The 72,089-nt window shown below is 46.5% G+C and overlaps 1 long non-coding RNA gene across 3 annotated transcripts; it reads right to left on the bottom strand.

The window, feature by feature from the left end:
* Positions 1 to 50,541: 50,541 nt before the first annotated feature.
* LOC128399896 (uncharacterized) lies at positions 50,542 to 56,597 on the bottom strand. 3 transcript variants are annotated; one of them, XR_008327285.1, is made up of 4 exons: positions 55,087 to 56,597; positions 53,411 to 55,037; positions 52,264 to 52,339; positions 50,542 to 51,676 (listed from the first exon to the last, which is right to left on the bottom strand). It is a non-coding gene; the product is annotated as an uncharacterized LOC128399896 (long non-coding RNA). The 3 variants fall into 3 exon arrangements; XR_008327284.1 differs by having other exon boundaries at positions 55,091 to 56,597; XR_008327282.1 differs by lacking the exon at positions 55,087 to 56,597 and having other exon boundaries at positions 53,411 to 55,084.
* Positions 56,598 to 72,089: the final 15,492 nt, after the last annotated feature.

Raw genomic sequence — 72,089 nt, 5'->3', positions numbered from 1 at the left:
TTGGCTTACAATTCTTTCTATATGCTGTGTGGATTTGTGTTATTCACACCATTGGTACTTATTCACACATTGTCCTTTTGATAAAGGGTGGGTAAGAAATATTTGAAATAAAACAAAACTGAAAAGAAACAGCGCAGCTACTAAATCTATATCAGAAAATAAAGCAGCTAATTTGCAAATGCCAACTACGACTGCAGCATAGAAGCTTTATTGGTCCTTCTCCAACCTTGTGCACTCCAGATCACAGAATTGTAGAGTTGTAAGGGGTCACTGGGGGTCATCTAGTCCAACCCCCTGCAATGCAGGAATCTCAGCTAAAGCAGCAATGACAGATGGCCATCCAACCTCTGCTTGAAAACCTCCAATGAATGAGAGTCCATCACCTCCCAAGTGAGACCGTTCCATTGTTGAACAGCTCTTACTGTCAAAAAGTTATTCCTGATGTTTCGTCAGAATTTCCTTTCTTGTAGCTTCAATAATGTAGGACTCCAATTTCCCTCATCCCCGGACAGCCTGGCCAATGACCAGGAATGATGCGAGCCAGGAATAAAGCGGGCCAGTAGTCCAAAATTGTTGGAGGGCCTCAAGTTGGGGAAACCTGCTCTGAGTAGAGAGGTTCATAACGGAGCCACCACAGAGAAGGCACTGCTCACTTCCCCACATTGAGAGATGGAATTTGAAACACAGCCTCGTTTGGAAGGACAGGTGGTATAATAAATGTAACAAAACACAAGCTCTTATTTTTTGAGGGGTGGGCAAATCATTCTATTCCCCCCCCAAATAAATTCTTATTGTTTTTCCTTACACACTTTTTCAAACAACACATTGATCAACATATAAACCTTTTTTTGCTCCGCCAAGCTTACGACTTCCCTCCTTCCCTTCAACTTGTATCCCATATCAAATCCACTCGCGCATTCTGACTCTCTACAATTTCTCTACATTGTAGGATTTACTTCAATCCTGCTAGTGTCTTCAAATTCTTACAATTATCATTTAAATATACAATAAATTTACTCCAATTTTTCTGAAATTTCTGATCGTCCTGATCTCGGATCCTGCAAGTCAGTCTGGCCAACTCAGCAAAGTCCATCATCTTCGCCTGCCATTCCGCAATAGTAGGAGTTTCTTGTAATTTTCATTTTTGGGCAAATCATTCTATTTCCAGTCTTTCGTATGCATTCACCCATTGGCCAATTCGATTTCATTTTCTGGAAAGTTAACTGGCACACAACTTGCATTCAAATATGTGTGTGAAGACATATTTCTGAGCATCCTTTCTCTCAAAATGGGCATTTCAAGACATGCGGAAAATACTTTCTTTGAGCTAAGGCCTGCATTGTAACACGCAGAGAACTACTAAACCCAGTGGACAGCTGTGTCCTCCTGATTTGCACATTAGCCTGAGAGGTGTGCATCAGGGCAGTTTGTAGTGGTATTTGGGAAGACCAAATTCCTCGAGCATCCCTTCTGCTTTTTTAAAAACCTAGCTGCCCTCCTGAAAATGCAAACACTGGAGTATTCCCAGTTATGTAAACAGGGTTGCTGCAGAGTAAGCATCCTTTCTTGCAGAATACATAGTGGCATGTTTATTCCATCAAACTGTTTCTTTTATAATAGATTCCCCGCGGCCTGTTGTTTTCCGCCAAAGGGCACCTTGCTTGGGGACAGCCTCCGTGCGCTAAGCCAGAAAAGCAGAGTGCAAGCAGACAAACATTATGCCTAAATGGATCCCTTGGAAACCTCCAGCAACCTTGACTTTTAAATAAATGCTTAGTGCAAACGGCAAAGTATATCTGACTTGCCTGCGTCAGGTGGCAATTATACATTTCCATTATCCTTGGGTCTGCTGGGTGTTTGTCAGGGGGAGAGGGTCTCTTTCTTTATCCATTTTCTCCCATGGTATTTGGCGAGTCAATATTTATTCTGCTTTTCTACAACAAAGGGCAATTGCTTATTTGGATGGAATGCAGAGGAAGCGCTTGTTAGACAGGGGAACGTCGAAACCTTTCCCATGCTGGGAGTGTGTGTTGGAGTGCAGAGATGCACACGCTGTCTAGTTCGGGGGTTCTCCCCCCGCAACCCCATCCTCTTTGATCAGGTGAAGCAGCTATGGGTGGCTCCCTCAGCTGAGGAAGAGAGGAGAGGGTTGTTTGACTCATCTCTGCAGTTTTCTTGCTCTAACTCATTGCCTTGGCTCCTTTGTTTTCTTAGGAAGACACCCACACAGACTGCGGCAGTTTGAACATCATTATACTGGCCCGCTTTATGAACCTGTTGTAAGAAAGGAGGAGGGGTGGCCCGAGGCCTCTTATATAGTGTTGTTGTTGTTGTTGTTTAGTCATTTAGTTGTGTCCGACTCTTCGTGACCCCATGGACCAGAGCACGCCAGGCACTCCTGTCTTCCACTGCCTCCCGCAGTTTGGTCAAACTCGTGCTGGTAGCTTCGAGAACACTATCCAACCATCTCGTCCTCTGTCATCCCCTTCTCCTTGTGCCCTCAATCTTTCCCAACATCAGGGTCTTTTCCGGGGAGTCTTCTCTTCTCATGAGGTGGCCAAAGTATTGGAGCCTCAGCTTCAGGATCTGTCCTTCCAGTGAGCACTCAGGGCTGATTTATATAGTGTTAGTGCTGACCTTTAAAGCCCTAAACGGCCTCAGTCCTATATACCTGAAGGAGCGTCTCCACCCCCATTGTTCAGCCCAGACACTGAGATCCAGCGCCAAGGGCCTTCTGGCGGTTCCCTCATTGCGAGAACTGAGGTTACAGGGAACGAGACAGAGGGCCTTCTTGGTAGTGGTACCCGCCCTGTGGAACGCCCTCCCATCAGATGTCAAGGAAATAAGCAGCTATCTTATTTTTAAAAGACATCTGAAGGCAGCCCTGTTTAGGGAAGTTTTTAATATTTAATGATGCATTGTTTTTAACACTCGATTGGGAGCTGCCCAGAGTGGCTGGGGAAACTCAACCAGATGGGAGGGTATAAATAAATTATTATTATTATTATTATTATTATTATTATTATTATTATTATTATTATTATATTCTGCATCATCCAGTAAGACAATGCATGGGAAAGGGCCATGCCAGTAGTTTACTAAATGGTCAGCAGTTGAAATTTTGAAGGCAAGTCCGACTTTCTGATGGTGTAATTATTCTGGATGGAATTCAACTAAATAATTTCACCACCAGAATGACTTTCAATTGATCAGTGAAACTTCCCTTCCTCTTCTCCTCCCCCCACCCCCTTATCTGCTCCAGAGGGCTGAGGGAAACCCCGGAAAAGATTTAGGGCCATGCAAGGGAGGTAGAGATTTCCTTAAAGTTTTCCTACCAAACATTTGCTTCCAGGTTTCTTTTTCTACTATCACATTTACTGTTCTGTTGGAAGGGGAAAGGCATATAAAGAATGGCTTTTGAAAAGCCTCTGTGCACTAAAACTCCTTTACATTACAATGAAATGCTATCCTTACCAAGTATATGACACTCCATATCTAGCCAATTCATTGCTATTACCATATATTGAATGTCAAATGAAACCATAATGGTGGCAAATTGAAAGTATAATGTTAGGCGAGATTCAAACGACTGAGTAAGCGTTGGAAACTCAAACCATTTGTTTCACAAATGGGGAGTTCAGAAACAACGAAGGAGGAGGTGAGGCAGGGGAATGGATCACCTACTCAGAGGCTGATCCCAGAAGAAGTTGAAATAGGGCAGTTGCATAGAGATGTACATGCTCTGGTTATCTCCTGCTTGGACTACTGCAATGCGCTCTACATGGGGCTACCTTTGAAGGTGACTTGGAAACTACAACTAATCCAAAATACAGCAGCTAGTCTGGTGCCTGGGAGCGGCCACCGGGACCATATAGCCTTCTAGGACCTAAAGGACCTACAGTGGCTCCCAGTACATTTCCAAGCACAATTCAAAGTGTTAGTGCTGACCTTTAAAGCCCTAAATTGTCATGGGTCAGGAGTCAGCTTCACCTGCTGAGCAGCAGCCTGAAGGGGAAGAAGGCAAAGTGACTCCACCTGCTGCTCATCAGCCTTCTTGCTCCTGATGTGAAGCAGCTGGCTCCAGCTTTCTTCAGCAGGGTTTCCCACCTCAGTCAGTTGCTGGAAACAACATTCATTGTTCCTGGGCAGACCTTGCTGCTGCTTCTTGATTCTTGAGACCTTGGACCTTCGGCTTTCTTGACCCCCTGATCATCTTACTATGTGAACTGAGATACTCTTGACCTTAGGACTGAACATTGTATACAGACTCTGTCTCCAGGCAAGTACCAACCCCCCCCCCCCGAGACTCAGCTGGTGGTCTGGCTTCTTCCTCCACTTAATTCTGCTGTGGCTGGCAGTAGAGGACTATGACATAAATGGCCTCAGCCCAGTATACCTGAAGAAGCGTCTCCACTCCCCATCATTCAGCCTGGACACGGAGATCCAGCTCTGAGGACCTTCTGGCAGTTCCCTCACTGTGAGAAGTGAAGTCACAAGGAACCAGGCAGAGGACATTCTCAGTAGTGGCACCCACCTTGTGGAACACAAGGAAGTAAACAACTATCTGACTTTTAGAAGACATCTGAGAGCCAGTGTGGTGTAGTGGTTAAGAGTGGTAGACTCATAATCTGGTGAACCGGGTTCGCTTCCCCGCTCCTCCACATGCAGCTGCTGGGTGACCTTGGGCTAGTCACACTTGTCTGAAGTCTCTCAGCCTCACTCACCTCACAGTGTGTTTGTTGTGGGGGAGGAAGGGAAAGGGGAATGTTAGCCGCTTTGAGACTTCTTTGGGTAGTGATAAAGCGGGATATCAAATCCAAACTTCTTCTTCATCATCATCATCATCATCATCATCATCATCATCCCTGTATTGCAAAGTTTTTAATGTTTGATGTCATATTATGTTTTTATATGTCCGCCCACATGGGTGGGGTATAAATAATGAAATGATGATGCAAGAGTATCCAAAGAGGACCTTACTTAAAGGAGATGTGGGAGTTTTATTCACTTTTCTATCTCATGGGGACACACCAATAATTCCTGCTTGAGAACTTTCAGCTTCAGTGTGGGACAGCTCTTAAAACTGTGGGTCATTTCAATACCCCAGTTCAATTCCTAGAGAGCCTTCAGGGAACTCTGGGAATTGTAGCTCTGGAAGGGGCATAGGGATCCCCTAACAGCTCTAACACCCTTAGCAAACGCCCAAGGTTCTGTGGGTGAAACCAAGACTTTGGGTAAAGCCACATTCCTGGGATAGAGTGCTCACATGTTCAGGCACATGCTGTGATGTAAGAGTTCTGCTAGTCTTTCAGACACTTGAATCAGCCTTAGGAAGTTTTCCAGTAGCCTCCAGGGAAGTGTACTTATTCCCAAAGAATGCAAGCAGAATTTACCAGCATGTATAGCAATTTCTTGCAGTCACTTTTTTTTAAGGGGGAAAGGTAAAAACATTCACAAATCTCCTCCCCTTTCCTGAAAATATTTGTGTCTGCTTAGATAGTTCTTAATTATAAGTATCATTCTGTTTCCTAAACCAGGCCCATTCTAATGGCACATGGAAGGAAACTAACATGACAGAGGTCAAACTAAGGCAGCCAAGCCCTCTGCCACATGTTTCCGCTGAATGAATATATATATTTCCATCACATTGCTGAGGCTGAATTTAGCAGTGTGCATAGTCCACAACCAAAACAAAAACAGAGCCATGGAGAAAAAGGTCAGCTGTCAAAAAATCCCTCCCCATATGGGAGTTCATGCAGGACATTCCACCTACGTTTGCATCCATCCTCCTCTGGAGAACAATATTGTAGAAATGTTTAATTGTAATTTATCTTTAAGAATAGTTATTATACAACCTGTGGCACTTAATCTCAGGGTAGGGTATGTGGCGCATGTCAAACAACAGCATTTTTCCAAAAGCATATTGTGAGGAAGGGATGGGGGGGGCCTCTGGTCCTTCCAGATGTTGTTGTACTGCAGCTCCCATCAGCCCCAGCCAAGGATGGCAGGCATTGTAGTCCGTCAACATAGCGGCACAGAAACATATGAAGTTGCCTTATAACAGGTCAGTCCATTGGTCTATCTAGCTCAGTATTCTCTACACCAGAGTTTCCCAAGCTTGGGTCTCCAGCTGTTGTTGAACTACAACTCCCATCAACCCTAGCTAGCAAGACCAGTTGTCCGGAATGATGGAAATTGTAGTCCAAAAACAGCAGGAGACCCATGTTTGGAAACCCTGGTTTACACGGACTAGCAGTGGCTCCATAGGGTTTTTGTTGTTATTTAGTCACGTCCGACTCTTCGTGACCCCATGGACCAGAGCATGCCAGGCACTCCTGTCTTCCACTGCCTCCCGCAGTTTAGTCAAACTCATGCTGGTAGCTTCAAGAACACTGTCCAACCATCTCATCCTCTGTCATCCCCTTCTCCTTGTGCCCTCCATCTTTCCCAACATCAGGGTCTTTTCCAGGGAGTCTTTTCTTCTCATGAGGTAGCCAAAATATTGGAGCCTCAGCTTCAGGATCTGTCCTTCCAGTGAGCACTCAGGGCTGATTTCCTTCAGAATGGAGAGGTTTGATCTTCTTGCAGTCCATGGGACTCTCAAGAGTCTCCTCCAGCACCAGAATTCAAAAGCATCAATTCTTCGGCGATCAGCCTTCTTTATGGTCCAGCTCTCACTTCCGTACGTCACTACTGGGAAAACCATAGCTTTAACTATAGGTAGGGGATATTCCCAGACCTACATGAAGAGGCCAGTGATTGAACCTGGGGACTTCTGTGTACAGAGCAGATGTTCTACCACTGAGCTACAGAACAGGTTCCCTCCACCTGTTATAAGGGGAAGCCCAGACACTTTAGGCATATAGCTGTCAACTTCAGATTTTTTTTTTTGGGGGGGGGAGGCGTTCCTCGGGTAAAATGCCCTCAGGAGGTCCCCCCTCCCAACTGAATCTGCCTCTTTGTCAATGTCAAATCTCTCCGTTCACTAGACCTCTCCCTTCAGGTCCAATATGTACTATCGTCCAGAGGTACAAGGCACGGAGGCAAGTAAAAGCTGCATCTTATTTCCCTTGTTCATAGGTAGATACATCAAGAAAGAAGGTCTGGAGGTCACCAGTGGTTTCTGCCACTGAAGTGTGGGCTTCAGCAGGTTCCCAGTGATGCTAACCACCGTTACCAGCGCTGTGTAGGACTCTGTTTCGACCAGCAGAAGTGCATCCTGTTATAGGAGGAATGCATTATTCACAACATACCTGGCACAGACTAGGAGACGGTGGAAGCCATTATCTTGGGTAGAGGCGCAGCTTAGGAAAAAAAGCTTTTTCCTTGTTACTGCAAAGTGCTATCAGTAGGAGTTCCGTGTGATTTACAGCTATTCTGAGGAAAATGCATTTTGTCATCAAGCCGAGTGGGAAATTGCCCAGATTGCAAGACTCTTTTTTCTTTTTTTTTTTAAAGAAAAAGAGATAGAGAGAGAGGAAAATAGATACATTCTATATTCTGTGTTGGGCCTGGGAGGGGGGCAGAGGAAACAAAAATCTCAACTTGCTCCCTCCCACATCCTTTCTCCATTGTCTTTCTCAGTTTTGGTTCACAGTTTCGTGTGATTCCCCTTTTTGTATGTTCTGCGTTTCTCCAGTGCTCCTTACTTTCCCGCCAGTAGCTGGAATATTGGAAATATACTCTCAGTGTGCTTATCTTCTGCGTAAAAGCTGGCTTATGATTCTTTAGTGCCGTTGATAAATCTATCAATGGCTATGACCCATGACAGCTATACAGAAAGGAGCCTGTGTTGGGAGACCTGTTTGCGGTTTTCAGGGAAACATCTGATTGGCCCCACTGGAACACAGGATGCTGGGATAGAGGGGACTTGACTAGATCAGTGATGGGGAACCTGTGGCTCTCCATAAGTCGCCGGACTAGTTGATGCTGTGGAAGATGAAGCAAAACAGAGGTTGGATGGCCATCTGTCATAGATGCTTTAGCTGGGATCCCTGCATTGCAGGGGTTTGGACTAGATGACTCTTGGGGTCCCTTCCAACTCTACACTTCTATGATTCTGAGATTCTTTAAGGTGTGTGTTTGGAGGATACATGGAAGATGCTTGTACTTAGCATAGGGTGGTTCCAAAATGGTAGCAGTTCCTGAAGAATGTACAACACTTAAGTGGTTGAGCAGCAGAGCCTGGTTTGCAATTTGGCTTCAGGACATGGAACTGTTACATAATGTGCATCATGCGTTGTAATATCTATGCACTAGAAACTGAACTGTTCAACAGCTCTGTAAAAAAAAAAACTCTGGGATCTTTTCTGCTGTATATAAATACTTGATATAAATAGACTGCCATTACCCCTGGCCATTGGTCATGATAGTTGAGGCTGATGGGAAGTGTAGTTCAAAACATCTAGAGAGGTCCAGGCTAGGAACAGCGGATCTGATCTCTTCACATAAATGAAGGATCTCTTATACCCAGCAAACACACAAATCCATATAAAGAATCCAGAAAACATTGAGAAATGTTCTTCAAATATACCTTTAGAACATACACTCTTTCTAATCTCGACTATACCCAACAGAGAACTGTTTTGAACTTTGCTACAAAACCTGTCCTACCAATACTGAAAATCACACATAATACACCTCTAATCCATCACCTAAATCTGAAATAACACCTGCTGAGATAAAGGTTAGAGGAAGAAATTCAGTTTGCATTCCCAAAACAATATGCAAACTGAAACATAGTTATCCTTCAAAAACACACTTCTCTGACTTTTGTGGTGCAGTCTTTCAACTAAAAAAAAAAAGTGTGCTCATAAACACAGGAGAAAAATTAAGAGAAAGTGTGCATAAAACATTTTTTTTTAGCGAAAATAACATTTAAAAATTCATTAGATGAAGGGGAAACATATTGTAAAAATGAGTATTAGGCAAAATTGCATACAGAAATGTGTAAATTAGGAGGAATGCACTCTGAAGTGCCCGCATTTGTGGACACTGTTGCAGAAATGTGACAAACTGTACTTAAGATTGTAAAAATGAAAAACTGACAGAATCTAAAATTGACAGATTTGGCCATCCTTTCCCTGAGATTGCTAGGGAAAAGGAAGCTATGGGCATCCAGATATTGCTGGACTACATCTCTGGTTATCCCTGGCTATCAGCCTTGATGGGGCTGGTGACAGCTGGACTCCAACACCTGGAAAGCCACAAGTTCCACACGCCTGGATAGATGTTCCACCTTGGAATGATGATACCTCCCATAATCACCCAATAATCCTCCAATATTTCAATTTTTCAGGTGATGGGAGTACAAACAAAGTCATCATTGCATCACAATGATGCTATTTACTGAAAACCATCCTAGTCAAAGGGCAAATCTACAACATGGAGTGGAGGCCAGCAGAAAGAAGTTGAATGTATGTTGCCCCAAAGCAGCTTTTGCTGTAAACATATAGAAGCAAGTTGCTAAATTCTGCCATGGCTTAAATCCTAGATGAGTGTAAGCAATTAAGCCCATAGCATCTAGAATTGATGCTTTTGAATTAAGGTGCTGGAGGAGACTCTTGAGAGTCCCATGGACTGCAAGAAGATCAAACCTATCCATTCTGAAGGAAATCAGCCCTGAGTGCTCACTGGAAGGACAGATCTTGAAGCTGAGGCTCCAATACTTTGGCCACCTCATGAGAAAAGAAGACACCCTGGAAAAGACCCTGATGTTGGGAAAGATGGAGGGCACAAGGAGAAGGGGATGGCAGAGGACAAGATGGTTGGACAGTGTTTTCGAAGCTACCAGCATGAGTTTGACCAAACTGCGGGAGGCAGCGGACGACAGGCGTGCTTGCCGTGCTCTGGTCCATGGGGTCACGAAGAGTCGGACATGACTAAACGACTAAACGACAACATCTGTTCCTTCTGGAGCAGTATAGCTTCATTGAGTAAGTGCAATAACCCATCATTAGTGTTCAGCGATTTTTTGAATCAGCTCGCAGCAGTCTGCTAGGGCAATAATGGGAGGAGTGTATACATTTATCTGTAACTGGCTATGACGTAACATGGTGGTTTTTCTGATTTAAAATCCCACCAAAACTAGGTGGGAGGGGGTTGTTCTGAATCAAATGCAGCCTATGTGATTCAAAGGTATCATCGAAAACGCCGACACAGGCCGGCTCCTATTATTGCAAATAAAATAGGGCACGGGGCTATCGAATGCAGATCAATATACAGCGAAGCTTTTTGGTTATGAAGGTCTGTCCCTCTCTTGCTGTATACAAGCTATCTTCATACCCCAGCTGAGATCAGCACAGATTAAAATGGCTGTCAGATACCAAATTGACCTGCAATTAAGTCTCCATGGATGCTGAAAAGGCTGATGTCCTCAGAGAGCCATCAGTGATGGATGGGGAAAGTGGTTGTCCCTGTACTAGGAGCCTAGCCAAATACAAATAGGAGGTGAGAGTTCAATGTGATACAAGGCACATGACCGCACAAATAAGAGTGGAAAGAATGGAAAGCTGTTACTACAGTGTTTAGATGGAGGTGCCCCAGGGAGCCATTGGACATTTGACTGGTTGCCAGTGAAAATTCTGGGCATGCCAAAAGCTTTCAACGTTTGCTAAAATCTGGCTCAAGCTACGTATCCCCTGTTGAGACTGTCTGTGGAAAACTAACTGAGGTAGGAAGAGTCAATAATGTCAAGGCTCTTTTCAGCTGGCAGTGGCAAAAGGATTCTGCATGGAATGCGTCATGAGATTCTTTGGCATATTTAATATTTCTCTATGACATGCTTTAGTTGCTTTTCCAGTCTAGCATTGCCCAGCTCAAAGCACTTAATAATATTTAGTGGTGTTGTTGTTGTTGTTGTTGAATAGGCCGTTCCTATTTTCATCTGTTTATTTCCACCCCTCCCATCCATAGCTGTCAACTTTTCCCTTTTCTTGTGAGGAATCCTATTTGGAACAAGGGAATTTCCCTTTAAAAAAGGGAAAAGTTGACAGCTATGCTCCCATCTGACTGGGTTGCCTCAGCCATGTTGGGTGGCTTACAACATATATATATATATAAATAATTAAAAATTTAACACCCCCACCCTGAAAATGCTGTATTTATAACTGACAATGTATCTCCCTTTAAAGTGGTTGCCATCTAGTTTGGAAGGACCAGGCACAATGGTTGGACGCTCTGACTTTCAAGGGGGCATGGGGATTGGCATTGGGTGGGAGCTGGCATAGTTGGATATGTTTTCTCTGCTCCCCCTTTTGGTTTTGGTCACATGCCCCCACCTGCCCCGACTCCTGAGCCCATCAACGGGGTCTCTTCACGGTGTTTTAATTGGCTGAGCGCAAAAAGACCAAAGTTGTCTGTAGAGAACCGTTAACCTCTTTGTATAGTAAACCTTAAAAAACTTCCCTATACAGGGCTGCCTTCAGATGTCTTCCAAAGGTTGTATAGTTACTTATCTCCTTGCCTCAGGGGTCACACAACTCAGTACCCTCCAACATTTCTGCGATGAGAATAGGGACATCCTAAGGAAATGTGGGACATTCCAGGATCAGTTCTGAAACAGGAATGGCTTCTGTAAATCTAGGACTGCCGCTGGAAAACAGGGTCTGGTGAGGTAGGTTAGCTTAGGCAGCAATGACTGGCCCAAGGTCATCCAGTGAACTTCATAGCCGAGTGGGGATTTGAATCCTGGTCTCCCTGGTCATAGTCCGACACTCTAGCCACCACACAACACTGGCTCTATGGTCAATCATAATTGACCAAAGACTATGTCAGCTTGTCCTCATGGGAAGTGGAGTCCAACAGTATTGGCCAGGCAACAGATTCCTCATCCCCATGACATACAGTGCCTTGAATTCTGCACTAAGCTACAGTCTTTCCAGCAGACTATTGCCCATCTAGTCCCGTATTGTCTCTTCTGTCTGGTAGCAGTGCTCAAGTGTCTCAGAACGAGGTCTTCTGCATCACCTGTGACCTAAGCCTGGGAGATGCCAGGGACATGCTTTGTTGTCACTCAGTGACAGTCTCTCCTTGAATCTTGCACAAATGGGAAGGGGTTCCTTGGCAAAGCAATCATCGTGGAGAGGCTCCCTGAAGATTAAAAAGAAACAATTGCAAACCGCTTCTGTGGCAAAGCCCACAAAGGCAACGCAAAAGGGAAATAGCAAACCAAGATCTCATTTCACAGAAGCACATTTACTTGAGTTCTTGACATGGCCTCCAATGATCAATTCTTTTCAAAACTTTCCTCTTCCCATCAGAGAAGGAAGCGAGAGCCATCACATTCATCACAAAGAAATGATCAGCCGCAATATCCTGCGTCTGAGCTGAAATGCGGCCTCCCAGCTCCTTACATTAATAAAACAACACCACGTTTTGGAAAAGGATTAGTTATTTGTTGAATGAAAGGATATTTCTGGCAATAAATCATTCTGGCTTCTGTGGGGGCATTTCAAAGGCCATTTTAAATTAAGGGAAGGGTGGCTGGCCTGCTCCGTCCACTGCTGAACAAACAAGGTTTTTGTCTGTAAACACTAACTCAGATTCTCTCCACAACCAGCACCACCCTGATCTTAACTAACACAACATGCCATAAATATTGCAGGTGGAATTTTCCATGTTCCATGAGCAGGACTTTGTAAATGTGATTTTCCACTCACAAATGGAAAACATAATAATAAAATGAACTTACTACACAAAGGAGGGTCCTGAGTTTATGTCATGGGTAGGCAAACTAAGGCTTGGGGGCAGGATCCGGCCCAATCACCTTCTCAATCCAGCCCACGGACGGGCCGAGAATCAGTGTGTTTTTACATGAGTAGAATGTGTGCTTTTATTTAAAAATGCATCTCTGGGTTATTTGTGGGGCATAGGAATTCGTTCATTTTTTATTTTTTCCCCAAAATATAGTCCGGCCCCCCATAAGGTCTAAGGGACGGTGGACCGGCCCCCTGCTGAAAATGTTTGCTGACCCCTAAATTAAGGAGTTACAAACTATGGCAACATCAGAGCCCATGGTAATTTTTTTCTAGCCTTGTTCAGATTCTTTTATCTTTCTTCAATGTTCCTATAGCTTTCTTACCTTAGCAAGTCAGTAAAGTAAAGGTAAAGGGACCCCTGACCATTAGGTCCAGTTGTGACCGACTCTGGGGTTGTGGTGCTCATCTCACTTTATTGGCCGAGGGAGCCGGCGTACAGCTTCCGGATCATGTGGCCAGCATGACTAAGCTGCTTCTGGCAAACCAGAGCAGTGCATGGAAACGCCGTTTACCTTCCCGCCAGAGCGGTACCTATTTATCTACTTGCACTTTGACATGCTTTCGAACTGCTAGGTTGGCAGGAGCAGGGACCGAGCAACGGGAGCTCACCCCGTCGCAGGGATTCGAACCGCTGACCTTCTGATCGGCAAGTCCTAGGTTCTGTGGTTTAACCCACAGCGCCACCCGCGTCCCAGCAAGTCACTATCTATGTTATAAACCCTAAATCTGCACCCAAAGATTATGCAACATGTGTACATCTCCCTCTGCACTGACTACTACACTGACTGACAGCAGGTCTCCAGGGTTTCAGGCACTGGTCTATCCCAGACCTACTTGGTGATGCCCAGGATTTAACGTGGAACCTTTTGCATGCAAAGTAGACACAGTACCACTGAACTATGCCCCTTTACCAAACTACAAAAGGTAGCATACTTTTATATTTCCAGTATTTTCCTCTCTCTTCCATAAAGCACATAAAGTAGCTTTGATTCTTGAAGGCATCCGGGCAGGGGAATTAGAAAGATTGATTCTATTCTTGTCTCAGACATTTTCTTTGTGAACCTGTACATATTACTTAACCTCTTGATTTAACACTGCTGCATCAAGTCTCTCCCCCCCCACCCCATCCTTCTTCTAGGATTGCTGTGAAATTCACAGTTCAAAAATGGCAACTGACTATTATTTGTAGTTTTTGTCCTGCTTTCAAATTATCCAAGAGGAAATGATAGTTACTTTCAGGAGGCTGGTTTCGAAAACATTGTTTGGGTAGCAGAATGTGTACACATCTGTCTTTGTTACACATTCAAATATTGATCTTTTGCAGCTCTTGTCAATCAGCCTGCTGTGTTGCTTTCTTACCCTGGAGTTAGAGGAACCGAGGGCTGCTCCCTTCCTCAGCACAATGGAGAACAAAAGGAGGCATAGGATAAAGAAAAGGTGAATGATACTTAGTAAGACTGCAAGCAAAGACAGATTCAAGCCCATTGTAGGAGCAAAACATACATCTTAGTGGAAGCAGTTTGCTGGGTGGGGTAAGAACCACTACACTAACTTCATGCCCAGTGAGTCACAGTTGCTTACTGGAAGGCCAAGCTGGAAGAGAGGTCAGCATGGTGCAAGCACACCAGCAGGAGCATCAGATTGGTTCTGCCAGGATGTTTGCACCATGCACCACCTCACCTTGCTAACTTGTGGTGCTTCATGTATGCATTCTTGGGGAGAACCTTGAAAGGAGGACCCTGGAGATATGCTCTTTGATAGATAACTCTAAATAAATGATACTGGGAAAATACCAGCTATGGCAGTCGTGGCCACACTTGGCCTTCCAGCTGTTTTTGGACTACAACTCCCATCATCCCTAGCTAACAGGACCAGTAGTCAGGGATGATGGGAATTGTAGTCCCAAAACAGCTGGCGGGCCAAGTTTGGTCACCACTAAGCTATGGGAAAGGCTTAATGAGAAGCCTTTAAGATAAGCTAATGTGGTAAACTGAGGATATGACTCCCCTGCTGAGTGCCTAAGGGCCCCGTTCCTGCCTCTCCCCACCTGACCTAGGGCGGGGCTTGACAGGCCTCATAAGGTCTGTTGCTGTGGCTGCTGCCCAGCAAGGACTGGAGTATTGGGGGGAAGTTTTGTTGGGAGTTTTTGCTGTTGTTACTGATATTAACTGATACAGTGGTACCTCGGGTTAAGAACTTAATTCATTCTGGAAGTCCGTTCTTAACCTGAAACTGTTCTTTACCTGAGGTACCACTTTATCTAATGGGGCCTTCTGCTGCCGCCACACCGCCGCCGCATGATTTCTGTTCTCACCCTGAAGCAAAGTTCTTAACCTGAGGTACTATTTCTGGGTTAGTGGAATCTGTAACCTGAAGCGTCTGTAACCCGAGGTACCACTGTATTACCTTTTTTTATCTTTCTTTTTATGTGGAAATTGTTCAGTTTGGTTATGTAGTTTTAAATGTGTTTTATTTATTTTTATGACTGCTTTGCTATGTTTGTAACTATGTAAATCTTTTCATATTGTAAGCCGCCTTGAGCATTGCTTTAACTGAGGAAAGGCTGGATACAAATAAGATGATGATGATGAGGAGGAGGATGATGATATGAGATGTTGAAAGAGTGGGGATGGTTCAGCTAAAGTATAGTCATTTCTAAACAGCTGATAGCAAGAAATAGTAAATAGGCTTAGGATGAAGGAGACTGTTCGCTGACAAACGACACAGCAAAAACAAATCAAAACCTTAGTCATACATTTGCTCCGATACGATAGTATGAAGATGTGACATATTTGCGTAAATCAAACCCCTGCGTCCAGTCACACTTCCCTGCGTCGCTCTGCTGGAAGTTGACCTGGCAGGAGAGCAGAGCTGCAGCGGTCCCGTCCGTGTGAGATGAGGGATAAATCAAGTCCAGAGACAGTTCGGTTCTTATCTCTAAAAGCGTTTATTTACAAGGCAATAAATCCGTCCGAAACTTCCGACATTCTCATCCGTGCTCCAAGAGCACACTCGCAGCTTCTGTTCCAAGCTGCTGCTCAGTGAAGAGTGAAAGTGAGTCTTGAAACAGAGAGACGCGCTGCGTCACTGCTCTGCGACAGCAGACTCCTCCTTTTTCTCCCCCTCCTTTTCTTCCCAGACGCAGGACACCTCGGAGATCTGACCCTGTCAGTTCCAAACTCCACACCCCCTCTTGTCCTGCGTCTGGAGACAGTAGCCATCAATGCTTTCCCCATACACAGACCCTCACAGAACTCCTCGTGCTTCTGGAAGGTTAATGGTTTTGTGAAACCATCAGCGAGGTTCTTTGTTGAGGGACAGTATTTCAGAGCGACTAGCCCCTCATGAACGCTCTGACATACATTCTGGAAACGTATGTCCAAATGTTTGGTCCTCGCCTTGAATTGCCCTGTCTCAGCTAATTTAAGGCATGGTTGATTGTCTTCATGCACCACAACGGGCAGACAATCCTCTTCACAGATTTCCTCGACCAAACACACATAGAACTCCAGTTCTCTGCAAACCTCTGATAGCGCACTGAACTCAGCTTCAGTAGATGAAAGCGCTATGAGACTTTGCTTCCGGGACCTCCACCCAATCACTGAGTCCCCAAACTTCACCACTAGGCCTGACACTGATTTGCGGTCCTCAAGGTTAGCCCAATCCGAATCCACCCAGGCGGTCAGCTTGACATCACCCTCAGCTGACATCTTGAGGCAAAAGTCTTTGGTATCTTGCAGGTAACGTAGCACCCGCTTAACACCATTCCAGGCCTGCACACTAGGACTTGAAGCCTCTCTACTGAGCAGATTGACAGCAAACGCTATGTCTGGTCTGCTCCACTGTGACAGATACAACAGACTACCCAGAGCTGACTGAAAGAGTTCAGTGTTTTCGAACACCACGCGTTCTACTTGCTGACACTCCTTCACATACCCAGCCTCCATGGGTGATCTGGCACCTGCACAATCAGACATCCTGAACTTCTCAAGCAACTGCTCAATCTTACCTTTCTGGCGAAGCAAAAAGCTTCCATCACTTGCTCTTGCGATTTCTACGCCTAGATAGGACTTGACATCTCCAAGTTGCTTCAGCTTGAACCGCTTACCAAGCTCCTTAGCAAACTTCTCCACCTGTTCACTTGTCCTTGCTATCAACAAGATGTCATCAACAAACACCTGTGCCACTTGCTGTTGCAAGCCTGAATCTCTAATGTAAAGACAACTGTCTGCAAGAGATCTCTTAAAACCTAGCTTTTCTAAGGCTTCATGTAGGCACATATTCCAATTCCTGGCAGATTGGCGTAACCCATAGATGGATTTGTGCAACCGCCACACAACGCCTGGCTCACTGACTTCGAACCCTGGAGGAGGACGCATGTACAACTCCTCCTGGAGATCTGAGTTCAGGTAGGCGACATCCACATCAAAATGGTTCACCTTCCAACCTCTCTGTGCTGCTACTGCCAAAAGCATTCTCAAAGTCTCCGCCCTAGAGGTCGGCGAATAGACCTCTGTGAAGTGGACTCCGCGTCTCTGCGTAAATCCACGCGCCACTAACCTCGCTTTGTACTGTGGCTCTCCTGCTTCTGTGGGTTTAAGACGGTAAACCCATCTGCAGCTTACAGCTTGCTGGTTAGCCGGCAGCTGTGTGAGTGAGAACACTCCAAGAGACTCCATTGAGTTCATCTCCTTCTGCATCGCCTCATGCCATTTGCTGGCTTCTTCCCGAGGCAACTTCTGAACATCCTCAAAGGATTCAGGTTCACATCTAGCCACACCAACCCAGACACTCGTGGCTTCATACCTTTCAGGTGGCTTTCCTCTGGTTGATCTTGCTGACCTCCTCAGCGTGAATTCTGGAACTGCGCCTGATTCACCTGGATCAACCCTCCTATCCTCTATGTCAGAATCATCCCCCTCTGACCTGCTGCGCCGTTTAGGGCGAACAGCTGGTCCTGCTGGCGAGGATGGTTCACTCCTTGGCTCAGACTTGACAGAGACCTGTGGAGGGGTCCTGGGACTCCCTTTTGGAGAGATACGGAGCATCTCCCTTGGAGATCCCGGCTCTGGACTCTGTGGCTGTGGACTGTGCTCATCAGCAACAGGTTCAGCCTCGCCCTCCTCTTCCTCATCTGAGTCTACCAGAATATCCGGGTTTCCGTGAAGCCGCTTCCACCCACTCTGCTCGCAAAACTCAGCACTGCCGCTAATAAGCAGCCTGGACTGGTTGCCAGTAGGGTATGCGAAGCGCCACGCCTTTGAACCCGGCTCATAGCCCACAAAGATCATCTTCCTGGATCTTGGCTCCCCTTTCCTGCGCATGGCCTTTGGAATCAGAACCCAAGCCGTTGACCCAAAAGTGCGCAGAAAATGTACTTTGGGCTTTTTCCGATGAAGCAGAAAGAACGGTGTGTCTCCTACACTGGAATTGAACACTCTATTCTGCAGGAAGCAAGCTGTTCTATAACTCTCGGCCCAAAAGCGCTGTGGCAGCCCCGAGTCTGCCAGCATAGCATTCGCTGACTCCTGTAGCGTGCGAAACTTCCTCTCTGCAACCCCATTCTGTTGCGGAGAGTGGGGGGCCGTCAGTCGATGACTGATACCCTTCTGCCTGAAGAACGATTGCAGCGCAGAACCTGTAAACTCCCCCCCACGATCGGACTGAAAGGAAACTACTTTGGTAGAGAACCGTAGCTCTACCGCTGTGATCCAATCCCTGATCAGTGCAGCTGCCTCTGACTTCTGTTGCAGCGCAAATAGCCATGCATGTTTTGTAAAATCATCAACCAGAACCAGAACCCACTTTGATCCAGCTAACGAAGGTGTCGGCATGGGTCCCGACAAATCTGCATGGACAAGTTCAAAGGGTTTACTGGTTTTCCTCTCAGACCTGGGATATGAGCATGTTACGACCTTGGATTGCTTACAGGCTTGACAATCTAGGTATTTGTCACATGCTTTGAACCTGCACCCAATGGTGTTGTCTGTGGCCTTCTTCACATATGACCACCCTGCGTGTCCAAACCTGCGATGCCATAAGTGTAAACAATCATGGTGTGGTGGGACATTGGCACACTGCCCTTGGGCATCGTCAATGGACTCTCCACTAGCCCCATTTTCCACCAGCCCCATTTTCCCACCAGCCCCATCTTCAATGGGCATCTTGACCAGAAAGAGCGTGCCTCTTCTCTGGACACTGTGGATCTTCTTCCCATTCCTGAAAAAGGAACACACATTGTTAGAAAACAAAACATCAAACCCAGCAGCCATAAGGGCTGGTACACTTAAAAGAGAGTGGGCAAGCTCTGGTACCACAAAAGCTTCTACCCAATGATCTATAAAAGAGCAATAAAGAAGACCAGTTTCAGTCAATGGTCTTTGAGACCCATCTGCTAAAGTAACATAGCGTCCAGTTTTAACTGTCTTGCAGTTCCTCAGGAGCCCAGCAGATGTCACAAGACAATGAGAGGCTCCGGAATCGATCACGAGAGATAAAGAGTGTCTCTGGTTGTTTTCCACAGATGCCATGGCGTTGCTAGCATTCCCATCGGTTGCCATGGCCACAGCCTCTCCCCGGCTAGGGCTCTTGCCTTTTCTCAGAGACGCTAGCGCAGCTGTGAGGTGATAAGACGCCTTGTCTTTGTTTTTCTCCTGGCCTGCTGCTTTCCCACGTCGTTGCTGGGAACCGGCCCTGGGAACCTGCTTTGTTGACATTCCACGCCGGCCAGTCTCCTTGCTGCCACCCTGCGCCTCTAGCGGACAATTGCGGATCAGATGTGTATTGCTACCACACCGATAGCAGCTTTTGGAAACAAAGGCTCTTACACAGTCCTCGCCACTCCTGGCTGCTGCCCCCCCACTCCTTCTTGGGGTGCAGCCTGCGGGCTCTTTCCCAGCCCTCTGCCTCTTCGATTCTTCGTCAATCAAGCGTCCGCTAATATATTCGATCGTAAGATCCTGCGGTGGCATCGTTTCCATCGTGAGAACCAAGTTCTCATAACTCCTGTCCAAAGAGCTTAAAAGCGTGTAAGCCTTAAGTTCATCTGGGAAGGGCACATTGAGCTGACGCAGCTTACTGAAAATAGTCAGCACCTGAGCAATGTGATCCCTTATCGATTCCCCTGGGGACAGCCTCTTCTCAAACAGAGAGCGTATCACATGGATCTTTGCCCCAGCAGTAGTCCTCTGATGTACTCTAGTCAGAGCGGACCAAATCTGATGGCAGGTACGTAAGCCATCAATATGAGGGAGCTGTGATGCTTCGATCGCCATCACCACATGGGACATTGCTTTCTTGTCTTTCTTTGCCGCCGCTGAGGCCCTCTCCTCCTCTGCGGGAGTTGCATTGGGCGGGGCCGGGGCTGGATCGGCCTGCGTGCATTCCCATAGCTGCTTTCCCTCCAGCCAATAAAACATGCGCTTGCTCCAGTCCTCCCAATTGGCCCCATTCAGTCTTTCGAAGGGGATATTGAAGCTCTCATGGCCCTGCTGTGCGGCAGCCATCTTCCCCCCCCCCGGGGCTTCAGCGTACTCACAAGTTTGCCAGCAAGCCGGACCTCCGAAGCAGCCGTTCCTCCTGGCTCTTGGCTCCGCTCTCCGGCACCTCCCTTCTGCCCTTTCCTGGCAGGAGATTACAGCAACACGTCGCTGGCAGCCTTCTCCCTTCTCACACTTGTCAGGAAACGCGACACGTCCATAACCTTTGCGTAAATCAAACCCCTGCGTCCAGTCACACTTCCCTGCGTCGCTCTGCTGGAAGTTGACCTGGCAGGAGAGCAGAGCTGCAGCGGTCCCGTCCGTGTGAGATGAGGGATAAATCAAGTCCAGAGACAGTTCGGTTCTTATCTCTAAAAGCGTTTATTTACAAGGCAATAAATCCGTCCGAAACTTCCGACATTCTCATCCGTGCTCCAAGAGCACACTCGCAGCTTCTGTTCCAAGCTGCTGCTCAGTGAAGAGTGAAAGTGAGTCTTGAAACAGAGAGACGCGCTGCGTCACTGCTCTGCGACAGCAGACTCCTCCTTTTTCTCCCCCTCCTTTTCTTCCCAGACGCAGGACACCTCGGAGATCTGACCCTGTCAGTTCCAAACTCCACAACATATTGGAAAAACCCAAGAGGGGTGTAAGTTCCCAACAAGCCACATCATTGGCTAAGCAAGTGAGAATCACCCAAGGTGAGGACAACTCTATAAATTGACCAGTGTTAGCCTTTAGGAATTGATTGTTTATAGTCAGCCACAACCGACCGCTTGAAAGTGGATCACTCAAAAACCTGTGTGCTCCAACATCAAGAGAAGCTGGTCCAATTAGTGACATCTCTCCTGGGGACAACCTCTCCCGCTCTAGGCCCTGTCCAACTGGTGAAGTCGCCTTCAAGGACCCATCCTCAGTTTCTTTTTTTAAAAAAAAAATCAAGAAATCAAGAAATTAAAACATCTATCGCTGAGGTGGTGATACATTTTCAAACCAAGGGTCAGATTCCTTTGTGGGCAATTTTCCAGGGCAGTATGCCAGTCATGGGCAAGGCCAGAGACAGAAGCGATTGGGGCAAAGGCTTGGACTCTAACCTCTCTAAAGTAGGATGTGTTTCTGCTGCAGAAAAATCAAAGGTCTACACCCACCCACCCACACCCTATCTCCTCACCCTCAATCAAGAGGCCTCAACATAGGGAGGCACTGGCAGCTGCTACAAACTAGGACTACGGCAGTAGGTGGAGTCAGAGCCAATGAGAGCTGGAGTCAAATAATTCTTGTTCTGTCACCATCCTCCTCCCTGCTCAGTTCTACAAAGGCAAGACCGCGACTAAGGAGGAGGAAACTGACCGTCATGGTCACCCCTTGGGCTGGCTGTAAGTAAGGCAAGCAGGCAGGTGGAGGCCAGCGGAGGGCTAAATGGAACAGTCTCCAAGGGATTCCAGTCAGTCCATAGCACTCAAGAAGCAGGCAGAACAGGACTGCTGATGGGTGTGGCCTTGAGAGAGAAGGTGTGGCCTCTGGAGAGTCTCAAGGCCCAAATACATGGGCTGATGGGGGCTGCCTGACGTTCATTACCCTCAATCTGTCAAAAACATATCCCTCTCTGTGCTTGCCCCTGTAATATGGGACCCACCTTCTCAATTTTAGGTGCCTGTGTATAAAGTTTGTCAGTTCTTAAAAGCACTTGGAGGGGTGATTAATAGAGCTTCATTGTCCGGTGGCTTTTTTTTGGTGCGATTGCTGGTGCAATTTAAAGCTTGAACTTTAAAACAAACCTTTAATATAAAGGATTGTTTTTTCAATCATGCAGTCAGCTGCCTTGAGCATGCAGGAACAGCAGGACAGAAGAGTTTTCCTTATGATCCTTAGATTTTCTACAGACTGAGCTGAACTCTTCCTATCAAATACCCAAAGCGTGAATTATTATTATTATTATTATTATTATTATTTGCACAGCTGGTTGTAGCTGGTTGTAGCATTTGCTCACCGTAGCCAAAGGCACTGATGACTGACAAGAAGAATTCTTCTGTAAAGTCACTCACAGAAGGAGGCAGTAATGGGTATCTCTCCCTATTTGTTTACAGCAAGATAAGACAGTTCTTCGGCTACCAAATATACTCCATGACTGCCCACAATAATCTTCATGGTAAGTCCCAGAAAAACAATAAACAGCACCCAGTGCATTTTGTTGCTCCAGGCTTTTCTCTGTTGATTATAGTGAAATACTGAAGGCTCAAACTATAGGAATTTTTTAAAATAAAAAAATCCATAACAACATTTGCATATATGACTTCCACCCCAAGCATTCATATTTTTGAAGAATTGTTTATCTATTTGTTTGTTCGCTATAATAATAATAATAATAATTTATTATTTATACCCCGCCCATCTGGCTGAGTTTCCCCAGCCACTCTGGGCGGCTCCCAATCAGTGTTAAAAACAGTACAGTGTTACATATTAAAAACTTCCCTGAACAGGGCTGCCTTAAGATGTCTTCTGAATGTCAGGTAATTATTTATCTCTTTGACATCTGATGGGAGGGCGTTCCACAGGGCGGGCGCCACTACCGAGAAGGCCCTCTGTCTGGTTCCCTGTAACCTCACTTCTCGCAATGAGGGAACCGCCAGAAGGCCCTCGGCGCTGGATCTCAGTGTCCGGGCTGAACGATGGGGGTGGAGACGCTCCTTCAGGTATACAGGACCGAGGCCGTTTAGGGCTTTAAAGGTCAACACCAACACTTTGAATCGTGCTCGGAAACGTACTGGGAGCCAATGCAGATCTCTCAGAACCGGTGTTATGTGGTCCCGGCGGCCACTCCCAGTCACCAGTCTAGCTGCCGCATTCTGGATTAATTGCAGTTTCCGGGTCACCTTCAAAGGTAGCCCCACGTAGAGCGCGTTGCAGTAGTCCAAGCGTGAGATAACTAGAGCATGCACCACTCTGGCGAGACAGTTTGCGGGCAGGTAGGGTCTTAGCCTGCGTACCAGGTGGAGCTGGTAGACAGCTGCCCTGGACACAGAGTTAACCTGCGCCTCCATGGACAGCTGTGAGTCCAAAATGACTCCCAAAATGACTCGCTATACTGCTGCGCTTCCTTTTTGCCAAAGCACACAAGATGGTTTGCAACTTAAAGTAATGGCTAATGGACATGATACAAAAGGGGAAAGGGGACAGAGAGATGAAAGGAAAGGAATCAAATTCACATTGCAGTCATATACCTGTCTACATTGAAGGAAGTCCCATTGGGTGGCCAAATGTTGTTGGACTGCAACTCCCATCATCCTTGATCACTGGCTATACTGTCAGAGGCTGATGGGAGTGTTTGAGGGATGGCTGTAACTCAGTGGCAGAGCAACTGCTTTGCATGCTGAAGACCCCAGTAGTGGGGTAGGAGAGCTGGAAACAAAATTCACAACTGGCAACCTATGCACCCCTTTGGTTTCAGATAGTACATGGGTAAAGGTAAAGGGTAAAGGGACCCCTGACCATTAGGTCCAGTTGTGACAGACTCTGGGGTTGCAGTGCTCATCTCGCTTTACTGGCCGAGGGAGCCAGCGTACAGCTTCCTGTTCATGTGGCCATCATGACTAAGCAGCTTCTGGCGAACCAGAGCAGCGCATGGAAACGCCGTTTACCTTCCTGCCAGAGCGGTACCTATTTATCTACTTGCACTTTGACGTGCTTTGGAACTGCTAGGTTGGCAGGAGCAGGGACCGAGCAACGGGAGCTCACCCCATCACAGGGATTCGAACCGCCGACCTTCTGATCGGCAAGTCCTAGGCTCTGTGGTTTAACCCACAGCACCACCCGTGGCCCTAGTACATGGGTAGCCAAGTCTAATAAGCCTGGGAAACAAATTTTCACGGCCCTCTAGCAAGTTTGCCAAAATTTATTTAGCATTAACTCTGGAAGTGTATACAGTGGTGCCTCTGGTTGTGAACGGGATCTGTTCCGGAGGCCTATTCACAATATGAAAAGAGCGCAACCCACAGCGGCGCAGCGGCGCACGCGCGGGTTGCGATTTGCTGCTTCTGCACATACACGTGATGTCATTTTGTGCTTCTGCACATGCACAAGCGGTGAAACCTGGAAGTAACCCTTTCCGGTACTTCCAGGTCGCCACGGGACGTAACCTGAAAGAACGTAACATGAAGCAAATGTAACATGAGGTATGACTGTACTTGATTCTGACCAAAATAAGCCTCCTAGAGCAAAATATCTGTGGAGGTTTAGTTGGTCAGAATTGATGTCAGGATGTCCAGTCCCCGGCTTGATAACACAATGATCGTAGTTAATTAAAAAGAATGATTTCTTGTCAAAACAAACAGATAACTCCAGACGGCTTTAACACAGCCTCTGCCATCATCAATCAAGATGACCCTTCTGAAGACTGCTTCCTGCGAGACCAGAAGCAACTGAACTTTCGCTTCATACGTCTTTTGCTTTGCTTCCTATCTTGCAGCCCTCCCATTCATGAAGACTTTGGACTGAGTGGGTCAGCTCCCTCGTCTTCCCCATTCTCTGAGAGGCTGTCTCTTAACTCTTTCCCTGCTGTTTCTGCTTCTGGCAAGCTTTGACTGCGTTCTAGCTTGCTCTCCACCATTCGCTTAGTCATGCTGGCCACATGACCCGGAAGCTGTACACCGACTCCCTTGGCCAGTAAAGCAAGATGAGCGCCACAACCCCAGAGTCATCTGCGACTGGACCTAATGGTCAGGGGTCACTTTACCTTTACTGATGTACTATCTGAAACCCAAGGGGTGCATTGATTGCCAGATGTGAAATATATTGGCATGATCTCCAGCTCTCCTGCTCCCACTACAGACATAGCCCAGGTTGAGAGACAACCATGTCTAAAATCCTGGAGAGTCACTGCCAGTCCATGTAGACATTGCTGATGGGTCACCTCACTATAAGGCAGCTTCCAACGTTAACACATGTACATAACAACATCAGAAGAGCCCTGCTAAATCGGACCAATGGCCTGTCTAGTCAGTCCAACCATATGCCTATGGGAAACCTGAGTCCCACAGCCTTCTTCTCTCCTGCAGTGCCCAGCAACACGTTTTCAGAGGTATGGCTATGGAGGCAGAGCCTAGCTATCATGTCTAGGAATCAGCAATAGCTTTATCCTCCGTGAATTTATCTAATCATCTCGTAAAGCAATCCAAGTCAGGGGATGCTTGGGAGAACCCTCAGGTTTGCAGAAATACTATCCCTCCCCTTATTTTTGTAAACCTCTCTCTGATGAGGAGTAAACATGTTCAGTGATCGCACTGAGTGTCAGCTGAACAACCAACAACTGAGAGTGAAATGGAATGGAGAATTGCCTGGCTGGTTAGAACTCTGGGCAGGAGCACTGCTATTAGAGGATATGCTGCAATTCTTTGTCGCAGTTCATAATCTCCACAAACGAGAAAATTCAGCCATATCTGTGAGCTTTTCTTTTCCTGGCTAGGGCTTTTAAAACTTAACAAACATCCAGGAATTACTGCTTCACCCGTCGTGGAAATTCACTGGCAGCAAAAATTTGGCCGGCAGATTTCATTATTTCATTTTGTAAATTCTAGCTTTTATCTGATCAGTTCCTCTATGCCATTAGGGCCCAGATACTGCAGTCCACATGCCAGACAGGTTCTGTGATTTGCCCTTGGCCTCAGAAAGAACAACATCCTTGCAAATGACTCTCCCCCCCATGAATGAAGCAGAAGATAAGATTTCTATGGATGGAAACTGAGCCACGCGCTCTGCACAAACTATTTGGCTTCTGAAAATAATGGAACTGGCCCAAATGGGCAGGCTTCCCTACTTTCAACCACTTCCAAGAGCAACACTTTCACCTCGCAAGTGGACTGAAGGATGCAGTTGCAGCAGCGATTTAATGTTAATTTGGGGCTGCCCAGCTGCTAGGAAACCATCTGTTTATTTCTAACATCGGCATACCACTTTTCCATTAAAAAACATCCAAAGTGACATGCACAAATGAAAATGGCAAGAATAAAAGCTTCCGTCATAAGAACATAAGAAGAGCCTCCTGGATGAGGCCAAAGCATAGCTGTCAACTTTCCCCTTTTCTTGCGAGGAATCCTATTCAGAATAAGGGAATTTCCCTTCTTAAAAAAGGGAAACGTTGACAGCTGTGGGCCAAAGGCCTTTCCAGTCTAATCAATTCCTCCATATAAATATGCATTTATGTATTGCCTTTCTATTAAAAAACAACAACCCCAGAAGAACCAGCAACAAGATTACATTGAGAAATATGTCTATTAGGATGGAGAAATAAATGAATTTTCATGTTCATCTTTCCCTGCTCCTCATACTCATTCCTCTTCTCCTACAATTCTCTTTTGCCACTGACTTCCTCATTGTGGTGCATCTTCTGCTAAGAAGTAAATCCTATACAAATCTGGAGTGGGGGACCTAAAATGGTTGGATGGTGCCTTATACGTCTCCTTCCAGAAACTCCTGCAGCCCATCTGGTGCCAAATGTTTTGCTCTGCTTTCCTTTGGTGCTTGCTAATGCAGGCTGATCGCCTAAAGAAGGCTGGTCGCCGAAGAATTGATGCTTTTGAATTCTGGTGCTGGAGGAGACTCTTGAGAGTCCCATGGACTGCAAGAAGATCAAACCTCTCCATTCTTAAGGAAATCAGCCCTGAGAGCTCACTGGAAGGACAGATTGTGAAGCTGAAGCTCCAATACTTTGGCCACCTCATGAGAAGAGAAGACTCCCTGGAAAAGAGCCTGATGTTGGGAAAGATGGAGGGCACAAGGAGAAGGGGACGACAGAGGACGAGATGGCTGGACAGTGTTCTCGAAGCTACAAACATGAGTCTGACCAAACTGTGGGAGGCAGTGGAAGACAGGAGTGCCTGGCGTGCTCTGGTCCATGGGGTCACAAAGAGTCTGACACGACTAAACGACTAAACAACAACAACAACAATGCAGCAGTTTCACTTCAACCGCAGAGGTGTAGTCCATTGTCTCTCCAGGCAGATGGGTGCCAACAACTGCCTTTGACAGTAGGGGAAGAACTTAGCCATCATGGCCAGTGGTTTTCTGAGCAGTCACCCCGAGAACTATATGGAACAATCTCCCTCAAGATCTTTGGCTATGCTGCTAGCGAATGTGCAACGCTCATTAGTTGAGAAAGGCCTTTGAAAAAGCCTGAAAGATATGGCTGGATTGGAAGTTCTGCTGGTGGTGGGTTGGTGCGCAATCACTTGTCATGGGTCATGTCACCCTTTGGGTGTTTATTTATTTACCAAGATTACATAAAACAATATAAAATATGCATTTCAAATAATCCGATAGAATCAGCCTTCAGAATCAAGTAGATGTAGAAATGACCAAAATATAGATAAAATCAGCATAGATAAAATTACGTGTCTGTTTAGCCTGACCTATACAATTTATTTATTAGGCACTGGAAATAATACAGTAAAAGCACCCGGCTATCATGGAGACAGGGAGTTCCAGAGATTAGATGCCGCTTCTCTGAATGATTAATTCCTTGCAAGTGGTACGCAGATGGCTTTTCTTTTTCTTTTGATTTCGTTATTTGAATGTGAACTCCTTTCAGCTCACTTGGGACATCAGCATTGGCCAATGTACAGAGAACCACAAGAAGTGCTCTTCTTGAACAACTGTGCTTTCTTCTCTTCTCTCCCCCCCCCCAACTGTTCTTGTGGGTCAAGGGACCTTCTAGAATGGAATAAGATGTAGGAATGGAGGGAGGAATCGCTGGCATTAATCAGCCAGCACAAATGGACTCTCTGGATCCCATCCCTTTTTAACAAATGCAATCACATCATTTGCAAAAATGCAGCACCACCTATAGGTTTGTTCATGCTCCTCGTCTGCCACGGTGCTGAAATCCATTCTTAAGAAGGGACTGCGTGACACATCAATAGGAGCAATGTTTTTTGATCAATTGGTGCAAAAGAACTATGATGATTTGGAATGCATTTGCTGTATATTGGGGTACTTCCCCTCCAGTATTTAAGTGCATGTATTAGCTTTCCAATTTTGCCATGTATACCCTTATGTACTCATGTACAGTATGAAAATATCTGAACAAAAAAAATATGTATAAAAAAGAAAATCAAGAAATTTAGCATTTCACAAGCTCGGACAGTTTGCATCCCTCATTATTGCGATATTTTGGTTCCAGCAAATGTCTTTGTTGACTATAGTAGCATTAGTATATGCAGAGGAGGCTTGTCTGGATGAATTCAGTAATTATGCTTTTAAAGACCTAACTAGTCAATTAGTAGCTGCCTTGGTGCATACACACATATGCTGACAATATTCATGCTCATCTGTTACTGTCGTTGCTTATTCTCTGTCCATTCGCTTTGCCTGTTTCCTTCACCTACCCAGAGAAGTCCTATTCCCTCGCAGGGAGTGTCGGGCAGCTGCACTGCTCCAAAGCCAACGTCTGGAATTGGCCTGGGAGGACCTGCCTCTCGCCTGGCACTGCTCTCCTCCAGGTAGGAGACTTCCCTACGCTGCCTATTTTGATGGGCTGATGCTGAACACCATCTTGGCAGCTGGGTGGCAGCTGGATTGTGAATCTGGCATGGGAGCAGTTTGCTGATGGATTACGTGGCCTTTCGCAGTGACATTTCTATTTGACCCACCCTGAATTTATCAACCTTTACTAATAATTAGTATGTTTACCTATGCGTGTGTGCGCACATGTGTGTGAAATAGTATCAGGAGACATGCACGGTGACTGCCAGATTTGTCTGCTTGACAAGAATGCTCTCCTACAATGCTAATGGGAAATAATTAGTCTGGAGGAGAAAACGGCTGTTTGGTGGTAACTTATGGGTCTCTGAAATGGTTGGATTTCCATGCTTTCCCTGTTTAAGCGCTAATTCAAATGTGGCAGCAGGACGCTGTTTATTATGCAACTGGAGAAGCGGTAGCCAAAGTGGTGCCCGCTAGGTGCACAAACACCATCTCCAACTCCTTGAAAGATTCCATCAACAGTGTCTACGAAAAATCTTACACATCACTTGGGAAGACAGGCGAACTAGTATCACTGTACTGGATGAAGCAAAGATCACCAGTGTTGAAGCAATGATTCTTCAACATCAACTGGTCATGTTGTGCAGATGCCTGATGATCGTCTTCCAAAGCAACTACTGTATTCCGAACTTAAGAATGGAAAGTGTAATGCAAGTGGTCAACAAAAGAGGTTTAAAGACTGTCTCAAGGCAAATCTAAAAAAATGTAGTATAAACACCGACAACTGGGAAACTGGCCTGCGAGCACTCCAGTTGGAGAACAACCTTTACCAAAGGTGTCATGGACTTTGAAGACACTCAAGCTCAGAACACAAGGGAGAAACGTGCTAAGAAGAAGGCACGCTTGGCAAATTCACACCGTGATCAACTCCCACCCGGGAACCAATGTCCCCACTGTGGAAGGATGTGTGGGTCAAGAATTGGCCTCCACAGTCACTTACGGACTCACTATTAAGATCATGTTCATGGAAGACAATCTTACTCGGCTACGAGGGATCGCCAAAGAAAGAGACTAGGTGCTGCAGACTACAGCAGGCATCAACCCTTGATTCTTGGTCATGCTGGCTGGGGCTGATGAGAGTTCTAGTTCACATCTGGTGGGCACCCTATTGGCTATCCCTGATCTACAGGGACTGAAAAGCTTTGAACCTCGCCAACAAAGCTTTTGGCCGATTCTTAGAAGCGGGTCTGCCATGCCACACACCCCATGCCGTAAACCAACAAATTGAGTCAATTGACTGAAAGCTTGCGACTGCTTGAGAAACAGCTGTCTGCGTACTGCTGATCTTCTGGTTTGAGGAAGTACTGGATAAGAAGCATCAGGACCAAATCGTTTGTATTCCCTGTTCTGCAATGTGTGTCACTCCAGCCTCCAGGAAAGATTTTTTAGCAAAGACGAGGATTGGTAGTGGGAGCATACACATGGCACTGTTCATGTGACAATTTAAGTTAGGGGTTTGGAATCTTTTTCAGCCTGAGGGCCTCATTCCCTACTATGCAACTTTCCAAAGGCCACAGGTAAGTGGTGGGTGGGGCCAGAAGGGTGCAGCAGTGAATCCAGATTTTAACTCCGTACAATAGGCTCATTTCTGCATGCAGTCACAGATCCCTCTGTATCCTCAATCCACACAAGCGAAAGGCATGCTCAGAGTTCAAGGACACATTCCAGCCAGCAGCCCCCTTCCCTACCTCCCAAAAAAAAAACACACTGGGTGAGAAGGACCAGTGAGGGCTATGACATGGAAAGACCAGGGCCATGTTCATAACATACATCTACAGATGTACCTTGTTTTGCGGCCAGGATCCATTCCGGAGCCCCAGCCGCTAGCCGAAAAGGTTGCAGGGCAAACAAGCTGTGCTATCATAATGATTAAGGTCTTAAATGATAATTTTAGGTTATATGTTAGTGACTAAGTTTTAATTTATATCTTTTTTAACTGTTGCTATATCTGTATTGTCCCTGTTATACCTAACTGCAAATTCAAATGTATCCCTAATGTGTTTTATGACTTCCTTGATATTGTATGTGGGCTGGAACTGGTCTATGACACAGGGCAAATCGTTGCGTATGTGCATGGGCAGAGCGGTTTGCGCTTCTGCGCATGTGCAAAGTGTGATTTAGCGCTTCTGCGCATGTGCGAGTGGCAAACCCGGAAGTAACCCGTTCTGGTACTTCTGGGTTTGCTGCGGACGTTCACCAGAATGGATGCTAGACGAGGTGGATGTTCGTAGAGGTATTACTGTGAAGTGCTACAATGCCACTTTAAAAAGTTATGGCTTCCCCAAAAGAATTCCAGGAGCTGTAGTTTGTTAATGGTGCTGAGAGTTGTTAGGAGCCCTGCCCCCCATTTCCCTTACAACAAATTCCAGAGTTGCCCACAAAGAGGGAATGATTGTTAAACCGTTCTGGAAATTGTAGCTCTTTGAGAGGAACAGGGATCTTGTAACTCCCAGCACCCTTAACCAGGGGAGCCAACTTGGGCCCCAGATTATGGACACCCAGTGTAGCACCCTGCTTGTGGTTAACGCTTAGCTGGAATGAAATATTCAACGCAGCAATAGAGAAATTAAAATAATAATTTATTTGTCAGACAAATAAATGATAGGCACAGTGATATATGGTTACCAAAGCTCTACCCCCTCCAGCCCTGATGGCCAGCACTTATATTCCCTCAGCCCAGCCCCCTTGCTCCTCCTTTGGCTGCCTCTGTCCAATCAGCCTGGTTGAAATTCCTATTGGCTGTTTGCTAGAACCAATCATAAAAGATACACCCATTTCCTATTACCTTTTATGGGAGACAAAGAGCTATATTTCCTTCTGTCCATAAATGGCAGACAAGTAGCCATATATCTTACATTTGCCTCAACAAGGCACCTTAATTACCAGATCACCTTTTGCCCCTGTTGCCCCTCTTGCCCCTGCATTCCAAAACAAATGGCTAAAACAAATGGCTCGTGGTATTAAATTCTATCTAAACAGAGATCTTGGGTTCAGATTCTCACACACCATCAATGAAATAAGAATCTAACATTTCTTACTTTCTAAATCCTTTGCCTAATTACATTAAGCCAACAAACTTCATACATAACATAAATAGCTTTTTAGAACAAAAAGGCCTTTGCAAAGTAAAAAGGAACTCAGTAAAAAAACAGCTTTAAAAAAAGCCTCTTCAAATTACACCCCCTTTCCCAGCCAGCTGCTTTTCCCATTAGCTCTCCCCAAAATTTATTGCCTTAAACCTTAGGAAAATATGGCTATAATCTGATGGGAGGCACATGGTATTATTTTCTGTTAAACAATAAATCTTACTATTTACCAACTCTTAATTAGTGTTTTTGCAGCTTGATTGTATTCTGTAATATGTAGGGTCAGTGTAACATTTGCTCCCAGCCTGTAATTCCTTTTTACAACTTTGAGAAACTTGTCTCCTGCTACTGCTATAAATCAGGGGGGCCCTTGTCCAGGAGAGCAGAAAGATAAACAACTGAAAAAAGTACTTAGCCAGCTGGTTTCTGCCTGGCATGAAACATTTGCAAATATATCTTTAAGCTCATTTTAAAATACAGGCCTTGATCAGATGCCTCACCAGTGTGCATGACGTCACGTCATAATGTGACATTATGACATCACGTACGCCCCCCAGGCTCAGAACCTGACTTCCAGTGGTACCGAGCTCTCAGAAGGCCTTAGAAAGCATCTCTGAGGCCTCCGAGATGCTGTCTGAGGCCTTGTGGGACCTTGAAAGTTGCATGGGAGCCCTGCAATGTTGGGTGCCCACCACCCACAACAATTTTTTGTGTGTGCTCCGGCACCCAGAGCCACCTATACTTGGCGCCCCTGCCCTTAACAAACTGCAGTTCCCAGAATTTCTCTGGGGAAGTTATGAGCATTTAAAATGGTATCACAAAGCTTTCATTGTATGGTGTCAATGTGACCCAGGTCTGGCTTGGGGAGAGCTCCAGGGGACAGATAGAGTGTCCTGGGGCCCCACGTTTAAATTTTGACTAAAGAAGGTTTACCGTGAATGCTCCGTCTTTACGTTGAACAAATACGCTGACCACTGAATATAATCATGATGCTTTGCTCTCTTTGATATTTCAGTTGTTGTATCATTCTGTTTTATTTATGCCTTCATTTCTTTGACTAGTTGTGAAGATCAAACTCCTTCATCCTGCAGCGAGGAGGCCGAAAGCCTCCCTTTTCAATTATCATTTTATTATATACCTTTAAATTTATAAGAAGTCCCTCTAAATTTTGAATTTAGGCCCTGTGGCCCGCAAAGCAGGGCATTTCTTCTCAATTAGCAGTGGAGGTGAAAGGGCCCTATCAAAATTTATTTGTTCATATCAAAGCTCCTTTTTTTGATCTCCTGAAAGGGATTGGGGAACGAACCATTAAGAAATCCCCTCCTATGTTCTTCCCCCAAAGGACAGAAAGCAACCTGCTAGGGTCCATTAGCATTTCAATATATTTCTCACCTCAGGAAATGAATTGGCTTCCCAGGCTAATTTAGCAAAAGGAAAAAGGAAAAATCATGCACATGAATATCTACATCATGTTTTAAGGCCCACCACATCAATGGGACTACTGTATTCCACTTAGTCTGCTGAGGATTGAGCAATCATAGCAGTGCATTAGAAAGGTCAAATATATAACCATTTCAGCACTTGACAAGGGGTTTGAGGTGTGCGTCATGGCCCACTCTGACTCTTTACAGTGGGCTTAGGTTTGCAAACTATCAACCCGGAGGTCCTATATGTCCCCTTAAGCCATCACCAGAACAGCTCTACCTCCACTGTTAGACGCAGTAGGCCTCTGAATACCACTTGAAGGGAATCACAACTGGGGAGAACAGTGGGTGGCGCTGTGGTCGAAACACCAAGCCTCTTGGGCTTGCTGATCAGAAGGTTGGCAGTTCGAATCCCCGCAATGGGGTGAGCTCCCGTTGCTCTTTCCCAGCTCCTGCCAAGCTAGCAGCTCAAATGAGGCATCTGATCATAGCCTGCATTTTAATCAAGGCTTATATTTTGATCAGATTCCTGTATTCTAAAAATGACCTTAAAGAAATATATATTTGTAAATGTTTGTATCTCTCATGCCGGGCAGAAACCATACTCTGGCAGCTGTTTATCTTCTTGATCAAGGGCCCCCCTGATCTATAGCAGTGTCTCAGGGTTGTAAAAGGAAATTACAGGCTAGGAGCAAAAGGTCACACTGACCATACAAATTATAGAATACAATCAAGGTTGCAAAAACACAATTAAATAGTAATAATTATTGTGCCTCCCATTAAACTTGAGCCACATCTTCCTAAGGTTAAAAGGACAAGAGCTAATACAAACAGCAGCTGGCTAGGGAAGAGGCTTCTCTCTGAAGCTGCTTTGAAGCTTCAGAGAATTTAGAGAACTTAGAGAACCTAGCTTTTACTAAGTTCCTTTTTACTTAGACAAGATCTTTGCTTCTAAAAATCTATATATGTTATGTATGAAATATTGGCTTAAATGTAATTATGCAAAGGATTTAGAAAGTAAGAATCATAGAATCATAGAAGAGTTGGAATAGACCACGAGGGCCATTGAGTCCAGACCCCTGCCAAGCAAGAAAAACACCATCAGAGCACTCCTGACATATGGTTGTCAAGCCTCTGCCTAATGACCTCCAAAGAAGGAGATCTTTCATTGATAATGTGTGGGAAGGTGAACAAAAAGATCTGTTCAGATAAAATTAGCCACCATCTGTTTTGGAGTGAATAGGGCAATAGGGCAAAAGATGAAATGTTAGTTAAGGCGCCTAGTCTAGGGCAAAAGGTTATCTGGTAATTAAGGTGCCTTGTAGAGGTTAATGGCTATTTATTTGCCAATTATAAATAGAAGGAAATATAGCTCTTTGTCTCCCATAAAAGGTAATAGGAAATGGGTGTATCTTTTATGATTGGTTCTAGCAAACAGCCAATAGGAATTTCAACCAGGCTGATTGGACAGAGGCAGCCAAAGGAGGAGCAAGGGGGCTGAGCTGAGGGAATATAAGTGCTGGCCATAATGGCAGGAGGCCAGGCCAGAGCTTGGTAACCATATACCACTGTGCCTCACATTTATTTGTCTGACAAATAAATTATTATTTTAATTTCTCTATTGCTGCGTTGAATATTTCATTCCAGCTAAGCGTTAACCACAAGCAGGGTGCTACACAAAAGCACACCAGTGCAAGCAGATAAATAGGTACTGCTGTGACGGGAAGGTAACGGCGTTTCCGTGTGCTCTGGCACTCATCACAGTGTTCCGTTGCACCAGAAGTGGTTTAGTCTTGCTGGCCTAATAATAATAATAATAAATTATAATAAAAATAATATTATTTCTACATTATTATTATTAATAATACCCCGCCCATCTGGCTGGGTTTCCCCAGCCACTCTGGGCGGCTCCCAACAGAATTAAATGTCTTCTAAACCAGAAAGCTGTCTGTGGACAACTGCCAGCTCCCTCGGCCTGAAGTGAGGTGAGCACCGCAATCCCATAGTCTCCTTTGACTGGACCTAACCATCCAGAGGTCCTTTACCTTTACCTTTTACCTGCTTGTGGGCTTCCTGCAGGCATCTGGTTGGCCACTAAGAGAACCAAATGCTGGACTAGTTGTTTTCAATGTGACCATACCCTGGAAGTGTCCTGGAAAAACCGAGACATCCCATGTTTTATTGTGAGAGAATGGCAGCATTTCCCCCTGAAGAAAGTGCTTTTGGGGGTCACCATCTTGCACAGTACACCAAAACATGTGTTTTGGGGCATCATGCCTGGTAAAAAACCAATCCTCTTTTTTGGGGGGGCGTGGCACAAAGGTAAAGGTAAAGGGACCCCTGACCATTAGGTCTAGTTGTGACCGACTCTGGGGTTGCGGTGCTCATCTCGCTTTATTGGCCGAGGGAGCCGCGTATAGCTTCCGGGTCTTGTGGCCAGCATGACTAAGCTGCTTCTGGCGAACCAGAGCAGCGCACGGAAACGCCGTTTACCTTCCCGCTGGAGCGGTACCTATTTGTCTACTTGCACTTTTGAACTGCTAGGTTGGCACAAAGTTATGGCAACCCAAATAACTGCTGTGCAGGAAGATGGCGTCCTGGATTTGGCATCAAAGTGTTGGTGGGTGTGTATGACTCAACAGGCAACATGGCCTACAACATCAGGGGTGCATTAGGAAGTAGTGTGTCCTAGGGGCAGCATTTCTTTGTTGTGCCCCTTTATTATTTCATGGGTTCACTCGTAGGTAGCACAGTGGCCAACTATGCCTCACTTAAGAAAAGAAGAAATGCACCAGTGCAAAAGAGGACTTTTATAAATTTTGCATCTGCAAATATATATGTATAAGCATAATTTTAGAAATAATTATTGCAATTGGAATTGCAATGCAGCAATCTCACCGTAATGAGGGAGATGTGATTAGGCCACTGGGTTGCCTGCTAAGTTTGTTGTACTGTTGATCACCGCTGGCAAGCGATTTCAGGGACCCAGGTTTCTTTTATGTTTTTTTTTTTATCTTCAGGTAGAAAGCAGTTCCCAGACATCCTTTCAAACTGATGGATGCCCTCTGCAAAGCAGGACCCTATTCTATGAAGCCAGGGCTGAAATTTCAGTGATATTTTTTCCCCCTGAGAATGTTCTTTTTTGTGAGTCCCACTGGTCTTTGGGGAAAATACCATCCCCTTCCTGTGAATATGCAGCACCTAGCACCAGGAGTTTCTCTGCCCAGGAATAAGGGTGGAGAATTGCAGGTGCAAATGTTGATCCTTCAGCAAAGGTGATGTCTGCATGACTGTTTAGAAAGACATGTGCTTGTCGCCCAGCAATCGATAAGAATTCATTTGAATTTCAAAGCGGTGACGGCAATCAGAAAGGATTCATTAGGGAGTTTGTAGGCAATGTCATAAGCTCTTCCGCAGTCATTCCGCCATCATTCAGGATTCATTAAGTGCTATTTCATGTTGGAAATAATGAGCTGTGGAAGCACTGTTAGCAGAGAATAATGGAAGGAAAGCAGGTTTACATATTGTAAATACTTTTCAGCTAGAGGTCTTGACTGCTTCACCGCAAGAGAAGATGCAAAAAGGCTACCCTTCTCCTTCTCCCCCACCCATAACCTGATCTTTGCTAGTTGAGTACACCTCAATTAAGTAGCGCATTAGAGTCGTGCAAACTCAAAATTGGAATTTTTAAAGTTCTCTCTGACTTAGTGGCTTCAAAATGTCAATGGTTTAATTATCATATTGTTTCCAAGTGAGTACCGTTTGTTCAGGAATGCGGCTGCTTAATAAGAGTTTTACTGTAATTGGATCTGCGTAAAACTCCTCGTTTATAACAGGGGAAATTTTCCACTTCAGCAACAAAAACAACCTTTCTCTCTTTTTCGTCCTGCCTGCCACTGAGCTGCAGCTCTTCTGTTGACAAAGAGCCTGGCTGCTGAGTCAGGCCAAGGACCCATCTAACCGAGCATCCTTTTCTCAGTGTCCAACCAGAAGCCTATGGGATGCCAAGAAGTAGGACCTGAGCTCAACAGCACTCTACCCACGTGATTCTTAGTAGCTGGAATTAGGAAGCAACAGAACTCAGTCATTTTATAAAATATTAGAAGAAACAGAGAATCAAGAAGATCAATTAAAAGAGGTGTGGAAAAAGGAAACAACAGGGCATATAGATAGTCAAAGCTGGGGGGAAATATGGGAGAATCATACGTTGAAAATGTCTGTAAGAATAAAAGAAAATTATTATATATATTTTTAAAATATTTTTTAAATTTAACATAATTGTTACAAAATATAAGCAAAATATTGCAAATACATACAAATATATTTCAAATAAGCACACACATATATAAAAAGGAACAAAAGAGAAAAAAGAAGAAAAGAAGAAGAAAAAATAAAGAGAAAAGAAGAAGAAAAGTTGGAAGAATTTCTTCCAAGTTTATTCTACAAATATCTCAATATGAAAATAATAAAATTTCATTGATTGACTTCCAACACTTACAGAAAATTATTATAAATTAGTTTGGAGATGGTATTTAACACTAGACAGAGTAAATAAACAAGGAATATTTGGTGTTATGTTGGAGGGGATGCCAGGAAACCGGGAATTATGTTCCCATGTGGTGGAGGTGTAAATATGTACATTTTTTTTTCTGGCAAAGCGTGTTTAAGGAGATAACACAAATCACTGGGTTAAAACTGACTGAAAGTCCAGAGGTGGCGTTATTATCAGTTTACGATGGGGTGGAAGGTTCGCAGGATATGAAGGACTTGCTCACAAATTTATTGACAGCTGCACAAATTATGATAGCTAGGAAGTGGAAGGGGCAGGCAGAATGTAAAATGGAAGAATGGTATGAAGAGGTGTGGGATATAGCTATTAACGATAAAGTAACATGTTCCATTAAGGTAAGAAAAGGAATATGCAGGAGAAATGATTTTGAGGGGATATGGAGGGTGTTTGTAGAATTTGTATTGTTAAAATGGAAAGGGGTCAAACCATCGCAAAAAGTGTTGAAATTTTGGGAGGTTGGATAGTTACAATGGAATGGTCTTGGTGGTGGGCTGCACATTTTTATTCTTATTTATGTATGATTATTATTTTGTCAAAAACAAAAACCTCCGTCATCATGGCTAGTAGTCATCCATACATTTGCTGGCAAAACGTCCCAGGTTTAACCTCTGGCATCTCTTGGTAGCTATGGGAATATCTTTGAAGAATCACTGCTGAGCTACACTGACCAATGGTCCTATATGCTCAAGTCATACATGCAAAATCCCGTGCAGAGATTTGCACGGTTGCCAATTTGCTACTGAGCTAAGTTCAAGGTGTTACTATTAGTATATAAAGCCTTTAACAACTTGGGGCCAGTTTATCTACGAGATTGTCTTACCCCATATGTGCCCACCCTACCGCTTTCATCAGTAGAATTGGCACTATTACAGGTGCCCCATAGTACTTGTTCTGCTTTTGTAAGAACTTGTTTAGTGTGGCAGCATCTGCACTTCGAAACTCCCTGCCTATCGATATCAAGCAAGTGCCTTCAATGCATTATTTTTAGACCTGCTAAAATCAAGTCTACCCAGGTGTTTTAGAAAGCTAATGTGAGCTTTAATTTGTTCCAGTCTATTGTTGTTTTAACTTTGTTTTAAATTACAGTGGTACCTCGGGTTACATACACTTCAGGTTACATACGCTTCAGATTACACACTCCACTAACCCAGAAATAGTGCTTCAGGTTAAAAACTTTGCTTCAGGATAAGAACAGAAATTGGGCTCTGGTGGCGCAGCGGCAGCAGGAGGCCTCATTAGCTAAAGTGGTGCTTCAGGTTAAGAACAGTTTCAGGTTAAGAACGGACCTCCGGAATGAATTAATTACTTAACCCGAGGTACCACTGTATTGCCGTGTTTTTTTAAAAAAGTGATAATTTTATTGGGTTTTCTTTTGGGGGTTTCAACTTTGAGGTCCACCCTCCCCCCATATTTGAGCAGTGAATACATTTTATGAAATAAAATAAATAACTAAAACCTGAAGAACTGCAATATATTGTCACTTAGAGGAGGTAATGGAAACATCCTTTATCCGAAGCTCTGGAAGTTTTTGTTTAATTGGAGTTTGTTCAAGGTGCATTGTTTTCAGAATGACATTGGTTGGTGCTATTTCAACCTCTCAATCAGCCTGGCATTTGCTCTAACCTTTATTGACTTACAACACCCGTCCATTTCCTCCTCTAGCTCTCCTCAGCTCTGAAATCCAATATACAGGAGACAGAGATGTAAGAAGGCTTTGAATCTTAAATGAATCAGTCTCTCTCAAATGAGAGGTTCAGTACACTACATTAGCAAAGATCCCCTCTTCTGTTCCCTCTCTATTTCAGTGTTGATATATATGTATAGCTTTTCGTTCAGCTATGACCTTCTGTTAAAAGTGAAGAGCCTTTTTGTGAAGGATCCAAGAGACGGAAACCGTCTGAATTTAGAAAAACATGCTAGGGGCTGATGAGAACTTGAGTCCAACAACATCTTGGAGAACCACAAGCTTCCCCACCCTTGTTGCAAAGCATGTTCTCTATCACCAAACACTGGAAGCTGCCTTATATCAAGACTGATCACTGGTCCATCTAGTTCAGTATTGTCTACACCAGGAAAGTAGAATGTGGGTACAGTGGTATCTCGGGTTAAGAACTTAATTCGTTCTGGAGGTCCGTTCTTAACCTGAATCTGTTCTTAATCTGAAGCACCACTTTAGCTAATGGGGCCTCCTGCTGCTGCCACACGATTTCTGTTCTCACCCTGAAGCAAAGTTCTTAACCTGAGGTACTATTTCTGGGTTAGCGGAGTCTGTAACCTGAAGCGTCTGTAACCCGAGGTTCCACTGTGCTTGTTTCTGAGTAGCTGTTTATAGACAGTTATTGGGCTGCTTTATCTGTTGGGGTAGAAGGTATGAGAGCAAGCTTACCCAACCAGTCACTTTATTTAGGCAATGTTTCTGACTGGACTAGTTAAGTACCATGATAGCATCACCAAAGAAGCTGCTCTGTGCCATAGAATGAATGAGTTAGCCTTCCCCACTCATCTGGCTGCTAGGTGGAAGAACAATTGTGAGAGAGGGTGTGGGTTCGTGTAAATCTGTGTTCAGATCTCAGCTGAATCCCTACATAATACCACTTGTACATAGGCTGAAGTCTTTTGTTTGGGCTTCGATTGCTGCGTAAAGTGTGTGCTTCCCCCTGTTGCTTCTTTCCATTTCTCCAAGCGGCAACTCCCCCCCTCCCGGCATACTTGGCTTCAGACAAAAGGAGATGCTGCAGCTTTAATGAAAATTTAAAAGTCAATGAGACACAGACGGGGGGGTTGGGGTGGTCGGGAAGAGAAAGGGAGAGGGGGAGAGGGGGAGAAATGACCCGGGATGAGAGTAGTCCAATGAATAAATTCAAACCATTTAGAGAATGTTTGGAAAGATCAGAAGGGCACCTTTGCTCGCAGCATTTTAACGAGCCTTGGAGAATTAGCGAGAGGGCTGAAAAATGAGTGGCACTGGCAAAGAGTAATTTGGTTGCGATCACTAGAGGGTGATGAATGAGGATGTGGCATAGCCTCTGCAGAGAGGGATTGTCTCTTCTCAAACAATTGTGTTTCGCCGACATGGGAGGGAGACATATTGCAGCGGGGGCAATGGCTGGCGTTGGATGCAATAGTGATGTGGGACGCATTGGAATTGCCTTGCTGGAATGACACTGAGGATCCGATCTGCATTCTCTTGTTTACGGTGGCCAGGCAGAGGCTCCTGGAAGCTCAAGTTCAGGCTTGAAAGCAGGGGTGCACAAAATGGTCTATCTAGATTTTTCTCCATATCTCTCTGATGCAAAACCCTTCCCCATATTTTTGCACACAATTTTTCTTAATGAACACATCTTTGCAAACAATTTTCCCCTCCTTAAAAAGTGTGTGGCTTTCATTACAGTGCACTTTTCAGCGTGTGCTTTCCCCAGATAGATGCATTTTTGCATTGGCTGGAGAATCCATTGGCAAGCTCAGGGATGTGCAAATTTTGAAGGCTTGTTGCACCTCAGTTTGAGTCCTGCTTCAGGAAGTACATGCTAGGTAAGTTAAAACTAAGGCCCCGAGGGCCGGATCCGGCCCAATCGCTTTCTCAATCTGGCCCGCAGATGGTCCGGGAATCAGCATGTTTTTACATGAGTAGAATGTGTCCTTTTATTTAAAATGCATCTCTGGGTAATTTGTGGGGCCTGCATGGTGTTTTTACATGTGTAGAATGTATGCTCTTATTTTAAATGCATCTCTGGATTATTTGTGGGGCATAGGAATTCGCTATTTTATTTTTTCCCAAAATATAGCCGGCCCCCCACAAGGTCTGAGGGACAGTGGACCGGCCCCCTGCTGAAATGTTTGCTGACCTCTGAGTTAAAATGAAGGGGCTGGTTCACAGCCTGGGGTACTTCTGGATTCAGCTTTGTCACTGGAAGCCCAGAAGGCTAGAAGAGTGAGACCTTGCCAACCCAGAATCATAGACTTTTAGAGTTGGAAGGGACCATGAGGGTCATCTAGTTCAACCCCCATATAACACCATTGCTCAGAGCTCTGAACAGGTTGTCAATCTGCTACAGGACTGAGTTCAAGGTGTTACTATTAGTATATAAAGCCCTTGACTGCTTCAATCAGTGGAACTGGCACTGTTACACGTGCAATAAATAAACATCTTCTGCATTTGCATTTTCAATGGCATTTTCACTAACATTTTTGTGCACACATTACCCTAATCCATGAATTTCTGAACACATCCATTGGCTGACGGACTGCAGTGCGAAATCTGGGGAAATGCAGATTCTGGAGGATGCCTGTGTTTCGGTTCACAAACTGTTTCAGAATGCAAACCGCATTAGCCTGCCTTGAAATGTGAACCGAATTATCCCCCTTTGTCACCCATTGCTCTGTTGCAAGTGATCCAAGAGATCTAGATTCAATTCCCAGCGACATCTCCAGTTAAAAACCTTGGAGACCTGCTGCCGTTCAGAGTAAATAGTGCTAGGCCAAGTGGACCAAAGGCAGCTCTGTGTGTTCAAAACCAAGAAGCCCGTGGAGGAGAAAAAATCCAAGTCAATTGATCTCCAAAGACTGAAATATTCCTTAATAGTCCCTGCTGCTGTAGGAGGCTGATGAATTCATCTTGAGCCAGGAAGATTGAACTCAGTTTAAGAGCAAGAGGGGAGGACATGAGATATGTATTAAGGTAGATGAAGGCTGAATTAAGATTAATGATAGCCTTTTGGAGTGGACTGGGATCTTCAGCCCTGATATGAAGGCAGGAAGTCCAGAGATGGAATACAAATTACTTGTATTACCTACTGGTAGCCTTCAGCTGTTATTAAGTCTCACCTAAAGCAGCCCATTCATATGCAGGCTGGAGAAGCATGAATGTCCCCATATTTCCTTCACACCTACAGTGGAAGCCATTAGACTGAGAGCACACAAGTGTTCACAACACCCCTTTCCAAAATACCACTTAAGGTGAGGCTATAAATGAGGTCTAAGCAATAACAACAACAACAACAACAATAATGCACATTTCTCTTCAGGCTTTCTTCCATCATGGTACTCAGAGCAGAACACTCACAATTCCCAGGTGATTTCCCATCCAGGCACTGATTAGCTCCAACCCTACTCATCTCATGAAACAAATATGGATTTTGGAATTTTGCTTGGCCTCATATGGATTATGGAGGGATGTTCCTCCACAAAAGGTCCTGGACCTATTTCTCTGCTGTTTGGCAGACTTAATCGAGAATGGATGGCTTAATCGAGAATGGATGGCTTAATCGAGAATGGATGTGTATCCACTTTGGCCAAAGGGGGGGGGGGAGTTACAGCTGTTTTCAGGGGACCCATGATAGTGAATGGGGAACATGAAACTTCATTTTGTACAGAGCAGCTGGGAACTTAAACACAGATCAAAGTGTAGAGAAAACAGAGACTTAGAAACAGATTGGATAAAAAAGAAAATCATAAAGAGTATAAAATCATAGAATTTGTAGAGTCAGAAGGGTCATCTAGTCCAACCCCCTGCAATGCAGGAATCTTTAGAGATAATAATAATAACAATAACAATAATAATTTATTATTTATACCCTGCACATCTGGTTGGGTTTCCCCAGCCACTCTGGGCAGCTTCCAACAAAATATTAAAATACAGCCCCCCCCCACTTCTGCTGCAGAGGCATTTGGAACTGGCAGCAGGGCAGGCCATGGACCTTTCTTAGGACTTGGGCCATTAAGAGCCACCCAGTCTTGTTGACCCTTGTGCTGAGCCTGAGATATGGCTTCCCTACTCACCGAAGTACCAAGATGGCAGCCGGGTACTCTTACCAATTTCCTCATGTGCCAGGGCTCGCCTCCTCACCATAATAATCCATTCCCCCATTACTTATACCTTTCTTTGGCCCTTCCCAGTAGACATTCTGCCCTAGTCCCACCACCGCAGCCTCTCCCTCCCAAACTCTGAACTCGGCCACATCCTGCTATTAGCTCAACGTACTGAAAGCTAACTAGACCTAACAAAGCGGCCTTCAAACAAGGCTGCAACGGTAAGGGTTTAACGACACCGTACAGACACCCATCCCAGCAATATAAGCATTAAAATTTGTCAAGCGTAGGAAGGAAATGGCAAAACATTGCCCCGGAGCAACTCGCTGTATCAATGCAACAAGGAAAACTGCTTAAAGTGGCTGCTTTGGATATTTGCTCCGCAATCTGAAGTTGCAGCACTCTGGTTCCATCTCCTCGAAGGGCATGGGTTCACAGTTTTTCATGGGGAAGGAAGGATTAAAGGATTCACCTTCCATCACGGGTTACTGCGACTCAGCTGAAGATTAGTGCAGAATTTCTAATAAGAAAGCTGTGGGACAATAGCAGTACGTACGTCTGGAAAAACGTGAGAGATGCCGAGCGGGTGTCTTACGGAGGCCTTTGAGTTCCCAGAAGCGTGTGGGCCTGATTCCACATGAAATATCCTTTGCATCGAAACAGTTGGCGAGAAAATTGGTAGCCCAGAGGATCAGGGCTCTATCTTGCCAACACAGATAATAATTATTATGCAGCCCGAGCTCCAGGTGTGCAGTCATGTACTGTGGAGTTTACAGGTGTCTCTGGAACACGCAGCACTACGGGCATTGTCCAATGGAGGCTGAAATTGAGAAAGGCCCCAGTGTCTTATGAAGCTCAACAAGGGAAGATTACCTCCGGCATTAGGAGAGACATGAACTACGGTTTGCCAAAATAACATCTGCCCTACGTGCTTGATAGTAGGCTCGTTCTCCAAGCGTGGATTCTTGTGCAGCTGAAACAGCACCAGCCCTGTGCAAAAGGAAGGTATTAGGAGGCTCAGGGGAAGTCCAAGTATTTAAAAAAACAAAGCAAAATAAAACACCTTTGCTGGGGCAGGGGATCAGAATGGGGGAAAGCTGCAAAAAGTGCCATGAGTTTTGAGCTCACTTGACAGACAGGGAATGCCAGCTGATTGTTAAGAAAAATGGGGGAAAGGGAATAGTATAGAGGAATAATTGGAAATGACATGGGTGGAGGGAACCCTGAAGGGGAGCTGTCCACGCTGCAGCATTTTTGTTGCAGATACCTCTTGTCAAGAACACAGTCATACCTCGGGATAAATACGCTTCACGATGAGTATTTTCAGGTTGCGCTCCACAGCGACCTGGAAGTAATGGAGCGCGTTACTTCCGGGTTTCGCCGCTTGCACATGTGCAGACGGTCAAAATGACGTCACGCGTGCAGAAGTGGCGAAATGTGACCCGTGCACATGCAGACGCACTGTCACATCTTACGTTCTGTCCAGGATGCAAATGGGGCTCCATTCGTATCCCGAGGTACCACTGTATCAGGATAAACAGCCAGAGCTGTGTTGTAATTCATGGATCTCTGTTTTCTACAGCAAAACAGTACCATTGAAAAAAAGAGTGTTGTTTTCTTCTTCTTCCAAAGGGCAGTAGTCCCCAGGGATGAGATGATGTCCATTCTCTAATAAAGCAATCCATTCCATCATGTCACAGGTGGCCTTACTTAAAGTAGCACTTCCTACTATCTTCCTATGCCCTGCCGAGCTATTAGGCCTGGGAATGCCAGCTTCCAAGGTGAGCAATAGTGCCGCTCCATTATTAGAACTTCACTAAAGCAAGCTAAGGGTGCGGGTGGTGCTGTGGTGTAAACCACTGAGCGTTGGGCTTGCTGATCAGAAGGTCAGTGGTTCGAATCCCCATGATGGGGTGAACTCCCATTGTTCGGTTCCAGCTCCTGCCAACCTAGCAGTTCAAAAGCACGTCAAAGTGCAAGTAGATAAATAGGTACCGCTCTGGCGGGAAGGTAAATGGTGTTTCTGTGCGCTGCTCTGGTTTCGCCAGAAGTGGCTTAGTGCACCCGAGCCACACGTCTCTCTTGCACTGCCCAAACAGTCCGCCAGCTGCCTCCCCCCCCCCACACCTGTTGGGTGGCTGAGTGGAGGGAGGCAGGCAGACTCCAAAGGCCCTGCGGTGCGCCCCGCCCCTATGGGTGGCTCGCCCTGTCCTCGCCCCACCCCTATGGGTGGCTCACCCCGCCCATGTCCCAGGCACCCAAGCGGCTTCCTCTGCCGCTGCACAGAATAGGAGAGACAGAGGGGTGGGACTCACTGGGAACAACGCCACTATCTAAGAGAGACTGCATTCTTTTGTCTCTCTGTTTAAATATTGAATAAATACATGGTAAGGACTCTTCTCATTTATGGATTGTGGTTCTCATCAAAGAGACATTTTAGACTATCGAGCAGGAGAGGTCTACAGTACAAAGCGATACCATGTTGGTTTCGTGGTTCACTTAACTATCTGCTGAGTCAATATACAAAGCTGCTGAGCACTGTCTGAGTATTGTCTGTACCAGGGTAGGGAACCTCATTACAGCTGAAATCCTACCGAAATGCTCCGTGAGCTGAAATCCTACTAGAACGATCAGTGAGCTGATAGCCTATTGGAATGGCTATTCAATCATAGGTGCATCTAATGCCAGCCATACTCAGAGTAGACTCACTTAAATTAGGAGGCAAGACTAATTTAAGTCCAGTAATTTTAGCAGTTGCATGCAGCCCATAGTCAGCTAGTGTTGTCCTAGGACATTTACATTTCTTGAGTAAAACTGATTTGCAGATCCACCAGGTAAATAAAGACAACATTCTTAGCTGTGAAGGTACTTAAGAGCAGAGTAAAACATACCATTTTTTTTTCTTGTTGGAGCTCAGTTTTCAAAAATCAATGAGATGAGAAAGGTCTGCTGTCCAATTTGGTTCTCTTGGTACTCAAACATTGCAAAGATTAATGACAGACATAAGAACGGAAAGGTGTGCCCTCCTTCGATCTGGTCTGGCTAATGCTGCTTAATGCCTCCATCCATGCTGTGAAGTCAGGCAAGAGGCCTCCTTGAGATCCTCCTAGGTTCAAGGGAAGTCCTGCTCAACCACAACTTCCTGGCTCATAATAAGGGGGTTCCCTATGCATCTTTGACAGAACATCAATGTTTGCACTGAGAAGCCTTTGATCTCCAGTAAGCATGCCCATGTTCAGAGTAGGCAGCAGCAAAGAGGGGGGGGGGGAGCAAGCCCAACCTTATAATAGAGAAGAATCTATTCCAGTTGCAGGTCTCCTCTAAGAAATCAGAGACGGCCCAGGTGAATTGCATGCACTTATCATGTCAGAGACATGCAGGCATCTTGCTGATTTACTAGAGGTTTGCAGATTTGCTCCCATTTACAGGATTTCTTCATTTCTGAATGAATTGTGCAATAGATTAGGGATGTTCAGTTCTGTTCAGGAGGAGGGGAGGCAGTGGAAGTGTGTGTGTGTGTGTGTTAAGATTTGGGCAAATAGCCTTTTATAGCATTTTGCTCCTGGCTTTGGAAGAAACCTAAACAGATGATGCTGTAAAGAAGATGACGTGTGTGTGTGTGTGTGTGTGTGTGTGTGTGTGTGTAATAAAAGCAACAAAAGTCCATTTTTTCCTCCCCCACCCCATTCTGGAGTTGTGTACTGAAAGACCACCTCGGTGGATTGTACCTAATCACAACCTTTCAACACTATCAGGCATGGCCCATTAGAGGCACCAGTCTTCCAAAACAAATTACTTACTGTAATCCCTCTCCTGATGTATGCAGTAAAAGACAATAGCACAGCTCATCGGCCAGCACTGCTCTTTGAGATTTATAGTGTGCAGCTAAGCAAACTTCCATTTATAGTTATATCCCCAAACTGACCCACAAGCCACAAAGAGTATTAAAACAGTTGCACTCTTAATGGCACAGGCCCTTTACTGCTACAAAACTAATGTCGGCTCATTGTGGATTCATGGAACAACAGAGGTTTACAGCCGATAAGGATCTCAAACACCTTTTCCCTCTGCCTGATACTGTGCTGTCATTTCAGTAGTGCAAACAGAGGACTCTTGATGGTTGCAACAGGATCAGTACCCACGCTTCCTTTCTCCCATTGCCACTGCTATATATTTCAAAGGGACAAGCATCAGATCATATAAATATGTCCTTCTCACAAGTGCTGCAGGACATATTAACTTGTAGACATGCCACTATCCTGCTGTCAAAAGCCTCTTGCTATCAGAAAGTTATTCCTGATGTTTAGTCAGGATCTCCTTTCTTGTAACTTGAAGACATTGGTTCAGGTCCAACCCTCCAGAGCTGTTGTAGCCTTGCCTGCATCCCCAATCCATTCCACCTTTGTGGGTATATATTTCCCTTTCCGATTTTTCACTAGAAGTAACCTTGCTGTAGCAGTCGCGTATAAAAATAATGTTTTCCTGTCTTGTGGTATTTCTTTACCTATTATAAAAGGTAAAGGGACCCCTGACCGTTAGGTCCAGTCGTGACCGACTCTGGGGTTGCGGCGCTCATCTCGCTTTATTGGCCGAGGGAGCCAGCGTACAGCTTCTGGGTCATGTGGCCAGCATGACTAAGCCGCTTCTGGCGAACCAGAGCAGCACACGGAAACGCCGTTTACCTTCCCGCCGGAGTGGTACCTATTTATCTACTTGCACTTTGACGTGCTTTTGAACTGCTAGGTTGGCAGGAGCAGGGACCGAGCAACCGGAGCTCACCCTGTCACAGGGATTCGAACCGCTGACCTTCTGATTGGCAAGCCCTAGGCTCTGTGGTTTAACCCACAGTGCCACCTTGCCTATTATACTCAGTAGATATACCTCTGGTTTTTTTCCCTCTAAAGTAACTCTGAGCATCTTTTCTATTTCCTCATTAATTACCCCTCCTTTTTAAAACTTTTCCACAGGCCCACCATAGATGTATCAATGTGCCCTCTGCCTCCTTGCATTTCCAGCGTAAATTGGAGTTTGATTTGTATATTTTGGAAAGTTTTACTGGGGTCATATGCCATCTGTAAAACATTTTCATTATATTTTCTTCTATAGTATAGCATGCAGTAAATTTTATATCATTCCATTCTTTAACAGCCTTTCCCACTGCTCCAATTGTATGACATACCCAATGTCCTGTGCCCATTTAATCTGTACTTCTTTTACTTGTTCATCCTTTAAACTCCATTCCAATAATAAATCATATTCTTGATAATAATTTATGATTACTTCCTAATAAAACTTTTTGTAATAACAAATCTTCTTTTCCAAATCCACGTTTTTTATCAAAGTTAGACGTTGCTTAATTGCTAATATTGGAGCCAGTCTGTGATATAATGCCTTATTTCTACAAATGTTTTCAACTTTGGTTGTCCCCGGTCCTCCCTTAATAATTGACTGTATGTTCCCAAATTTCCAGTCATATTTAGTTTTTTAGCTGAAAAGGCCTCTAGGGGTGATAGCCATCGTGTTGTGTACAGTTGTAACAATGACTGATAAGCAGTCTAAACCTTATACAGTGCACCTCTGATTATGGTGGTACCTCGGGTTACAAACACCTCGGGTTACAAATACCTCGGGTCACAAACACCTCAGGTTACAGACTCCGCTAACCCGGAAGTAGTACCTCGGGTTAAGAACTTTACCTCACGATGAGAACAGAAATTGTGTGGCGGCATCAGGAGGCCCCATTAGCTAAAAGTGGTACCACAGGTTAAGAACGGTTTCCAGTTAAGAACGGACCTCTGGAATGAATTAAGTTCGTAACCAGAGGTACCACGGTATATGATTTGTAAAACCTTTATGGACTTTAACTTTATTGTAGGCCAGATAGGCATGCCCACCCACATCTACTGTCAGAACTTTCTATATCCAAAATATCTAATTTATCTTAACATAATCCAATCTTTAATCCAAATTATACACTCTGCTACATAATAAATTTTTAGATTTGAAAGGGCAAAACCTCCTCTCCCTGTCCTATCTGTCATTAGTTTATATTTGATGTGGGGCTTTTTTCCTTGCCAGATAAATTCTGGCAAAAATTTCCTCCATTCCTCAAAGCAATCATATTTTGTTATTATTGGAATCATTTGAAATAGGAAGAGAAACTTTGGAAGCATATTCATTTTTAACACAGAGATTCTTCCTCATAGTGATAATTTCAATCTTGACCAGATTTCTAGGTCTTTTTTATTTTTTTCTAAATCTTTTTATAATTGTCTTCATATTAATTGACATTTTTCATCGTAATTTCAATACCCAGATATTTTGCTTTAACTATCTCTAAACCTGTCCCCCCCTTTAATTCTGTTTTCTCTTGGTTCTGCATATTCTTAACCATTAATTTTGTTTTTACTTTATTGAGTTTGAACTGTGAAACTTCACCATATTCTGTTATTTTTTTCTAAAGCTTTGGGAATGCTCTTTAATGGATCTTCTAATGTTAGTATCAAATCATCAGCAAAAGCTTTTAGCTTAAAATACCGACTTCCTAGTGTTATTCCTTTGATTTCTTCCTCTTTCCTGATTACCAAATTTAGTATTTCCAGTGTTAATATACATAATAAAGGGGATAAGGGGCAGCCCTCTCTTGTTCCTTTTTCAATCAAAACGTGTTCTGTCTTTTCATTATTATTAAATTTGCTTTTTGCTTCTCATAGATGGCTTTTATTCCATGGGTGAAGCATTCTCTCATTTCTGATAGGTCTATCACCTTTCTTAAGAATTTCCAAGAAAGATTATTGAAGGCCTTCTCAGCATCAACCAACGTGAAGGCAGCTTTTTTATTAGGTCTCCAGTCTAGATATTCCACCAGGCCTATAATAGTAGTAGTAGTAGTAATAATAAAATTTATTTGTACCCCGGAGCCGGGCTCAGGGTGGCTAACATCATAAAACTAACACAGTATACAAAGAACATAAAAACAGGCAATCAATTAATTAAAATACATCTTAAAATTAGATCAGAACAAATGAAAATCTGGACAGATGGCAGTCTACGGGTAAAATTGAGAGTGGTTAATTTTCTCCAGGGCCAACTGTTACCACTGGTCTTATTGCCCTCAGATTGTTTTTCATATGGTGATCGAGGAGAAACCCCGCCTGGTCTTTGTTAATTATTACTTTTAAGACCAATTTTAATCTATTCATTAAATACCTGTATAAATCTTGTAATAGTTATTTAGAAGTGAAATTGGTCGGTAGTTGCTGACCATTTCTCTGGATGACCCCTGTTTGTGGATTAAAACAATGTTTGCTTCTTCCCATGTATGTGGAATTTTCCCTTTTTGTATTCTATCATTCATGAGTTTTTGGAGTGTTGGTGCTAAGACTTCTTCCAGTTTCTTGTAACGTATTATGGGGAGCCCGTCAACATGCAAGTTCTTTTATTAATTTGGCTTCTACGTCTTCGTTTTGCTTTTCTGGTATGCCTCTGATGCGCAGAATAAGTTCTCTGTGGTGCATCTCTAGTATAGCTATTTGATCTAATGTTTCTTCTTGCACTTTTTAAAACTCCATCATTCCATCTGTTAAATCGCCCATCAGAATCTTTTTCTGGTCTGCAAATTCCATTAAATCATTCTTTTTTTCTTTTTTTTAAACATTGTCCCATTTTAACTTGAAGGTTCTCTGAACTGTCTCTCAGTAGAGGTTTGATCTCTGCTGTAGCAGTCATCTCAACAAGTGCACCCTGAATTATTTCACACACAGAGTGGTACTTTGATGTGCTGGTTCTTGTGTGGAACTCCTCACTCTGCAATAACTTCAGGCAAATCTGTTTATCTTCCAGTAGGCCATTGGTTTTCAACCAGTATGCTGTGGCACCCTGGGCTGACTTGATGGATGTTCAAGGGAGCACCAGTGACTATCCTTTCATTAACTCGCAGCCCATACCTTTCGGCATTCTCGCTTTCTTTCCAGGGCACATTTGGGGAGCAGGCAGCTTTAACTTGTAGCCCATTATCTTCCTGAAATAAAACAGGAGCAACAAAAAAGTGAGGAAACACTTTTGTATGACTGTTTATCTACTTAACACCCCCACACACAAAAAGCCCACAAAAATCCTCCCCAACTTCATTAGCTTAACAGTTCCTCGGTTTTAAACAAAGGGCTTGAAAAATGCAAGAAAACAGTAAAGTAGCTTGATGGTGTGCATGTCTGGATGTGTGTGTGCTTTATCAGGAGGAATTTAAAAAACAAAACCCAGAACGGGGGGAATTTATTTCTCTACACAAGTATAGCAGATTGAATGATATATGCTCAGAAATGGAAAGAGGGAACAATACCAACAAAGGAGGAACGGCAGATGAGATTGGTGGAATATATAGCATAGGTGTCATCTTTTCCCTTTTCTTGCGAGGAATCCTATTCAGAATAAGGGAATTTCCCTTAAAAAAAAGGGAAACGTTGACAGCTATGATATATAGAATTAGCTAACTCAACTAATAAAATAAGACATTGGTTTTCAACCAGTGTGCCGTGGCACCCTGGGGTGACTTGAGTTATGTTCAGGGGAACCCCAGTGACTGTCCTTTCATTAACTTGCAGTCCATACCTTTCGGCATTCTCTCTCTCTATCTCCAGGGAACATTTGGGGAGCAGGCAGCTTTAACTTGTAGCCCACTGTCTTCCTGAAATAAAACAGGAGCAACAAAAAAGTGGGGAAACACTTTTGCATGACTGTTTATCTACTTAAAATTCCCCCCCCCCCACAAAAATCCCACAAAAATCTTCCCCAGCTTCAGTAAATTAACTGTTCCTTGGTTTTAAACAGCAGGTTTCGATTAAACACTTACAATTAATAGAATAAATATAGCATATATAAGGATGGTGTAAAAAGCATGGAAAGTTTAACAACATTATAAATCTAATACACTAAAAATGTAAGACATACTAAAAAATGCAGAAGAAAACATTATGTAAAAACAAACCAGAAAAGGAAGTTGAGGGAAGTCATAGAGGGGAGGGGTTTGTTTTTGGAAATTGTATTTTTTCTTCTTCTTTATATGATGTGATAAATTGATGTATTAAAATATAAAAGCTAATAAAAATGGATGAAAAATAAAAATATATTTTTTTAAAAAAAATGAAATAAAAAAGGACTTTAAGAAACTTTCCCTTGTCTTTATACTTTCCTGGGCAACCAGCCAGGAGCCACTAACAGCATCCTGACAACACCTCAATCTCGGCTACATTGTCAGAATCTGTGGAAGATAAAACTACACAAGTTACCGTACTTTTCTGTGTTTAAGACCTTTTTTTACCCAAAATTTAATTATAAAATGGGGGTTCGTCTTATACATGGGTAGTGCCTTTTTTTTGGATGTGCGATGGTTGTTGCAGCAAGCAGGAGAGTGTGAGTGGTGATTGAACAGGTGATTGGTGACTGCGGCAATGTCCGCTGTTTATTGGCTAGCGCTGCTGTCAATTGGGAGTGACTTGCGGCTGCTTTTACTGATCGGGCAGGCGATAGGCTGCTTTAGTGAAATGTGCGATTGAAAGTGGCGCTTCAGAGGGTGTGTGATTTTTGCTAACTGCCTCCCAAAGACAACTCTGGGCAATCTCCCCCCATTTTCTTAATTTTTAGTCCCCAAAAATAGGAGGGCATCTTATACATGGGGGTGTCTTATAGACAGAAAAATATGGTAGTTTACAGCTGCTCTGAAAAATGGGACTATTTACACACATAAAGACATACCTACCTGTTGATTTGTAGTCCTTAATGTACCCTTAATGTTGTGGAAGTGGAACACTTCTGTTGGGTCTTGATAAGCATCTGCCATCTGGTTCTGGAACTGCACCAGCTTTCTTATCACCCTCAACTGGCAGCACCTCATCATCGTTCTCCATCCCATCTTGTCGGATGGCACTTCTTCTTGGAGACTGGTTATCTGTTTCTTCTTGTTCATCATCTCTTGTAGGTGGCAGAACAGTAGAAGGCAGATCTGAACCGCTACGTATTACTTCAGGAAAGTACACGAAGTCTTACGTTTCTCCCTCTGACTGCTGAGAAGTTTCCTCTCTTGTCAGATTTACTGTGTTCATCAAACCTTGACTTTTCCTGTTTTCAAATCCATAACTCTGCAACACAGAAGAAAGTTCTACCATAATTTCTTTTTCTGCTCTGGAGTCAAGCTTGGGCCTACTTGGGTACACAGACAGAAGCGATGCTGTCTAATACAGGTATGCGTGACAAGTTAGGTACTCTTCTGTTCCAAAGTTCAATGTAGCTGACTACTGCATCTTCCCACCTGTGCTTGGGAAAGCTTGTACCAGTCAGCATGCACTGGGTCATCTTCATAAGAGACCTAAACTTTCTCTCTGCAACTGAGTTCTTGTTGTGGAGCAGGACAAACGCTCCTCATGTGTGCAATTCCTTCCTCTTCCAAGAGGGTTCTCATATTTTATGAACAAAACTGACCGCTGTTACCATCCATAAGTGCTGTGGGTTTCCTGTGGAGGCATGGCAAGGTATTTTCTGAACATCTCAAAGGTTCTGTTTTTCTCCTTGAGAAAATGCACAACGCAGTATCTTGGAAAATCACCAAGGATATTAAGATGTACTTATTTTTCCTTAGTGAGGGAACATTAAGTGAACCACACACATCAGCATAGATGGTATCAAGCACTCAGGTGCTTCTCTGCTGAGTACACGGGGGGGGGATGGGGTTCAACACTTCTCAGCTTGATGCACCAAGGGTTACCTTCATCCCTCTTGCGAACTCCTTGCATTGCAACTCTTAAATGCCTTTAATGTCTCTGTGGTCAAACTTTCTGTGCCAAAGTTCTAAGTCTGTTCATCATTCTGGCTGATAAAGCACTGCAGACTGGAGTTATGAAAGATTAGTCTCATATACACTATTAAGTAGACTTGCTTCTGTATACAGTTCCCCATCTCTGGTCACCTGGCACTTTCCATTCTCAAACAATACATGGAAACCTTTTCTGTCCAAGGTTAGGAACATTGTCATCTGGCTGTTACAATCTTGGATTCAAGCCGCAAACTAAATAAATATTTCACAAACATGGGGTGAGATGCTTTCTTGCAAATCCAAATGCGCTTTCCAAATTTTGAAGCATTGGAGTAGCTGGTCCACCTTGTTTGGTTTGAATCATCTGGGCACCTCTGATATTATTGAAGATAACAGAGACTGCTGATTTATTTTGCTTTCCCCATATCTTTGAGGCATCATTATCACTGAGTTTTTCTTTCTTAACACATTCTAAAATGCCTAGTCTATCAAATCCAGCCTGTAGGCATCTCCTCCAATGTATAAAATTGTTCTGAGTTAGCTTAAGTGATTTGAAGCTTTCTTCCTCAGTTGGATTCTCCACACACACACACACACACAGAGAGAGAGAGAGAGAGAGATTCTACACACACACACACACACACACAGAGAGAGAGAGAGAGAGAGAGAGAGAGAGAGAGAGAGATTGGAAAATTAAAATCAGAAAAAGTGCCAAAAATCCAAAATTCACAAAAGCAAAAAATTAAAATGCAAAAATATAGCTTCTAAAAGAAAAAAGGGGGGACTAAAAAAACACTCTCTGTCAAATTACTATGTTGCAACAGAAGGGGAGGAGTTAATCCCTTTACAATTAAAATGGCATCACCACGTGGTTACCAAGAAATAATATTTATCTACGTTGGTTTGAGTCCTATCCATAAAAGAAGTTACCAAAATCATTTTTTGATTTAGTGGACAATCTTGGATTAACTGATGTTTGGAGACTTAAAACCCCTACAACAAAACAGTTTACATTCTTTGCTAAACCAAATCAAAGTTTGGGAAGAACAGATTACATATGGCCCTCCAGGGAGTAAATTCCAAGAGTATCCAAAACTGAGATTCTCCCAAGGCCATTAGCGGATCATAATTTGTTATATATGGAGTTAAAAGGAAAAGAACAATCATCCCTTAGATGGAGAATGAAAGTCTGTTTGATGATTAAAAAATAGTGAAAAAAGCAAAAGAGACAATAGCAGATTATTTCAAGTGGAATTTAAATAAACGAACCGGCATTGACATCATATGGGATGCAAGTAAAGCAGTAATGAGAGGTTTTCTGATACAAAAGAATGGTTTTCAAAAAAGAGAAAGAGAAAAAAAGAAAGTGGAAATTCTGACCCGCCTCATGGAGAATGAGAGATTGTTAACAATAAAGCCTAAAGATGAACCAATAAAACAAAATATTAAGATGTTGCAAACTCAGTTTTCCATGATGGTGAACCAAGAAGTGAAGTGGAAGATAAAATTAATGAGACAAAAGAATTTTGAATCGGCAAATAAAACTGGCAAATTATTAGCATGGCAATTAAAGCCACATCAAAGTCAAAATACAATCAATAAAATAAGAGAAGCAGATATGGTAATTGAGGTTCCAGAAGAAATCAGAAAGATCTTTCAGAAATTTTATAAAGACTTGTGTAGGAAAGAGGATACAAGAAAATAGAGAGATATTTACAAAGATATAAATTACAGCAAATCCCACGAGAAAAAAGTGAACAGTTGAATCGACAAATAACGGTGCAGGAAATTGAAATGGCAATAAAATGTATGAAGTTGGGGAAAGCCCCAGGACCGGATGTTATTTTGGCAAAATATAATATTCTTAGTGGATAACTGAAAACAGTATTGTGGGAAGTTTGAATAATATCCTGAAAGAAGGGAACATTCCAAATACCTGGAGAGAAGCATATATTACGATTTCATTACTGAAGAATAATTACAAGTTGTTTGCTGATATTTTGACCAATAGATTAAAAAGTATCTTAAATGAGCTAATCCATAAAGATCAAGCAGGTTTTATTCCTGGTTGACAATTGAAAGATAATGTTAGGAATATAGTGGACATAATTGAATACTTGGAGACCAGGAACGAGACCAGGAAAAAGCTTTTGAAAGAAAATTTGAAAATGATGGGAGTAGGGGAGGACTCTTTTGAGAGGAATAGGAGTTATATATTCAAAGCAAAAAGCGAAATAGATATCGAACAAAACTTTGACTAAGAGCAGCCTTTTCTCCTCTCACGGAGGGAAGAGCCCCTTCCTTAATAGGGCGAACAACCTCCTCTTCTCATGGGAAGTGCTATTCCTTTCCTCCTGGTGCAAGCAACTCATGGGAATAACAGCCCACCCTTCTCTCGTGGGGAGAGCTGCCTCCTTCTCTTCCGAGTTGAGCAGCCTCATCCTCTCATGGGAAGAGCTATTCCTTTTCTCCTGGTGCAAGCAACTCATGGGAATAACAGCCCACCCTTCTCTCGTGGGGAGAGCTGCCTCCTTCTCTTCCGAGTTGAGCAACCTCCTCCTCTCATGGGAAGAGCTATTCCTTTTCTCCTGGTGCAAGCAACTCAGGGGAATAACAGCCCACCTTCACTCACGGGGAGAGCTGCCTCCTTCTCAACCGAGTCCAGCAGCCTCATCCACTCACGGGAAGAGCAGCCTTATCTCCTCTCATGGAGGGAAGAGCCCCCTTCCTTAACAGGGGGAGCAACCTCCTCGTCTCATGGGAAGAGCTATTCCTTTTCTCCTGGTGCAAGCAACTCAGGGGAATAACAGCCCACCTTCACTCACGGGGAGAGCTGCCTCCTTCTCAACCGAGTCGAGCAGCCTCATCCACTCACGGGAAGAGCAGCCTTTTCTCCTCTCATGGAGGGAAGAGCCCCCTTCCTTAATAGGGGGAGCAACCTCCTCGTCTCATGGGAAGAGCTATTCCTTTTCTCCTGGTGCAAGCAACTCAAGGGAATAACAGCCCACCTTCACTCACGGGGAGAGCTGCCTCCTTCTCTTCTGAGTTGAGCAGCCTCATCCTCTCATGGGAAGAGCAGCCTTTTCTCCTGAAATATACTCAGAGTCGAGTGTGGATTTCATGCTCTTTATTCAGCTCCTAGTAGCAAGAAAGTTCCCCCAAAACATCTGCTTTATATACATTATTTACACAATGGGCCCCATGTGATTGGCTAATTCTGGGATTCTCCTGTAGGCCAATCAGGCTGCAGATTCACTTCCATCTGAAGCTGGATTGGGTGGCTCCTGCAGACCAATCAGACTGCTGCATTCTGAATGCTATTGTTCTAGGTCCAATCAGAGTGCTGTATTTTGGATCCTATTCAACTCAGTACATAACAGCCCTCCCCTTTAAGTTCCAGTCCTGCCCGGGAGGTTGCATTCATAGTCCTCAAGGTACGCCGGCGGCCTACGTGTGCGTTGCGGCCTGGGGTGTTCCCGGGTCTGGGGTTCAGGTTCTGCTTGTTCTGAGGATGCTGGCTGTGATGGGGCCGTTTTGTCTGGCGCAACCAGCTCACTCAGTCATGGCTCTGGTTTTGGCGTCATTTTGGCCTCACGGGTCGTCTCTGTATTTACTGATTCTGCCTCCCCTGCTGGCCCCTCCTGCTCTACGGGCCTCACTGCCCTAATGTTCCGTTGGGACTCCTCTGACCTGTCCTCCTCCTGGTTTTTTCCCGGGAATCATCGCCGTAGCTGGTTGCAGTGGCAGTGCCAGCATTGCCCCCCCTCCGTTAGTACCTCGTACGACACGGGGCCCGTGACCCTGGTGACTGTGGCGGGTACCCATGCAGGGCCTGCCCCAAAAATCTTTGCATACACTGGGTGCTGGGCCATGAAGGTCCGGGGGTTCCTGCCTTCCCCCACCACTGCCTCATCCTGAGCTCTGACGGGGTGAAGGTGGTCCAGTCTGAATATGAGGTGCCGGCCCATTAGTAGTTCAGTGGGGTTCCGGCCAGTCGTTGAGCTGGGGGTGCTGTGCTGTGCTAGAAGGAATGTGGCAAGGCAGTATGCCCAATCCCCTTGCGTCAAGTAGCGGAGGGTGTCCTTGGTGGTCCACACCATGCGCTCTGCTTGGCCATTGGTGGCAGGGTGGAATGGTGCAGAGCAGACGTGGTGGATGGTGTTCTGCGCTGTGAAGGTCTGGAATTCTCCTGACATAAATGTGGTTCCGTTGTCTGAGATGACAGTGTCAGGGAGTCTGTGGGTTGCAAACAGCCTGCGTAGTACCTGGAGGGCTGCGGACGTAGAAGTGGACGGTACTAGTGTGACTTCCAGCCATTTGGTGTAGGAGTCCACTACTATGAAGAATGTTTTCCCCTGAAAGGGGCCAACAAAGTCCACGTGCAGGCATGACGATGGTGCTCGGGTGGGCTCCCAGGATTGGAATGGGGCCCTTGGGGGATCTGGGTGGGATTCTTGGCAGGCCTAGCAGTGTTCGACCCAGGCCTGTATCTCTCGGTCAATCCCCAGCCACCACACATAATGCCTGGCGAGGCCCTTCATTCTCACTACCCCGGGTGTGTCTCATGTAGGGCTGTGAGGACCCTTTTGCGGAGGGGCTGGGGAATGACTTCCCCATAACAGGTACCCTTTGTGGCCCGACAGTTCATGTTTACGGGTTGTGTAGCCTGCGAATTCTGGCCCAGGGCTGCTGTTGGGCCATCCTCACCACACCCAGTCCAGGATCCGATAGATGACCCTATCTTTCCTGGAATGGTGTGCAACTTCTTGTGCCTGAATGGGGTGGTCAGGGAGCAGCTCCAGGATCATAACCTCTTGTGCGAGTGCTGGGCTGGGGCCTGTTTCCAGTAGTAATAGCCTGCTGAGGGTGTCCGCGTGGCCCATCACCTTCCCAGGGCAGTGAATCAGTGCATACTGGTAGCCGGCAAGGAAAATTGACCACCTGAGGATGCGAGGAGACAGCACTTGGGGGGGTCTGCTTTTCAGCGGCAAACAAACCAAGCAACGGCTTGTGGTCAGTCTCCATGGTAAAGAGCCGTCTGTACAAGAAATCATGGAATTTTTTTACTCCCTTCACGATTGCCAGACCCTCCTTGTTGATTTGCAAGTAGTTCTGCTCGGCTGCGGCGAGTGTCTGGGAAAAGTATGCCACCGGCACCTCTCTTCCATCTGGGAGTTGGTGTCCCAGGACAGCACCGATGTCGTAGGGCGAGGCGTCGCATGCTAGCACCACCGGCAGCCTCTTGTCGAAGTGTGCCAAGACTGAGTTTGAGACGAGCAAGTCCTTAACTGCCTGGACTGCAGCCTCCTGGCAGTGCCCCCATACCCAAGGAGCCCGCTTGTCCAGGAGTCTGTGTAGGGCTCCTCTACCGCCGCCTTATGGGGAAGGAAGGCATGGTAGAAGTTCAATAGTCCCAAGAAGGCCTGAAGTTCAGTCTTGCCCATGGGCTTGAAGTTCAGTCTTGCCCTTGGGCTCTGGGGCATCACAAATGGCCCGTACCTTGACCCCAGTCAAGTGGACCCCCTCTGCGTCCACCATAAATCCCAGAAAGTCCACCTGAGGCACACCGAGTAGAAACTTTTCCCGCTTCACCTTGAGACCCGCCATCTGGAAACAGTGCAGAACGGTGCAGAGGCAGTCCTCAAACTCCTCTGGCATGGGCCCGGCAATCAATACATCATGGAAGAAGGGGGTGCCAGGAGAGAGTCCATTAGATTCTGGAATATGCCTGGTGCCACGCTGACATCGAATTGCAGCCGCTTTACCTTGAACGCTCCTCTATGCATCACAATCGTCTGTGCCTCTGCTGTGGCCTCATCCACTGGCAACTGTTGATAGGCTTGGGCAAAGTGCAGCTTGCCAAAAAAAATTGACCCAGCCAGGGTGGCAAAGACATGGCTGACCACAGGCACTGGGTATGTGTGGGCCGCGAGGGCCTTGTTTATGGTACATTTGTAGTCTGCACAGATGCGGACCGAACCATTAGGCTTGACGGGTGTGACAATCGGGGTTTCCCAGGGGGCATTAGGCACAGGATCCAGCACTCCTTGCTCCACGAGCCGGTCCAATTCCTCATATATACGGGGTTTGGGACCCCTACTAGGGCACAGTTTCCTTAAGGCCCTTGCCGAGATTATGGATAGAGTTGAACCCGTGCCAAGCTCCATGCGGCATGGGGCCCCCTCTATCTGTACCACTACATAAATTTTCTCTGTTGGGGCGGGGCAACTGGTATACCTGGCAGTCTGTGATCTCCATCGAGTTGCATTGGTGCGTTGAGCCCCAGGACCTGGGGCTCTTGGATCGGTCATCTGATGTCTGGCGTCAGTGTTCGGATTTTCCACACTGCCTACACTCTGCATTGCGGAAATGGCAGGTTCTGCTCTCGTGATTCTCCCCGCAGCTTGCACAGTTCACACCTTCTCGTCGAGGCAGCTGTGGTCTGTGCGCTGCTTGAGTGCACCTCCCTGTTGGATCCTGAGTTGTCGGTGGGGTCTTCATGGTGGACCCTCAGTTGGGACGGCAGGTTCGCCCATGCCTCTTGTGTCGACCTCTCGGCAGCTTCAGTTGCCAAGTCCTTCTCCAGAGCGACGTGGAACATTCGGTCCTTCTTGGTGTAGAGGCGTCGTTGCAGCTTCTCATCCTTCAGACCAACAATGAGGCGGTCATGAAGCATGTTCTCCAATTCTGAGAAGTTGCAGAACCGGGCGGCTTGGCGGAGGTAGGTCACATACCCAGTTATGGTTTCTCCAGGGGCATTTCGACAAGCCACCACTGACGGCTGCAGCGAGAAGTGCCCCTTCAGCCGTTCCATTATTGTTTTGTAAGGAACAGTAGTGACGTCTTCAGGTGCAAGGAGAGCCCAGGCAATTTCGAACGTCTCATCTCTGCAGACGCTGAAGAATATCACCCTCTTCTTGGCGTCGTTGGTGACCCCTTTGGCTTCTAGGTGAAACTGGAGACGTACGTTTCCCAGTCTCGTGATGCTGGGTTGAATGGTGAGAAGTTGCTGATCATTGCCATTCTGGGTTCCTTGGGGCCCAGAGCTGAAGCCTAGAAGTCAGCTTCCTCTCACGGGGAGAGCAGCCTTTTCTCCTCTCATGGAGGGAAGAGCCCCCTTCCTTAATAGGGGGAGCAACCTCCTCGTCTCATGGAAAGAGCTATTCCTTTTCTCCTGGTGCAAGCAACTCATGGGAATAACAGCCCACCTTCACTCACGGGGAGAGCTGCCTCCTTCTCAACCGAGTCGAGCAGCCTCATCCACTCACGGGAAGAGCAGCCTTTTCTCCTCTCATGGAGGGAAGAGCCCCCTTCCTTAATAGGGGGAGCAACCTCCTCGTCTCATGGGAAGAGCTATTCCTTTTCTCCTGGTGCAAGCAACTCAGGGGAATAACAGCCCACCTTCACTCACGGGGAGAGCTGCCTCCTTCTCAACCGAGTCCAGCAGCCTCATCCACTCACGGGAAGAGCAGCCTTTTCTCCTCTCATGGAGGGAAGAGCCCCCTTCCTTAACAGGGGGAGCAACCTCCTCGTCTCATGGGAAGAGCTATTCCTTTTCTCCTGGTGCAAGCAACTCAGGGGAATAACAGCCCACCTTCACTCACGGGGAGAGCTGTCTCCTCTTCCGAGATGAGCAGCCTCATCCACTCATGGGAGGAGCAGCCTTTTCTCCTCTCATGGAGGGAAGAGCCCCCTTCCTTAATAGGGGGAGCAACCTTCTCCTCTCATGGGGAGAGCTACTGTATTTTTCGCTCCATAAGTGGCACTTTTTTCCTCCTAAAAAATAAGGGGAAATGTGAGGACATCTTATGGAGCAAATGGCACTGCGCAGACAGATAGAGCTGCGCAGCACCCTTCAGCGAAGTGGGAGGAGGAATGGAGCTCCTTTTGTTCCTCCTCCCACTTCGCCGAAGTGGCGCTGCACAGCTCTCCCTCTCTGCGCAGCACCTGTGCTGCAAAGCTGGAGGAGGAACAGAAGGGACTCCTTCTGTTCCTCATCTGGCTTCACGGCGACGCACCTGTACTGGAAGCCAGAAGAGAAACAGAAGGGTCTCCTTCTGTTCCTTCTCCGGCTTCGCTGAAGGGGCGCTGCGCAGTTCTCCCTCTCTGCGCAGCGCCTCCCCTATGAAGGAGAGCTGCTGCGTGGAGAGAGAGAAATGTGCTGCACGCCTTCAGCGACGCACCTGTTATGCGAAGCTGGAGGAGGAACAGAAGGGAGTCCTTCTGTTCCTTCTCCAGCTTCGCTGAAGGGGCGCTGCGCAATTCTGTCTCTGTGCAGCGCCTCCCTTGTGAAGGAGAGGCGCTGCGCGGAGAGAGAGAAGTGTGCAGTGCCCCTTCAGCGACGTGCCTGTTCTGGCTTCTGCCTTAGCCGTGCACAGCCTCTTCAGGCAGGGGGAGCCTTCATCTTGCTGCCCTGAAGGGGCTTGGCGCTGTTATCCCAGAAGCCAGAACAGCCACACGGTATCCCAGAAGCCAGATCCGTCTTGCAGTTCTGGCTTTTGGGATTCAGAATAATTATTTCTTGTTTTCCTCCTCCCAAAACTAGGTGCGCTTATAGTCTGGTGCGTCTTTTGGAGCGAAAAATACAGTATTCCTATTCTCCTGTTGCAAGCAACTCACGGGAATAACAGCCCACCTTCACTCACGGGGAGAGCTGCCTCCTTCTCAACCGAGTCCAGCAGCCTCATCCACTCACGGGAAGAGCAGCCTTTACTCCTCCCATGGAGGGAAGAGCCCCCTTCCTAAATAGGGGGAGCAACCTTCTCCTCTCATGGAAGAGCTATTCCTATTCTCCTGTTGCAAGCAACTCATGGGAATAACAGCCCATCTTCACTCACGGGGAGAGCTGCCTCCTTCTCAACCGAGTCCAGCAGCCTCATCCACTCACGGGAAGAGCAGCCTTTACTCCGCCCATGGAGGGAAGAGCCCCCTTCCTTAATAGGGGGAGCAACCTCCTCCTCTCATGGGAAGAGCTATTCCTTTTCTCCTCTCATGGGAAGAGCTACCTATTTTTCGCTCCATAAGACACACTTTTTTCCTCCTTAAAAATAAAGGGAAATGTGAGTGTGTCTTATGGAACGAATAGGACTGCGCAGAGAGGTAAAGCTGCGCAGTGCCCCTTCAGCGAAATGGGAGGAGGAACAGAGCCTCTTCTGTTCCTCCTCCCGCATCACTGAAGGGGCACTGCACAGCTCTTCCTCTCTGTGCAGCGCCTGTCCTGCGAAGCCGGAGGAGGAACAGAAGGGACTCCTTCTGTTCCTCATCTGGTTTCGCGGCGATGCCCCTGTCCTGGAAGCCGGAGGCGGAAGAGAAGGGTTTCCTTCTGTTCCTTATCCAGCTTCGCTGAAGGATCGCTGCGAAGTTCTCCCTCTCTGCGCAGCGCCTCTCTTGTGAAGGAGAGGCGCTGCCCAGAGAGAGAGAACTGCGCCGCACCCCTTCAGCGACATGCCTGTCCTGCGAAGCCGGAGGAGGAACAGAAGGGACTCCTTCTGTTCCTCATCTGGTTTCGCGGCGACGCCCCTGTCCTGGAAGCCGGAGGCGGAAGAGAAGGGTTTCCTTCTGTTCCTTATCCAGCTTCGCTGAAGGATCGCTGCGAAGTTCTCCCTCTCTGCGCAGCGCCTCTCTTGTGAAGGAGAGGCGCTGCCCAGAGAGAGAGAACTGCGCCGCACCCCTTCAGCGACGTGCCTGTCCTGCGAAGCCGGAGGAGGAACAGAAGGGACTCCTTCTGTTCCTCATCTGGTTTCGCGGCAACGCCCCTGTCCTGGAAGCCGGAGGCAGAAGAGAAGAGTTTCCTTCTGTTCCTTATCCAGCTTCGCTGAAGGATCGCTGCACAGTACTCCCTCTCTGCGCAGCGCCTCTCCTGTGAAGGAGAGGCGCTGCCCAAAGAGAGAGAACTGTGCCGCACCCCTTCAGCGACGTGCCTGTCATGTGAAGCCGGAGGAGGAAGAGAAGGGACTACTTCTGTTCCTCCTCTGGCTTCGCGGCGTCCTGGAAGCTGAAGGAGGAACAGAAGGGTCTCCTTCTGTTCTTTCTCCAGCTTCGCTGAAGGGGCGCTGCACAGTTCTCCTTCTCTGCGCAGCACCTCTTCTGTGAAGGAGAGGTGTTGCACAGAGAGAAAACTGTGCATCGCCACTTCAGCAACGCGCCTGTCATGCAGAGCCGGAAGAGGAACAGAAGGGACTCCTGTTCCTTCTCCAGCTTCGCTGAAGGGGCGCTGTGCAGTTTTCCGAGGGAGAACGGCACAGCACCCTTTCAGTGATGTGCCTGTCCTGGCTTCTGCCATAGCCGTGCACAGCCTCTTCAGGCAGGTGGAGCCTTCATCCCGCTGCCCTGAAGAGGCTTGGCGCGGTCATCCCAGAAGCCAAAACAGCCACACGGTATCCCAGAAGCCAGATCCCTCTTACTGTTCTGGCTTCTGGGATTCAGAATAATTTTTTCTTGTTTTCCTCCTCCCGAAACTAGGTGCACCTTATGGTCTGGTGTCTCCTTTGAAGTGAAAAATACGGCATTCCTTTTATCCTGGTGCAAGCAACTCAGGGGAATAACAGCCCACCTTCACTCACGGGGAGAGCTGCCTCCTTCTCAACCGAGTCTAGCAGCCTCATCCACTCACGGGAAGAGCAGCCTTTTCTCCTCCCATGGAGGGAAGAGCCCCCTTCCTTAATAGGGGGAGCAACCTCCTCGTCTCATGGGAAGAGCTATTCCTTTTCTCCTGGTGCAAGCAACTCAGGGGAATAACAGCCCACCTTCACTCACGGGGAGAGCTGCCTCCTTCTCAACCGAGTCCAGCAGCCTCATCCACTCACGGGAAGAGCAGCCTTTTCTCCTCCCATGGAGGGAAGAGCCCCCTTCCTTAATAGGGGAAGCAACCTCCTCGTCTCATGGGAAGAGCTATTCCTTTTCTCCTGGTGCAAGCAACTCAGGGGAATAACAGCCCACCTTCACTCACGGGGAGAGCTGCCTCCTTCTCAACCGAGTCGAGCAGCCTCATCCACTCACGGGAAGAGCAGCCTTATCTCCTCTCATGGAGGGAAGAGCCCCCTTCCTTAATAGGGGGAGCAACCTCCTCGTCTCATGGGAAGAGCTATTCCTTTTCTCCTGGTGCAAGCAACTCAAGGGAATAACAGCCCACCTTCACTCACGGGGAGAGCTGCCTCTTTCTCTTCTGAGTTGAGCAGCCTCATCCTCTAACAGGAAGAGCAGCCTTTTCTCCTCTCGTGGAGGGAAGAGCCCCCTTCCTTAATAGGGACAGCAACCTCCTCTAATGGGAAGAGCTACCGTATTTTGCGCTCCATAAGAGGCACTTTTTTTCCTCCTAAAAAATAAGGGGAAATGTGAGTGCGTCTTATGGAATGAATGGTGCTGAGCAGAGAGGTAGAGCTGTGCAGCACCCCTTCAGCGAAGCAGGAGGAAACCCCTTCTGTTCCTCCCCCCGCTTAGCTGAAGGGGTGCTGCACAGCTCCCCCCTCTCTGTGCAGCGCCTTTCCTGCAAAGCCAGATTAGGAACAGAAAGGACTCCTTCTGTTCCTCCTCTGGCTTAGCAGCGACGCGACTGTCCTGGAAGCCGGAGGAGGAACAAAAGGGTCTCCTTGTGTTCCTTCTCCAGCTTCACTGAAGGGGCGCTGTGTCGTTCTCCCTCTCTGCGCAGCGTCTCTCCTGTGAAGGAGAGGCCCTGCCCAGAGAGAAAGAACTGCGCGGTGCCCCTTCAGCCACGCACCTGTCATGCCATGTCGGAGGAGGAACAGAAGAGACTCCTTCTGTTTCTCCTCCGGCTTCGCGGGTTCTGGAAGCCGGAGGAGGAACAGAAGGGTCTCCTTGTGTTCCTTCTCCAGCTTCGCTGAAGGGGCGCTGTGTCGTTCTCCCTCTCTGCGCAGCGTCTCTCCTGTGAAGGAGAGGCCCTGCCCAGAGAGAAAGAACTGCGGGTGCCCCTTCAGCCACGCACCTGTCATGCGATGTCGGAGGAGGAACAGAAGAGACTCCTTCTGTTTCTCCTCCGGCTTCGCGGGTTCTGGAAGCCGGAGGAGGAACAGAAGGGTCTCCTTGTGTTCCTTCTCCAGCTTCGCTGAAGGGGCGCTGCGCAGTTCTCCCTCTCTGAGCAGCGTCTATCCTCTCTGAGCAGCGTCTATCCCCTTCAACGACGCACTGGTCATGCGAAGCCGGAAGTGGAACAGAAGGGATTCCTTCTGTTCCTTCTCCAGCTTCGATGAAGAGGAGCTGCAGAGTTTTCTGAGGGAGAACTGTGCAGTGCCCTTTCAGCGACATGCCTGTCCTGGCTTCTGCCTTAGCCGTGCAAACCCTCTTCAGGCAGGGGGAGCCTTCATCTCGCTGCCCTGAAGGGGCTTGGCGCGGTTATCAGAGAAGCCAGAATAGCCACACGGTATCCCAGAAGCCAGATCCCTCTTGCAGTTCTGGCTTTTGGGATTCAGAATAATTTTTTCTTGTTTTCCTCCTCCCAAAACTAGGTGCGCCTTATGGTCTGGTGCGTCTTTTGGAGCGAAAAATACGGTATTCCTTTTCTTCTGGTGCAATCAACTCATGGGAATGAGAGCAGCCTCGTCCACTCACGGGAAGAGCAGCCTTTTCTCCTCTCATGGAGGGAAGAGCCCCCTTCCTTAACAGGGGGAGCAACCTCCTCGTCTCATGGGAAGAGCTATTCCTTTTCTCCTGGTGCAAGCAACTCAAGGGAATAACAGCCCACCTTCACTCACGGGGAGAGCTGCCTCCTTCTCAACCGAGTCGAGCAGCCTCATCCACTCACGGGAAGAGCAGCCTTATCTCCTCTCATGGAGGGAAGAGCCCCCTTCCTTAATAGGGGGAGCAACCTCCTCGTCTCATGGGAAGAGCTATTCCTTTTCTCCTGGTGCAAGCAACTCAAGGGAATGACAGCCCACCTTCACTCACGGGGAGAGCTGCCTCCTTCTCAACCGAGTCGAGCAGCCTCATCCACTCACGGGAAGAGCAGCCTTTTCTCCTCTCATGGAGGGAAGAGCCCCCTTCCTTAATAGGGGGAGCAACCTCCTCGTCTCATGGGAAGAGCTATTCCTTTTCTCCTGGTGCAAGCAACTCAAGGGAATAACAGCCCACCTTCACTCACGGGGAGAGCTGCCTCCTTCTCTTCTGAGTTGAGCAGCCTCATCCTCTAACGGGAAGAGCTACCGTATTTTTCGCTGCATAAGAGGCACTTTTTTCCTCTTTAAAAATAAGGTGAAATGTGAGTGCGTCTTATGGAATGAATGGTGCTACGCAGAGAGGTAGAGTTCCGCAGCGCCCCTACAGCAAAGCGGGAGGAGGAACAGAGCCCCTTCTACTCCTCCTCCCGCTTCGCTGAAGGGGCACTGCAGAGCTCCTACCTCTCTGTGCAGCGCCTGTCCTGTGAAGCCGGGTTAGGAACAGAAGGGACGCCTTTTGTTCCTCCTCCGGCTTTGCGGCGACGCGCCTGTCCTGGAAGCTGGCGGAGGAACAAAAGGGTCTCCTTGTGTTCCTTCTCCAGCTTCACTGAAGGGGCGCTGCGCAGTTCTCCCTCTCTGCGCAGCGTCTATCCTGTGAAGGAGAGGCGCTGCACAGAGAGAGAACTGCACAGCTCCCCTTCAGCGACGCACCTGACATGTGAAGCTGGAAGAGGAACAGAAGGATTCCTTCTGTTCCTTCTCCAGCTTCGAGGAAGGGGAGCTTCGCAGTCCTCCGAGGGAGAACTGCGCAGCTCCCCTTCAACGACGCACCGGACATGCAAAGCTGGAAGAGGAACAGAAGGGACTCCTGTTACTTCTCCAGCTTTGCTGAAGAGGAGCTGCAGAGTTTTCCGAGGGAGAACTGCGCAGTGCCCTTTCAGCGACGTGCCTGTCCTGGCTTCTGCCTTAGCCGTGCGCAGCCTTTTCAGGCAGGGGGAGCCTTCATCTCGCTGCCCTGAAGGGGCTTGGCGCGGTTATCAGAGAAGCCAGAATAGCCACACGGTATCCCAGAAGCCAGATCCCTCTTGCAGTTCTGGCTTTTGAGATTCAGAATAATTTTTTCTTGTTTTCCTCCTCCCAAAACTAGGTGTGCCTTATGGTCTGGTGCGTCTTTTGGAGCGAAAAATACGGTATTCCTTTTCTTCTGGTGCAATCAACTCATGGGAATGAGAGCAGCCTCGTCCACTCACGGGAAGAGCAGCCTTTTCTCCTCTCATGGAGGGAAGAGCCCCCTTCCTTAATAGGGGGAGCAACCTCCTCGTCTCATGGGAAGAGCTATTCCTTTTCTCCTGGTGCAAGCAACTCAAGGGAATAACAGCCCACCTTCACTCACGGGGAGAGCTGCCTCCTCAACCGAGTCGAGCAACCTCATCCACTCACGGGAAGAGCAGCCTTTTCTCCTCTCATGGAGGGAAGAGCCCCCTTCCTTAATAGGGGGAGCAACCTCCTCGTCTCATGGGAAGAGCTATTCCTTTTCTCCTGGTGCAAGCAACTCAGGGGAATAACAGCCCACTTTCACTCACGGGGAGAGCTGCCTCCTTCTCAACCGAGTCGAGCAGCGTCATCCACTCACGGGAAGAGCAGCCTTTTCTCCTCTCATGGAGGGAAGAGCCCCCTTCCTTAATAGGGGGAGCAACCTCCTCATCTCATGGGAAGAGCTATTCCTTTTCTCCTGGTGCAAGCAACTCAAGGGAATAACAGCCCACCTTCACTCACGGGGACAGCTGCCTCCTTCTCAACCGAGTTGAGCAGCCTCGTCCACTCACGGGAAGAGCAGCCTTATCTCCTCTCATGGAGGGAAGAGCCCCCTTCCTTAATAGGGGGAGCAACCTCCTCGTCTCATGGGAAGAGCTATTCCTTTTCTCCTGGTGCAAGCAACTCAGGGGAATAACAGCCCACCTTCACTCACGGGGAGAGCTGCCTCCTTCTCAACCGAGTCGAGCAGCCTCATCCACTCACGGGAAGAGCAGCCTTATCTCCTCTCATGGAGGGAAGAGCCCCCTTCCTTAATAGGGGGAGCAACCTCCTCGTCTCATGGAAAGAGCTATTCCTTTTCTCCTGGTGCAAGCAACTCAAGGGAATAACAGCCCACCTTCACTCACGGGGAGAGCTGCCTCCTTCTCAACCGAGTCGAGCAGCGTCATCCACTCACGGGAAGAGCAGCCTTTTCTCCTCTCATGGAGGGAAGAGCCCCCTTCCTTAACAGGGGGAGCAACCTCCTCGTCTCATGGGAAGAGCTATTCCTTTTCTCCTGGTGCAAGCAACTCAGGGGAATAACAGCCCACCTTCACTCACGGGGAGAGCTGCCTCCTTCTCAACCGAGTCGAGCAGCGTCATCCACTCACGGGAAGAGCAGCCTTATCTCCTCTCATGGAGGGAAGAGCCCCCTTCCTTAACAGGGGGAGCAACCTCCTCGTCTCATGGGAAGAGCTATTCCTTTTCTCCTGGTGCAAGCAACTCAGGGGAATAACAGCCCACCTTCACTCACGGGGAGAGCTGCCTCCTTCTCAACCGAGTCGAGCAGCGTCATCCACTCACGGGAAGAGCAGCCTTTTCTCCTCTCATGGAGGGAAGAGCCCCCTTCCTTAACAGGGGGAGCAACCTCCTCGTCTCATGGGAAGAGCTATTCCTTTTCTCCTGGTGCAAGCAACTCAGGGGAATAACAGCCCACCTTCACTCACGGGGAGAGCTGCCTCCTTCTCAACCGAGTCGAGCAGCCTCATCCACTCACGGGAAGAGCAGCCTTATCTCCTCTCATGGAGGGAAGAGCCCCCTTCCTTAATTGGGGGAGCAACCTCCTCGTCTCATGGGAAGAGCTATTCCTTTTCTCCTGGTGCAAGCAACTCAGGGGAATAACAGCCCACCTTCACTCACGGGGAGAGCTGTCTCCTCTTCCGAGATGAGCAGCCTCATCCACTCACGGGAAGAGCAGCCTTATCTCCTCTCATGGAGGGAAGAGCCCCCTTCCTTAATAGGGGGAGCAACCTCCTCGTCTCATGGGAAGAGCTATTCCTTTTCTCCTGGTGCAAGCAACTCAAGGGAATAACAGCCCACCTTCACTCACGGGGAGAGCTGCCTCTTTCTCTTCTGAGTTGAGCAGCCTCGTCCACTCACGGGAAGAGCAGCCTTATCTCCTCTCATGGAGGGAAGAGCCCCCTTCCTTAATAGGGGGAGCAACCTCCTCGTCTCATGGGAAGAGCTATTCCATTTCTCCTGGTGCAAGCAACTCAGGGGAATAACAGCCCACCTTCACTCACGGGGAGAGCTGCCTCCTTCTCAACCGAGTCTAGCAGCCTCATCCACTCACGGGAAGAGCAGCCTTTTCTCCTCCCATGGAGGGAAGAGCCCCCTTCCTTAATAGGGGGAGCAACCTCCTCGTCTCATGGGAAGAGCTATTCCTTTTCTCCTGGTGCAAGCAACTCAGGGGAATAACAGCCCACCTTCACTCACGGGGAGAGCTGCTTCCTTCTCAACTGAGTCGAGCAGTCTCATCCACTCACGGGAAGAGCAGCCTTATCTCCTCTCATGGAGGGAAGAGCCCCCTTCCTTAATTGGGGGAGCAACCTCCTCCTCTCATGGGAAGAGCTATTCCTTTTCTCCTGGTGCAAGCAACTCAAGGGAATAACAGCCCACCTTCACTCACGGGGAGAGCTGCTTCCTTCTCAACCGAGTCGAGCAGCCTCATCCACTCACGGGAAGAGCAGCCTTTTCTCCTCTCATGGAGGGAAGAGCCCCCTTCCTTAACAGGGGGAGCAACCTCCTCGTCTCATGGGAAGAGCTATTCCTTTTCTCCTGGTGCAAGCAACTCAGGGGAATAACAGCCCACCTTCACTCACGGGGAGAGCTGCCTCCTTCTCAACCGAGTCGAGCAGCCTCATCCACTCACGGGAAGAGCAGCCTTATCTCCTCTCATGGAGGGAAGAGCCCCCTTCCTTAATAGGGGGAGCAACCTCCTCGTCTCATGGGAAGAGCTATTCCTTTTCTCCTGGTGCAAGCAACTCAGGGGAATAACAGCCCACCTTCACTCACGGGGAGAGCTGCTTCCTTCTCAACCGAGTCGAGCAGCCTCATCCACTCACGGGAAGAGCAGCCTTTTCTCCTCTCATGGAGGGAAGAGCCCCCTTCCTTAATAGGGGGAGCAACCTCCTCGTCTCATGGGAAGAGCTATTCCTTTTCTCCTGGTGCAAGCAACTCAAGGGAATAACAGCCCACCTTCACTCACGGGGAGAGCTGCCTCCTTCTCTTCTGAGTTGAGCAGCCTCATCCTCTAACGGGAATAGCAGCTTATTCTCCTCTCATGGAGGGAAGAGCCCCCTTCCTTAATACGGGGAACAACCTCCTCCTCTCATGGGAAGAGCTACCGTATTTTTCGCTGCATAAGAAGCACTTTTTTCCTCTTTAAAAATAAGGTGAAATGTGAGTGCGTCTTATGGAATGAATGGTGCTACGCAGAGAGGTAGAGTTCCGCAGCGCCCCTACAGCAAAGCGGGAGGAGGAACGGAGCCCCTTCTACTCCTCCTCCCGCTTCGCTGAAGGGGTACTGCAGAGCTCCTACCTCTCTGTGCAGCGCCTGTCCTGTGAAGCCGGGTTAGGAACAGAAGGGACGCCTTTTGTTCCTCCTCCGGCTTTGCGGCGACGCGCCTGTCCTGGAAGCTGGCGGAGGAACAAAAGGGTCTCCTTGT

This window comes from Podarcis raffonei, chromosome 1 (genome assembly GCF_027172205.1).
Source record: "Podarcis raffonei isolate rPodRaf1 chromosome 1, rPodRaf1.pri, whole genome shotgun sequence".
Classification (NCBI taxonomy): domain Eukaryota; kingdom Metazoa; phylum Chordata; class Lepidosauria; order Squamata; family Lacertidae; genus Podarcis; species Podarcis raffonei.
This window is presented reverse-complemented; position numbering and strand designations above follow the sequence as displayed.